The 72,089-nt window shown below is 47.7% G+C and overlaps 1 protein-coding gene and 1 long non-coding RNA gene across 5 annotated transcripts in view; one reads left to right on the forward strand and one right to left on the reverse strand.

The window, feature by feature from the left end:
- LOC109743879 (uncharacterized) overlaps positions 1–1,746 on the forward strand; it is a 2,898-nt gene extending 1,152 nt beyond the window's left edge. For all 3 annotated transcript variants that reach the window (XR_012205443.1, XR_002228192.4, XR_005773482.2), the window contains 3 exons: positions 289–334; positions 446–508; positions 1,506–1,746. This is a non-coding gene — a long non-coding RNA (uncharacterized lncRNA). The remainder of the gene's footprint in view (positions 1–288; positions 335–445; positions 509–1,505) is intronic.
- A 13,326-nt stretch (positions 1,747–15,072) lies between these two features.
- Positions 15,073–17,431, reverse strand: LOC109743870 (protein NRT1/ PTR FAMILY 5.10). 2 transcript variants are annotated; one of them, XM_020302956.4, is made up of 4 exons: positions 17,085–17,431; positions 16,778–16,995; positions 16,127–16,617; positions 15,073–15,991 (listed from the first exon to the last, which is right to left on the reverse strand). In XM_020302956.4, exons 1-4 carry the CDS (start codon positions 17,209–17,211, stop codon positions 15,178–15,180), a joined length of 1,650 nt encoding a protein of 549 aa, XP_020158545.1. In that variant the 5' UTR covers positions 17,212–17,431; the 3' UTR covers positions 15,073–15,177. The 2 variants fall into 2 exon arrangements, with proteins under 2 accessions (XP_020158545.1, XP_020158546.1); XM_020302957.4 differs by having other exon boundaries at positions 16,127–16,634; positions 17,085–17,376.
- Positions 17,432–72,089: the final 54,658 nt, after the last annotated feature.

The raw sequence follows: 72,089 nt of genomic DNA on the forward strand, positions 1-72,089 counted from the left end.
CCAGAGCTAAATTTCTTAAATCTTAGAGAAAGTAAATATTTAGTCAATATGCATGTAAATCTTGATCTCGACATCTATATTTTACCTTTATATTGTGTCATTCACAGTTACATATGCAACTTGGGTTTTATTATCTGTTCAGTAGTAGAGGGGAAATTGTGAAATGTTGATACGACTCCCTGGATACTACCCTAGTATGTCCTTGCGTCCGAGTGATGATATATCCAAACATCTAATATTGACTTGCACTTCTCGTGAATGAAATGTGACTGATTTTATCTTCTACAGTGCCTGCTTTCCATGATGTACCGATGTCATTGATGTGCCTTTTGTGGTGAGAAGATTACACAAATCTAGATCTGAAGTCTATTGAATTCTGCTCGAGAGTGTTATCCTACCTAACCCATATTTTTGGTTTCTAATGGAAGTAATTTTCATATAACAGATGAGAAAGGAACTAGGTATTGCAGATGATGTTACGGTGGTCATTTTCTACATTTGAGGACAGGTGGGCCATTAACTAAGATGGGCATTCTGTTTTCTTAAGTGTGGATGCTTTACTTCTTTTTTTAGTTTAAATGATGGCAGCTAATTGAACATCTCTGAACTTGCTTCATGTAATTCTCTTGATTTTAACTTCGAGAACATCTGATTTCCTGAATTCTCTGTACTTATTTAATTTTTTTGACAAGCTGTCTACCAATCATCAAGCACAAAAGATGCGCCACCATATAGATAAGCTTCTCTCGCCCTGCATTGACATGTTTTCCCCTTGTTTTATGAATGTGAAACAAGAATTGAACTTGACGCCGCTGAAGTTAAATTAAGTATATCCCTCTAGCATAATCATGCACATCAATTGTTCAAGAAAAAAATCTTCTATGTTATTTTTTCCCATCCTATACCAATGATCAATGTTGTAATAAGATTATTCCGCAGTTCACTAAGATTTCAGTATATAAGAGAGACTATACACATGTTTTTGTTTTCAATAATACATAGCAAAAAAAATTCAAATAACTATGATAGAAATCAGTGTCCTGTACGTGGTTCCACAAAGACAAGTTTATACTGTTCTGCACTTACTATGATAGAAATGATCTAAATCTCTGAATAGCAATGAGTGTGCAAAGTATTTAGCGTGCCATGAATTGCCAAAATGATAGTACTAATTATCGGTGAAGTTATTCTGATTTAGCAAATAAAACTTACCTGAATAAGCAATTTGCAAGATTAGATATCAAGCCAACAACATGCTCTTCTACGGCTATGTAATGCAACCAACCTAGCTCAGTAACCTTTCTAATGCTACATTAGAAAAATATGATCAGTTGATACGACCACTCAAAAATGTCAAAAGTAATTGTCATGCAGCTAGATTAGTTATCGCAAGGCCTTCAGCCTTTGTATGTTTCCCCCTCTTCTTAATTGTATTGCTCTATTGGCCAGGGTTTTTTCATTCTCTAATGCTACGTTACTCATGTCAGTTTTTATTTTTGATGTAGATTGCCAAGATAAATAGAGGATGCATGGATAAGTTGTTTTTGGCAAGGCAGAGAATGGGACTACTACCAACATAGTTTTACGTTAAGTTTTTAGAAAGCCGTTTTCATGGTCAGTGTATAGAAAATGATGTGACGTCATTTTCAGGGTCAATGTAAAGAAAATCATGTGTTTACTCTTTTGATTTTGTTCCATGTAATGCAACCAATCAGATTCAATATATGAGCTCTCCCTATTTACTGATTTTTTGCTCTTGTGCACTATCAATATTAACCGAATAATTGTTGTTGTTAATATATATAAAATATTGGCAATTGTCCATGCTATGCATCAACGCTTGCACTAATATGTTTATGGCCATTCCAAATAGTTCTGGGTAGCCACCAACGCATATGAGGTGTTGTTATGTTCTAACTATATGCGTTGCTGCCTTGCAACAATTTTTCACGTCGATTACCAACGCAATTATATGTGTTGTTGTAGGCCTTTGCAACGCCACCAACGGCAACGCATATACATCCGTTGGTATAGACCTCAACAACGCTTATATGGACATTCGACAACGCATCGATGCGTTGCTAAAGAGGGATGGGTTCTTGTTGTAGTGACTGGCTAGCGAACCTAGTCATGGTACCGAAGAAGGATAAATCCTGGCGCCTGTGTGTCGATTTCAAAGACCTTAATAAGGCCTGCCCTAAGGACCCCTTCCCACTACCTCACATCGACCAGATTATTGACGCAACCGCAGGACACAATTCACTGTGTTTCCTCGACGCATACTCCGGATACCATCAAATTAAGATGAAAGAATCCGACCAGGCCGCAACAGCATTCATCACCCCGTACGGGCCCTTCTGTTTCAACACTTTGCCTTTCGGGCTCAAGAACGCCGGTGCCACTTACCAGCGCATGATTCAAACATGCCTGGAAAAGCAAATCGGCAAGACCGTGGAGGCATATGTCGATGACGTAGTCATCAAAACCAAACATGTTGAATCCTTGGTGGATGATTTATGCCTTATATTCGACAACCTCCGAACATATGACATACGGCTCAATCCGGAAAAGTGCATTTTCGGCATCCCTGCCGGAAAACTGCTTGGGTTCATTGTCTCCAATAGAGGAATCGAAGCAAACCCAGCCAAAATCCGAGCCTTGACACAAGTGGCAACACCAACAGACCTCAAGCAGGTCCAAAAACTAGTCGGGTGCGTGGCAGCTTTGAGCCGTTTTATCTCCAGACTAGGAGAAAAGGCATTGCCATTGTATCACCGGCTTCGACGCACCGACCACTTCGCGTGGACGGACGCTGCCACAGCCGGATTGGAAGAAATAAAAACTTTGTTAGCAAGCAACCCAATCCTGGCCGCACCAAACGTCGGCGAGGCGATGTTGCTCTACATATCTGCAACCCACCAGGTGGTGAGTGTGGTGCTCGTCGTTGAACGAGAGGAAGAGAGACATAAATTCCCACTCCAAAAACTAGTATACTATGCATCGACGGTCCTCACACCATGCAAATCCCGATACCCGCATTATCAAAAGATAGCCTATGCGGTCTTTATGGCATCCCGCAAGCTGCGGCACTACTTTAAGAGTGCTCAATCACGGTGGCTTCCGAAGTACCACTCAATGATATTATAAACAACCGGGACGCTACCGGCCGGATTGCCAAATGGGCTATTGAGCTCTTACCATTTGAAATAACGTACAAGGCACGCCGAGCCATTAAATCTCAGGTGTTGGCTGACTTCGTGGCCGAATGGACAGAGGCCGAACTCCCTAAAGAGTACGGCACATATTCCAACTGGGTGATGCACTTCGACGGCTCTAAAATGCTAGCCGGACTTGGGGCTGGTGTCGTCTTGACATCCCCCACAGGAGACACAGTCCGCTATGTGCTACAAATATTATACACATACTCTAACAATGCAGCCGAATACGAGGCCCTACTGCACGGTCTCCGGATGGCCGTCTCCATGGGCATACAGCGCCTCGAAGTGCGCGGGGATTCCAACCTCGCAATATCCCAAATAAACAGAGAATTCGATGCAAAGGATCTGAAGATGGCGGCTTACCGCAACGCCGTACTCAAAATAGCAGCCCGATTCGAGGGGCTTGAGTTTCATCACGTGACTCGAGAAAGTAATCAAGCCGTGGACATCCTGGCTCACACGGGCGCTAAAGGCGATCCCGTCCCACCTAACACCTTTGTGGAAAGGCTCTTCAAGCCATCAGTGGTGTGGCAGGACGAGAGCGGAAACCCTGGTCCGGAGCCGATCACACCCCCAGATTCCGAACACAGTTCCGATATCATCGGGGGCTCGGGCGCCAAAATAACACCCTCGGCCCACGAAATCATGGCTATAATTGCCCCGTGGACTCAACCTTTCCTCGCCTACCTTGCTAGGAACGAGCTCCCTGACGATCAGACGGAGGCCCGTCGTATCGTTCGACGCTCGAAGGCCTACAAAGTCCATGAAGGAGAACTATACAAGAAAAGTACTACCGGAGTCCTTCAACGATGTATCTCCTAAGAGGAGGGACAACGACTCTTGGCTGAAATACACCCTGGTCTTGGTGGCCATCATGCCGCAGCTCGGGCCCTTCTAAGTAAAGCCTTCCGTACGGGTTTCTACTGGCCCACGGCCCGAACAGACGCACAGGACCTCGTACAACGCTGCGTAGGATGCCAGCTTTTTGCCAATCAAAGCCATATGCCGCCGACTGCCCTACGAACAATCCCCATTACTTGGCCTTTTGCGGTCTGGGGGCTAGACATGGTCGGACCCCTTAAAGGGGGAAGCCATAAGAAGAAATATTTACTAGTTATGGTCGACAAGTTCACTAAATGGATAGAAGCCAAACCAGTCAAAACGGCCGAGGCCGGACCGATGATAGACTTTATATCCGGTGTCGTACACCGTTATGGTGTCCCGCACAGTATTATTACAAACAATGGCTCTAACTTTATGGCCGATGAGGTGAAAACTTGGTGCGCTAATTTGGGCATCAAGCTCGATTACTCCTCCGTATACCACCCTCAGACAAACGGTCAGGTCGAACAGGCTAACGGCCTAATAATGAGCGACATCAAACCCGGACTAGTGGATCTCTGAAAGAATCAGTCAAGCAAGGAACTCGATTCCGTACTCTGGGGGCTGCGGACCACGCCCAATCGCACGACCGGATACACATTTCTTCATGGTGTACGGCGCGGAGGCAGTCTTGCCTTGCGACATTATTCATGACTCACCTCGAGTGCGCATGTACGAAGAGAGAGAAGCCGAGCTCGATCGGCAGGACGATCTGGACGGCCTGGAAGAGGAGCGCGATGTCGCGAAGGCCCGTTCCGCATTCTATCAACAGCAGGCTCGGCGATATCAAAGCAGGGAAGTACGAGCAAAGACTTATAATGTCGGTGAACTTGTTCTACGCCTACCAGAGAAGAAAAAGGACAAGCTCAAGCCCAAATGGGAGGGTCCCTTCATTATATATGAAGTTCTCACTGGAGGAGCCTATCGCCTTCGCAATGCTTCGGATAATCGCTTGGAACCAAACCCATGGAACGCTGCCCGGCTCCGAAGATTCTACGCCTAAGTCCGCACATGTACCTTTTTTCATCGCTTTCACTTTTTTCCTCTTTTTCCGTTTTATACGGCTTCTAGCTTGTGATCGGATAAACCGCACACTTGAGGGGTATACATCTTTAAATGTACATACCCCACAATACCTGGGGCTTCTTTTCACAAGAAGCTTATTTTCATTATTATTTTTCGAGCATCAAGCTCACCGTATATATGTGTTGTCCACTCATATATGTCTTTCCTTCACCATTATATGCACTTTTTATGACTTAAGATTTTGCCAAGCTGGGTTGCCTGGCTCCTCTGCTTATGCCCTACGTTCCCGCTTGTTCGGCTAGGGCATAAAGGGAGCACCTCTGCGATTGTTACAATCGAGTTATCCGGACATGTACCTCAGACTGGGTGAAGCCGAAAGCTAGCGTTCTTAAGGGAATAAATGGTCGGCGGACAAAAGACGAATTTCCCTTGTTGCAATACACAACCCCCAGACCATAACGTGTACTGTGATTTTTAGCATCACAGCTTCGGCATGCAAAAAAAAAGTACAGCGTGCTCGCCCAGGGAAAGGAACCCTTAACGGAACTATTCTCTCTGGAAGATGTTTCTTACAATTAAATGTAATATAACAAACTCCGAGAATACAACTTGTCTTTTCAAGCAACTATGACCGGACTGCCTGGTTTCTGAACATACTTTGGTGTTTACCTACGGTATAGTATTTGGAAATACTCCAAACCTCGGGTTTTCGGAGGTCGAAGCAAAAAGTCTGCCATGACAATGGTTTTACGAATTCGGTTGGAGACAAGTTTGTCGATAAAAGTACATCGCTACTTGGACTCAATAACTTCTTCTTCCTCTAGACCCTCTAACAGCTTTCTAGCTCACAATCCTGTTGTGAATACTTGGCGGCCATCTTCACTTGGTCGTACACCAGGCTGACCGGAATTTCCTGTCCATCGGATACTCGAGGTCCGACCCGCGCCATATGATTCGGATCAAGTCCGGTGTACCGTGTTTTCACCATGGCCCAGGCTTCCCGAGCACCTTCTCGGCATGCTGATATCTTCCATAGCGCAAAACGGCGCCGAGCTCCCTTGAATAAATTCACGAGTTCCTCCATACTTCCTGGAGGAGAATCGGCTGGCCATAAAGCCTTAGCGATGTTTCTCATTGCCTTCTGAGCTAGCTCATGCATCTTGGACAGCTCTTGTAGAAGGTCGCCTTGAAATCCGTACACCTCTTCTTCGGGCCGCCCCGTCAGCACACCTACAGAAATAAACTTGTTACGATTCGCCTTACCGAACTGTACGAAAGTAAGTTAAAAGGCATACTGAATATGCCGCCTCTCAGCTTTCTGTTCTCCTTCAAGGCGTCCGCCAGTTGGGCACGTCTTTCAGCTCTTCGCCTAGCTGGGTGTTGGCATCCTGTAGCTTGTTCTTCTCATCACTGGTCCGTGTCAGTATACGTTGACCAGCGGCCTCTTGCCTTTCGGCATGTTGTTTGTCCGCCTGGGCGGCCTTTAGTTCCTCTTTCAGCTGATCCGATGATCCTGCCATCGTAAATACAACAGTGTTTATTTGAATAAACATTACTGGCACATGATTATATTTTTCGGACAGAAGGGGACATTACCAGTCGGTGCCTCCTTGGATTTTCCAGTTCGGCGGTATCAATAGTTAGCTGGGTCTGATATTTTTCTAGCTCCTGAGACAGCATGTTGTTCTTCTCCGTGAGTACCTGATTATACAACGATCCTTAAAATCAGTTGCTTCAACTGTTTCAAGTCTCGGGGGCTACTGGTATATGATTATTAAAATCTACACAGTATGATCTTACCCGCATATCCTTTGAAAGCTGGTAAGTGGCTCCAGCAAGCCCATCTCGAGCGGCTCAGAGGTATGCATCCGCCGAGCTGAAGGCATTGAATGCCTCTTCAGTAAAGTGGGGGTCGCGCATAGGGGCCCTCCGGCGCCGATGGTTCATTGCACTCTCCACTTCGGAGTTGGTGACGGATACATTATCCGAATATTCGGAGAGGGGACAATCCGGCCTGGCACCCGTATCAACTCTAGCCCTGGAGGCAGGGTCCGGGGTCGGATTGGTGGACGCGTGCCCGGTGAGGTCTCCGGATACTGTCCGGCGAACGCTCTTCCTGAAGTATGGCGCAGTAAGGAACGGTATGATTTCCATGGGGCATATTAAAAACCATACCTCTTCGATGCAGGCTTGGAAGTGTCGCCATCCGCCTTTCTCTTCGAAGACCCACCTCACACAGGCTCCGCCCGTTTAAGGGATGCCTCAGCTGCGGAATGGCGATACGAGCGCCGCCCCTTTAAAGCACGAGACAGTGTGGTGGGTGAAGCGCAATGAGAAAACTCTTTTGGAGGAGATGTCTTCGGGGTACTTACATGAGAGGAAGGGAGAAGGCCGGGGTAATCGGCGGTAATGGCCACTTCCGTGCCGTCGTAGCTCGCCTGATAGAAGACCCCCTCCTTGAGCTCTACAAATATATCCGGATCCTCCTCAAATCTGGGATCCAGGTCTCGAATATGATCCTCTGGCTGCGGAGCAGGGCTATAAATCCCTGCGACGGCTTTCCTCCGTTCCTGTTAAAGATAGTCGGATTAAAGTTTGAATAAGTACGGCTCAGGAAGGAGATCGAGTAAAGTTACAAAGCAAAGGCTCACCCAGCTGGGAGGATTGTACATGGAAAAGCCTTCTCGGCATTTAAGGCGAGTGAACTCTTCTTTCTCCCCTTTATAAAGATCAGCCAACATGGCGGCCAGGGCGGCGAAGTTGTCCGGACCCTTGCACCCATAGCGAGATGTGTCATCCTCCCCGTTGTAGTCCACATGGGGAGTCCTATGGATTGGAGTGGTTGAACACCTCGCGTTATGGAAATCCCCATGACCTCAATTGTGGACAGTCCAGATTGGGTAAGTATCTTTATCTTGTCCATTAACTTCTTAACCTCCGCACTATCTTCCTCCTCGAGGCTCCGGGGGCGCCAGCTGTGGTGTTTCTTTAACGGAACGTTGGTGAATTCGGGTAGGCCTCGTCGGATGGGGTATGAGAGAACGACGTCTTCAATATAAAACCACTCCGAGGGCCACTCTTCGGATGCCTTCTTCGGAGTGCCGGACAGGTATCATGTCCCAGCTATGCGCCACACTTCGGCGCGCCCACCTCGAATATGGATTCCTTTTGGGAGCGAGGGATGAGGCAGAATAATTTCCTCCATAACTCAAAATGGGCCTCGCAGCCTAGGAACAGCTCGCAAAGAGCGACGAAGCCCGCGATGTGCAGAATGGAGCCTGGCGTGAGATTGTGCAGTTGGAGGCCATAGTACTCCAGGAGACCGCGGAGGAAAGGATGGATTGGAAATCCAACGCCTCTTAATAGGAAGGAAACGAAGCACACTCGCTCCCCCTCGGTAGGATTGGGGAAGTTTTCCGCCGGGCTTCGCCGTTGATGGAAGCTAATCCCGCCTGAACGGGGACTAGATCCGCGGGAGGGAGATATCCCTGCATCTGGAGCTTGGTCAGCTGGGCGTGGGATACTGAGCATCTCTCCCAATCGCCTTTTTCAGGGCCGTGGGGGCGGGGGGAAGAACTAGGAATGCTGGCCATGTTTGCGCGGTTTCTTGTGGCAAGCTCTAAGGACTTTCCGCCTGGTGTGGAATGGCATCTGAGATTCAATCTCCTTAAATAGACGCCTTCCCTACATGGCCTGGGTGTTATGTGTAAAAATGCTTGGACCCCTCGTATTCGTCTGACACGTGGAAGCCGGGGCGACGATGGCGAGAAGCCGAAGGATATAACATTTAATGTAGATCCGAGCTGTTCGAAGAATTCACCTTACCAAGACCGAAGATGTCAAAGCCGAATACAATACTTTGGTTCAGATGCTTTGAAGTACTCGGAGGAGGAACCCGCCTTGCAATGCCGAAGACAATGTGCGTGCCGGACACGTCGTCATTGAAGACTGGTTCGGGGGCTACTGAGGGAGTCCTGGATTAGGGGGTCCTCGGGCGTCCGGGCTATGTGACATGGGCCGGACCCATGGGCCGTGAAGATACGATATGGAAGGCGTTCCCCCGTGTCCGGATGGGATTCCCCTTGGCGTGGAAGGCAAGCTTGGCGTTCGGATATGAAGATTCCTTTCTCTGTAAACCGACTCTGTACAACCCTAGCCCCCCTCCGGTGTCTATATAAACTGGAGGGTTTAGTCCGTAGAGGCAATCATAATCATACAGGCTAGACATCTAGGGTTTAGCCATTACGATCTCAAGGTAGATCAACTCTTGTAACCCCTATACTCATCAAAGTCAGTCAAGCAGGAAGTAGGGTATTACCTCCATCGAGAGGGCTCGAACTTGGGTAAAACATCGTGTCCCTGCCTCCTGTTACCTTCAATCCTTAGACGCACAGTTCGGGACCCCCTACCCGAGATCTGCCGGTTTTGACACCGACAGGGGGGGGGGGGGGTTGTGCGGAGTACGTCATGGAGAATGATCATTTGGATGCTGATGAGATTGTAGATGAAGTTGAACAACTTACCATCAGACACGATATACCATGTTAAAGAAAATAAGAAAAATGAGGGTGGGGAAGAAGATATGTTAGGGGAGAGCATAGATGACATCCTGGTTGTGATGGTGGCACTGCTAGAGTTACGGATTCATTTTGTGAAGCTCGATAACTTAGATTGAAAGCCGTCTCGACAAAGATCAAAACACTGCTCATGAAGAGCTCATTTGGTTTGCATGATTTAAGAAACACGAGAATAGGAAATGATACATGAATGTCACAGGAATGCATGCGCAAAATAGTGAATTTATAAACACATGAATTTTGTTAACTTTGGTGTTTGGTTCACAGGAATTGGAAAAAGAAAATAATCCTAATAAGCATGGTGAAATCAAAGTAAAACCACATGAAATATATGCTTAGAATGCTATTATGTCACAAAGGATTATAGTCTCGTTTTTCTGCATACATATATGGAAAGAAGGTCCTAGTGGATGTTCGAATTCCTGCATTTTTTCTTTGAAACTGAGATCAAAGAAAAATATTCTCCAATTTTCCTTTGCCCCGTTCCTTTGAGCGAAAGGTATGAATAGTATCATCATACGGGGAAAAAGTTACATTGCTATGTTATTTCTCTACTTTTACTTTGAACCAAAGGATCCCTAAGCATTGAACATGCAAAAGTCTCCTTTAGCCATAGCCCAAGTATAACCCCTCCGTTCCAGCTAATGAATGCAAACCACATTAACATATTGTAGCAGTCACCTTTTTTTTGACATGTAACTAGGGGTTTTATTGATCAACCAAAGCCGAAGGAATACAAGTAATGTCTGGCGGGTTCCCTAGCCACAAATGGCGTCCAGTAGGGAGAGACGAGGCTGCCTTTGCCAAGGCATCAGCCTCAAAGTTTGCCTCTCTACTTTCAAAACGGAACTTAACATCTACAAAATCTGTAGTTCTAGCTTTAATCTCCTGAATTACAAAAGCATAGGAGGTAGAAGACGCAGCCCCCTTGATATCCGAAACAATCTTGTAGGAGTCACCTTGGTCCCTTCCGTAGATAATAGGCTTTGGAATTGTCGTGGCCTTGTAACCTAGCACGAATGGCCCATGGGTTTTCAGACATTTGGCGCCACCTCCCATTTTCTTGCGAGAGCTATAGTCGTCGTACTGATTCCTACATGCGTCTCCCTTAGGAGATTTCAAAAATGGGCCAACCCAGCAATTGGTTTCAAGTCAGTGTGTCGCTCCCTCGGGGTCGCTTCTCGCTCGGTTTGAAGTTCGGTTTTATTAAAAAATGTCTTTCTTCCTTTTTCATATTTTTGGGTTTTCAATTTTTCTATGTTTATTCACCGTTTTACTTCCGTTTTCTTTGATTTTTTGGTGTATTTTTCGTTTTTATTTTATCTTCTCCTTCTTTTGGTTTTTCTTTGTTTGTTTTTTGATTTTCATCAGTTTTCTTCGGGGTTCTTATTTCATTTTTCACACATGACAGCATTTTCCCATACACATTGTATATTTTTTATACATCAAGAATATTTTAATTTTCAAACACATGATTAACATTTTTCAAGAATATATGGTTTGGTGTCTATTATTTTTCATAAACATAGTACACTCATTGTGTACACCAGGAACAATTTTTGTACTCGTTAAACATTTTTGAAATACATGCTTATCATTCTTTTAATATATATTTTGATGTCTACTGTTTTGATATACATTTTACATTTTTGGCATACATAGGGAACATTTTTTATACATGTTTAATATATTTTTAAATATATGACAAACATTTTCTTCAAATATTTGTTTTTCATGTCTATTTTTTCATACATACTGTGCATTTTTCGTATACATGGAACATTTTTCTATACATGTTAAACATTTTTCCAAATACATGATTAACATTTTCTCAAATATATAGTTTAATGCCTAATTATTTTCATACACATTGTACATTTTTTTATACATTAGGAACATTTCTTATATATGTTTAACATTTTTACATATATAATTTACATTTTTAATATATGTTTCTGATTTCTAAATTTTCATTCATATTGTACATTTTTCATATACAACCAAAATATTTTTTTACATGTTTACCATTATTTTTGCACTGCTAAAACTTTTTTTAAATATGTAATGAATGATTTAAAAAAACTGAAAATTTAAATGTCAGGAAAAAACCCGGAGAAAAATGGAGAAGAAACGAAAACCCCGCAAGAAAAACCGATCTAAAAACACTGGGCCTGACCCATTTACGGGAGCTCTGCGAACGATGCCACCTTCGGGTCCCTGCAAGCAACACACAGTCGCGGCCCCCATTTTCGTACTTGCAGATCACCCAATCACTTTGTACTATAGCTAGGCCCAAGCACATGAATCATGTAGTGTCGCTGATGCTACAGGTAGGATTCCTTGGAGAACTGCAGTCGTCGCAAGACAAATTTTGGTCCCCTTGGGTCGAACCACCATTTTGGCGTTGAGTGGTGATGGGACCTTAAATCTTAAGTGTATTACGTTCTTAGTCAACGTCTAGTGATGATCGTAGTTTATGAGAATAAATTACACCTCGTTCTTTTTTGGTGGTGCCATGAAGTAGAGAGTTTTGTGTCCTCGCAGATCCAATTATACGAGTTTATGTTAGCGTGTCAAACTTTTTTTTTCTTGGTTTGATTTTTGTGGAGATGAAATCTTTCATCGACACCATGGTGAAGATATTGTGATTCGATGACCTGCTCTTCTAGGGGATCATCCCGACCCAAGTAAGTTCATCGCCCAATGATTTCCATCTTTTTAGATATAGGCAACTCGAGGGGCTATCAGAAAACTTTATTGGCCATGTTTGTGCGGGTGAAAAAGCGATAGCGCCGTCGCCGTGGTCTAATTGTATCCTCTATACTGAAATTTTAGGAGTATTAGCAGAGATTGACATCATAAAGAATGTGTTTTGAAGAGATCTTATTGTAATTATTAATCATATGAGTTACTTTGTATTTGCTCGGAGCTCAGATCTTTTTTCTTCGAATCAAGAGCTTATATTGCTCAAAGGGATTACAATGAATCTGAATACAGCCAGCTTGGAAACTAGACATGTAATTTATCCTCCTCTCATCTATGGCCTGCTTAGCACAAGGATGGGCCGTTTTTTTTTTTACCCCTAAAAAAAAGTAAACCCACATTTTCTCAAAAAAAAAAAACTAGTAAACCCAACCAGAAGCTCCTTGATTTCATGGCAAACAGCTGAGACAGCGGTTCCCTCTGAAGATTCAGAGTTGCGCGTCACCACCTAGTTAGCATCACTTTCAGAGCAACTTCAACATGCCGACCCAAACGGACGGCGATTTCGTCCTTTTTTGTCCGTTTGGGTTGGCCGCCCGCCCGGCGTCCGCCCTGTTTTTCATATGGGTCGGCAGCGCGCCCAACACGCCGACCCATATGTGCAGGCGTGGTCGGCTGGCCGCCCAATTTTGCATTGCATTGTGAAATAAAAATTTAACAAACAAAATAGTCCGCCCAAATAAATAGTATAGTTACAGGCCAAATAAAAATAAAAATGTTTCACATATTTTTACAAACGAATAAAAAAAGATACATCTATTGGTTGCCAACATGAGTCCACATATGCTCAACCAAATCATTTTGCAGTTGCACGTGAGTTTCCCAATCACGCATGTCTTTATGAAACCGAGTGAACTGCTCAAATGTTGCCGCAACTCCATGCTCAGGCACAACATTCTCACCCTGAAACTGAAAGCCTTAATCGTACAGACGTTCCGGGCGCTCGTCTTCTACGATCATATTGTGCATGATCACACAAGCAGTCATCACCTCCCATAGTTTCTGCGTGCTCCAAGTATTAGCAGGATACCGAACGATGCCCCATCGAGATTGCAAAACACCAAAGGCACGCTCGACATCCTTTCTAGCACTCTCTTGCTCTTGGGCAAATCTTTTCCTTTTCTCTCCAACAGGGTTGGGTATTGTCTTTACAATAGTGGTCCACTGAGGATAGATACCGTCACCCAAATAGTACCCTTTGTCGTAGTTGTGACCGTTTATAGTAAAGTTCACCGGTGGGCTGTTGCCTTCGCAAGCCTAGCAAACACCGGCGAGTGCTGAAGCACGTTGATATCATTGTGTCGGCTCTCTCAAGTACTCAGGGCCAAACACAACAATCACAGGCCTGCAGAACTTATACAGGGACTCTAGGCATGTAGACTCGCTCATACAGACGTACTCGTCAATGAGATCACCGGGCACTCCGTATGCAAGCATTCGGATGGCGGCAGTGCATTTCTGATAAGAGGAGAAACCAATCTTGCCGACGGCATCCTCTTTGCACTCGAAGTAGTCATCATAGCCGACCACTCCCTCTCTAATACGGTTGAAAACATGCCTACTCATACGGAACCGGCCGCGGAATTTGTGATGTTTGAACAACGGGTTTGTTGTATCAAAGTAGTCCTTCCAGAGAAGGAAATGCCCGCTCTCTCGATTACGATTCAACGCCGGAAGGTGGCCCGGAATGGAGCCACGGAACAACGGCCGCTGGTTGTTGAGGTGGTGATGGACCAACACGGCAGCCAATATCTCCTCCTCGTCGTCAGACGACGAATCGTCGGAGTCGCAAATGAAATTGTGGAAAAAGAACTCGTCGGCGGATCGGAGTCCATTTTCTGTCGAACAGCTTGCGGGCGTCGAAGAAGGAGACGGCCGGCGAGGGGAGACGCGGCGCCCACAGACCAGCTAGCTGCCCTGCCGGCGTCCGACGAGTGTGACGGCGTCTGACGAGCGTGCCGGTCGTATGTGGCGGGGGCGGCGAGGCGTCTTCTTGGTCGCGGGCGGCTGTGCGGTGGGGGAAGCGGCGGCGGGAACTAGTTTGCTCCCTGGCGGCGGCGGGCGACTGGGGGCAGGGGCGGCGTTGCTGGACGGATGTGGAGGCGGCGGCAGCTGGAAGAGTCGCCGCAAAAATGGGCGGCGGCGTCGGTGACGGAGGAGGTGGGGGGCGAGGGTTGCTTGCTGGCCGGGGGGGGGGGGGGGGGGGAGGCCAATGTGCCACAGACCAGCGGGCCCGGGGACAGGAGTAGGCGACCGCGCGCGCGTCCGGTGCATGTCCGCCCCGACGCAAATCAGGCTTAAAAATGGGTCGTCCGCGGACGAAAAACGGACGTGCGTCCGTTTGGGTCGGCGCGTTGGGCCGCCTTTTCTGTCCGCACCAACCCAAACAGACGGCCGCGGACAAAATGGGTCGACTCATTGGAGTTGCTCTCACTGCAAACCCTTATACCAGATCTCTGGCAAGTTGTATTCCTTCACGAATGGGCATACATCTCCATGGCTTGAGCTCTAGCCGCAAACCAAACCGGTACCAAACTGCGTGCGCCCATACAAAGCTTTCCGTCAGAGCTTCCAACCACAAGTCCTGTGCTGCCATAACCACCCAGTTCAAGGAATGAAGCGTCGACATTGATTTTCAGGCTTCCCCTTTTCCGGCGAGCAGTCTCCATTATACTATAACGCTATACATCTATACATTCGCAAGCAAGTGATTACATGACAGCACCACCGTCGCCATGGTCATGGTGAGCCACCCTCTTCTTGTACACATAGACGCGCGAGACGACCACGAACGCGGCCAGCTCCGCCGCGCAGAGCCCGGCGAGCAGCCAGTAGAAGTAGTCGAGGTGCGCGCGGTTGAGGTTGTTGGAGAACCAGCTGGCGCCGCCCTTCTTGGTGGCGCCGTCGATGGCGGAGATGAGGAAGCTGCTGAGGAAGTGGCCCACCCCGAAGATGCTGAGGAAGAAGGCCAGCCCCAGGCTGCGCAGCGCGTCGGGGACCTGGTCGTAGAAGAACTCCTGCAGCCCGATCATGGCGAACACGTCCGACAGCCCGAACAGCACGTACTGCGGCACCATCCACCACAGGCTCATCGGCAGCGCCGCCTTGGGGTCGTCCACGAGCCCGGCGTCCCTCGCCACGCCCAGCCGCCTCGCCTCCACCAGCGCCGCCACCACCATGGCCACGAGGGCGAGGACCAGCCCCGTGCCGATCCTCTGCAGCATGGTGATTCCCGAGGACAGGCGCGTGAACCGCCGGGCGGCGGGCACGAAGAGACGGTCGTAGACAGGGATGAAGGTGATGATGGTCAGGCTGATGAACGTCTGCAGCGCCGCCGGCGGCACGCGGAAGGTGGCGCCGATCCGCCGGTCCAGCGTCGCGGCCTGCTTCGTGAAGAAGGTGGACGACTGGGAGAAGATGACGGCGTAGATGATGCACGTCGCCCAGATGGGGAACAGCCGCAGCAGGCCCCGAACCTCCTCCCGGTGCTCCGCGTTGAACTCACCATCCTCACCCGCAAGAGTGCTGCTCGTCACAAGAGAGACCAAACACATCAATTTCCACCGTAATCAATGTAAGCCTGATTGGATGATGCATTCAGAAATCTCATGGCGAAATTGCAGATTTCAAACGAGAATGATGGATGATGAGTGATCATACTTGGCGCATTGGCTGGACTTGGAGCCTTTGAGGAGCGCGACGAAGGCCCTGGCGAGGCGGGCGAAGGGGCTGGACTGGGTGGAGGTGTAGTAGCGGTAGCGGCGGGTGCCGAGCAGGAACATGGCGAGCGCGAGGACCATGACGAGGCAGGGGATGCCGAAGCCGAGGCCCCAGCCGATGTTGTCCTGGATGTAGCTGGAGACCATGGTGGTGGCGGCGGTGCCGGAGCACATGCCGAAGTACCACCAGTTGAAGAAGGAGCTCCGGGAGACGGACTCCTCGGGGTGGTGCTGGTCGAACTGGTCGGCCCCGAACGCCTGCGCGCAGGGCTTGTGCCCGGCCTCCGCCAGCGCCACCAGGTAGAGCGAGACGTAGAAGATGGTCACCTGCACCGGCGACGGCGAGCACGCGCCCGAGAGCGAGGTGAAGCTGGTGCACCCGTCCGAGTGGAACACCGGGAGCGCCGAGGACAGGGTCAGCATGCCCATGCTCTGCAACGGCAACCCGGCTGTCAGTGGTCAGCCGGACGCACTTCTCTGTCAGTGGAAGCGCGCGAGCTTGATTGGGGGAGGGCGGACAGAAAGGGGTTCGTTCATGGAGCACTTTTTTTGTCAAAAGGGAATTTTTACGGGAGGGGAAAAGCGGGCTGACCACGACGAAGAGGACGGAGGCGAGCACGATGGTGCGGAATCTGCCGAGCCAGGCGTCGGCGACGCAGGCCACCAGCAGCGGCAGCATCGTGGCCACGCCGCTCCACGCGTTGATCGCCGCGGCGGCGCCGGCCGTGGACTCCCCCAGCGGCCCCGTGAGGTAGCTGATGAGGTTGGCCGACACCCCGTGGTACGCGAACCGCTCCGCGATCTCCACACCTTGAATCCCAAGGACACAGAAAGGAACCCAAATTAAGACCACCCCTCGATCGATGATCATCATGGGCTGGATCGGGGGCCGTACGTACCGAGGACGAACATGGCGGCGGACCATCGGCCGGTGGAGGCGCGCGGGGCGGGGCCGCCGCGGAAGTCGACGACGCCGGGCACGGCGCCGTCGGAGCGGGGCAGGAGGAGGGCGCGGGTGGCGTCCATTCTTCTTCAGTTGGGTCTGGTCTGGCCTGTCGCGTGTGCGTGCCGGCAAATCAAACCGGAAGGGGCTGCTGCACAAAGGATAATGCGACGGGGGCCGGGGCTATCATCATATACCGTGGCGGCCGGCTGAGGTGCAGTACGGGATCGGGCCAGCGCGCAGCACGACGGACGGGCTCGGACAAGGAGGTACACGACACGATTCACGCTGCAATCCGCCCTTTTTCTTCGCTTTTCGCTAACAAAATACGCTCTTTTTCTTCTCTGGGAATCTTCTGCTAAGCACTAGTAAATGGACCGTGCGACTTTACACGGATGTGTACGCCTCACGTGGTGGGTAAATTGATAATGATGCTGCCCATGATATCCTTTCCAGCAAAGGAAAATGTGGTGCTGTCCCCAGCAATGGCATTGGCGTGCACGGCGACGGCGGGCGCACCGGGAGGCGGCCATGGATGTATCATGATTCCATCCTGAATTCGTACTGTGTGATGACGCGGGTGAAGAGGGGTGTGCGGTAGAGTGGGAGAATCACGCCACCTACTCGAATCGGAGCGGGGGTTGCGGGGGATGGGATGGGAGGAGACGTGCGTATGCGGAGAGGCGACCTGATCCGGTTCTGGGGTTGGCGCGGCCCCGTTTGGCCGGTTGCGTCGCGCGGAATCGCGTGGGCATCGCCCGGATCTCTTGCGGGAGATGTCAGCCTGGTACTCCCTTAATCTGACGAATGAGACTCCTTTTATAAAGCTAAGATAAGTCATTGATGTACCCTCGAAAAAAAAGATGTTCCTAAAGCCCTGTTTTTAAAACAACTCTTCGATTCATAGGATTTTCAAATAAATCCTAATATATTAGAATTTTCAATAGTTATTTAAGTATCAGTCGTTTGATCTGTAGGAACAATTTCTTTGCGCCACATCTCATAGAAAATATAGCATACATTTTTTTTGTTGCATAAAGACCAGATCTTGATCGGAAGTAGTACAAACCATCTCAAACATAATAAAGATTACATCGAGATTTTGAGACCATCGAACGACCACTATCGACGCCAGAACGAGCCGCTATCGCCGCTTCTTTAGCGGAGCCAGCTTGACCTTGTCGATGACAGTTGAGAACTCTTGCATAGATCTGAAGTAACAGCAATGGAGCCTCGAGCGTCGCCGTTGAACCCGTGCATAAATTTGAAGTACATAGCACCAAATCTCGCTACATGATGAGAAACACTAATCTCACCGCCCTAAGGCGATGGCAGGAATCTATGCCGGAGCTCCGTCGACTACGAATCTATGTCGGAGCTCCGTCGACTACATCCAGACAGACGAACTCAAGGAGGATCAGTGTCCGGAGGACAAACTCAAAGAAGGAGCGCCTCCATCCGCCTGAGCGTCGCACCTGCGAGGATTATACCCTAATCTAAACTACTAACCAGAGTGAAGGCACCGGGATTTCCCTCCCCGCCACCGGCCACCATAGTGGCATGCAGAGGTTAGGCGAATCCATGGGCTCGTCAGTGAAGTCTGGAGGGAAGAATTTGCGCCTAGGGTTAGCGGAGAAAAACGAGAGAAAATTTAGCATACACTTATATATATATATATATATATATATATATTTGTCTTTTAATCAAATGAACCAAAATCATGCAGGAAGAATGGGCATGCCATTTCAATCCTGCATTTTTACAAGCTCATGAATCAAAAAGACCCTAGGTTCTCAAACTTTCTTAAAGGGTCATGGTCTCTTGTATGTACCCGCAAAAAAAGGGTCTTTGTATCTTCCCAAAGCTACCGTATTTGTTGAGGAGGTGCAACTGCTTCTTTTAAGTCCTTCAAGTTCTTAAGGGGTCCTGTATAGTCCCACTCTGATCTTTTTGTTTGACTGTTGATATTGTAACGGTGCTCGGTTTAGCGTGGCGTAAGAAGGCGATGATGGGTACTTGAAGATTGATCGATGATGACTTGACTATCATGAAGATGGCGTGTGAAGACGACATGTCTTGTGCTGAATTGACTATTGATGGAGGTGACTCAAGACGAGAGACAAACAGGAGAGGATGGCCATGGCAGTGACGAGCGATGGTAGGAGAGGCGGCAACCCAGGACGCAAATGCGACAGGTGGTCAAGTGTTGGCGGTGAGGACGAGTGGAGGTGGAATTTAGGGGTTAGGGGTTCCTAATGGTTGGGGTAAACTCTGATGTGGTTTACATGTTTGACGCATATGGTGTCCCGGCGATGCGCGGGGGGGGGGGGGGGGGGGGGGGGGGTTGCATCATGTGATGCATACAACCATTTATAAAGCGTTCAAGTTAACAAGTACATGCAGGGATGTAAATAAAAAGAGGACACAAGCACAGTCAGACCGATAAAAATAACTAAATCGTTCTTTGCGACATTCCGGTACGCATGAAATATTGAAGAAGAAAAATGTGGTGAGCCCTTTGGAAATTTTTAGGATCAAAGTGGAGACTTCCTGAATTCAAGGCCTGGATTGCACGTACTCGACAACTTTGATGATTGCATACGTATTTTACTCTACTCTCCTGCAATATCAATGTCATACGTTGTATTTTTTTATAGCGGTGCCTAAATCTGAAAAGGATTGTGTCCAGACTCCATTTGTCTGTACAAGTTGACAGTGAAACCGATGTGTCGTCGTTGTTGGAGCCTTTCTCAGAGTATCCAGCGTTTAAACCAGGTCGCTGTTCATCGTTCCAGAAATGGACGTGCGAAACCACGTCCTACAGGTTGTGAAGAGAATACACGGTTGACAGTTCGAGACAATTCACCGCCTCCTATTTTCAGTAGTACGTAGTTCAGTTCGTATGCCCAGGTAGGTTCCAAAGTTCCAAAGTTCAACTCCAAGCGACTCTGATCGATCTCGAGATACACGGATGCGGCGAGCTGCCGCGGGCGCAGCAGATCCGGGGCGTGTGCCGGCGGCGCGGGGGCACACGCCCGGGCACGTTCCCCACGCGCACTGCGCGTGGCTGTCGCGCGCAAAAAGGGGGCGGGCGTCCTCCGTGCACGGGCCTCGTGCCACCTCGGACGGACAGGCTCTTTCCTCATCTGCCTTCCCCGAAACGGACAAGCACGTAGGAGTGCTTGCTTCACCAGTAGCCGCGACTTGCAGCCTTCTGATCTGTTTTCTTTCCTTTTGAGCTGTCTGTTTGTTTGTTTGAATAAAAATACAGTTTTATTAAAGCACATGTACATGTGCCATAAGTATTGTACATTTAAGTTCTATGTCATTGGTTTTACATCAATATTCGTGTGAATATTTTTCTTTCTCTCTGTGTTTGATTCACACACTTAGATGTGCAATAATTAGGGCACATCTAGATGTATCCTAGACACACCCATAAAAATAGGATGTGGCTAGCGAGCGCTCGGGCGCCTACTCGTGTGATCTAGCGCTCCTATCATATATGGAAAATGCAACTGATTTCCCCCCACATACTTCTAAAAAAGGAAGTACTCTGGTCCCTTGATACCACCTTCCCTCGTACCCCACATGATCCCACCACGTTAGTAAAGAAATCATTTCAGATCTAGTCTCTACGTGCATTTATTTGGAGTTTAAAAAATCTTAAAAGCCATAACTTTTGATTCAAGCGTCAGAATCCAGTTTCGTTTCCACGGCCGGGATCCTCCTGTTCATTCTTCCTCAACCGGCTCGGGCGTGTGTGGCGGCCTCCTCTCGATCGGGGTCCTGTTCATCCAGCGACGACGGCCTACTACTACCATGGGGTCATGTTCATCGAACCCTCACCGGGAATTGTTCATCCACAGCCAACCAACCGGCTTGACTCACCACATCTCGACTCGTTCTACATCCGCGCGCACGGACATCGAGAGGGAACCCAACACCGGCTGGCTACGTCTCGCACGGGGGCTCGATCGGCTTCAGTAAAGCAGCAACAGTGACCGATCACTCGGGTTCAGTTAGCAGCAGCAGCGAAGGAATACCTCGGGTTCAGTCAGCAGCGAATGAATCGCTCGGGTTTAGTTAACAGCCATCGGTTCGATCGATAGCTCGGGTTCAGTAACGTAGCTATAGTGCGATCGCTCAGGTTCAGTTAGAGCCTCGCACACACGCGCATATGAGAGAGAAACGCGCAAACCACAGTGCATCGCTCGGCCCCGACCACCCACCGTAACCGGGAACTCCCCGAAATTTTCCTTGCCCTCGCTTCTAGCACGATTTTTTCCATCATGGACGGCCCAAAGAATGTCATGCAGGTGCGTCCTCGGCTCGCCCAGGACGAAAAGCTCATTTTTTGTCATGATTTTATGTTATAGAAGTACGAGCCCACCACATCTATGATGATACGTGGTTTTGTCACAATTATCGTCATAGAAGTGCCATAAGCATATCATAAAAAATTTCTGTTCGGCCCAAAATGTCACGGATGTGTCTTTTTTTAGTGCAACCCCTCATACGCGTCGGGTTGCAAGTATTTGTTCTTTTTGTGCAGGCAACGTTTACATACTATTGCTTGCTTCTCTTACTGGATTGATACATTGGTTTCACAACAGAGGGAAATACCTACCGTAGTTGTACTGCATGATCCCTTCCTCTTTGGGGAAATACCGACGCAGTTTCAAGCGACATCATCGGGAAGTCGTTGTGCTAAGGCCCCATAGGACCAGCGCACCAGAACAACAAGTACTGCCGATGAAGAAAAACGCAGGTTGGAAGAATTCAACCCGAAGACACACGAACGTAGACGAATAACGACGAGATCCGAGCAAATCCACCAAAGCTAGATCAGCGAGAGACACACCTCCACACGCCCTCCTCCTCCTCCTCCAAGAAAGAAAGTTAGGATTCCTGCCTCTCGCCGGTGCCGCCGCACGTCCGCCTCGTCTCCGGTGGCCCTCGGGCCATGGAGGCGCGGTGGATCCTGGCAAGGGCCGGCGGGAGGGCTTCGTTTTTAGTCATTTTTTCCTGTCTTGGTAGGGTTTGCGTTCTGCTCAGGAAGGCGAGACGGCGGCGGCTCCCTGAAGATGGAATAAAGGTATCCCCGCCTAGCCCCCATTCCGGTGGTGCGTCAAATAGGACCAGTTATTACTGCTTATCAATTCTTGCCGCTGTTTACTAATTTAAAATCATAGAAGTATCTATATCTATACTATTATATAGTGCACGAGTCTTAAGCAGGACCAAGAACATCAATCATAACCATTGGTCTTTTAAATCCAACGACTAATATCAGCAGGATTTGCATGAACAATATACTGTTGCTATCTCTATTGTGTTCTAGAACAATCATGTGTCGTTTCTACAAAAAAGAAGCCCATAATTGCCCCAATGGGCCATGTTGCCACATGACCACCAGATGGTTTGATTGAGCCCAGACGTGATGATTTAGTAGGAGAATGTGGAGATTCCTCAAAAAAAGGAGCACGTGGAGAAAGTGAAGCAACGTGCAATTCTTTTTAAATGAACGTACTCCCTTCGTCCGCGTATAAGTATACATATAGCTTTTATCCTAAGGCAAAGTTTTAAAACTTTGACCAACTTTAAGAAAAAAGTAGTAGCATTTATGGCACTAGAGTAGTTTTGAAATGTATTTTTATAATATACGAATTTGATGTCATACATACTACTACTATTTTTTAAAAAGTTGGTTAAAATTATAAAACTTTGACTTACGACAAATGGTAGAAGTACACTTATTCGTGGACGGAGGAAGTACAATTTTATGGCATGAATATCACTTCCTGCTTTTACAATATTTAACTAATATCGGCATTTATACATCACTATTTTTTTTCTTTAAATCTATTAGCACATCTATCACTTCTTTTCCCTTTTACGAAAATCACTATAAATTAGTAGAGCATGATGTAAAGCAGCAAGGTGGTACTATTTATAATAAGGAAACAAATATTTTATTTTGTATAGTGGTCCCATAGCTCGGGTTGGTCGTAGCTTTGGCTAGACCGGCAATGTGGAGAGATCGATCCCCTGCGAAGACACCTTTTTCTCGAGACAGCTATGTGTCGCATGTACCGATTCCTAATAGGGGTGGATGTATCTGGTGCACCGGGGCAATTTGTGCTACCGGTGCACCGGTCGCCCGTTTGCACATTCAAAAATGATCAAAAAATCCGGAAAAAAAATTAGTGCATTGGCACAACATGAATATATGTTGTCACAAAAATTTAGATCAATATTCGAAACATTGCTCGAGATACAAAATTACAAATTTGACATGAATAGTGCATAACACAAGCTGGGCTTCAGTTTTGGCCCATTAGCACATTGACGTCAAATTTGTCATTTTTTTATCTTGACCATTGTTTTGTTTTTTGATTTGAATTTTTGTGACAAGATACATTGATGTTGTATCGATACACTAAAATTTTTCCGGATTTTTTTGAACATTTTTTAATGTGCAACGGGGTCCGGTGCACCGGTAGCACCAATTGGCTTGGTGCACCAGATACGTTCCCCCTAATAGGACCCCCCCCCCCCCTATGGGCGATCATAGCCGGCTGGCCCATTTAGTTCGCTAAATCACTTGGTTCACTCGAGCGGCTTTTCATTTTTTTTGTTTTGTTTTCCTTTTTCCTTGGTTTTTCATTGATTTTCTTTGCCTTTTCTTTTTCTACCTTGCTTCTCTTTTTTTTTTCAGTTGTTTTTTTTTTTCTTTCTTTGCTTTTTTACCTTTTCATTTCTTCACTTTTTTTAGTCTAGGTTTCATTTTTTGTTTCTTTCTTAGTTTTACTTTTGTTCTCTCTTTGTTTCTTTGTCGACTTTTTATCGGTACACTTTTAGGGCACACGTGAAACAATTCATTGATACATGTTGGACATTTTTCAAATATATATCATGTATAGTTTTTCAAATACATGTTTTGTTCACTCTTTTGAACATATGGTAACATTGTTTTCCGAATACATGTTGTACATTTTTTAAATGACAACAAACATTTTTCCAAACTACACAAACAGTTTTTTTACATTCTGCAAACATTTTTGGAATTTACACATACATTTTTTAATATATTTATTATATGTCATGATACATTTTTAATAGAAAAAGATTATTTAAACCTATGACAACTTTATTTAACTTGCATGTAACATTTTTCTAAATTTCAAGAACATTTTTGTGAACATGGAAATATTTCCATCAAATGTGACGTACATGTTTTAGTGGGACGGAACATTTAAAAAAAATCTGAATACATTTTTAGTACATCTGGTCAATATGTTACTGACTTGTGATAAATATTTTCTCCTTTATTTAGTCACATTGTACAATCTTTGTGTACATCAAGAACATTTTTTATACACATTTAATATTTTATAAATGCGAGGCAAGAATTTTATTTAATTATATGTAAAGATTTTTTCGTAATATACATATTAAAAATATTTAGAAATACAAAAGTTTAAAATGAAATAAAGAAAAGAAAACAAAAACAAAAACAAAAATGTGAATAAAAAACGCGGCATGATGCCTTGTCCAATGGGCCGGTCCAAGACTTGCTCCCTGCAGGCGAGGCCTAGTACGACTCGCAACATGCGGCACATAGCCGTGCTTCCCTCATTTGGGAGCCCCTAATCAGCAGCGCTGCAGGCCCCCGTTAACGAGCTGGTGCTTGCACTGTCGCTGGCATGGGCCAGCCCACGAGCGCGCTTGCTCGGGAAACGAAAACGGTCGCTGAGTTCGATCGCTAGCTTAGCTGCTGGATCGCGCATGGGAAATTGTTCTCAAAGGCATCTCAGACCCTGCTACCCTTGAGGCATTGGCGTGCAGGGAAGCATTATCACTAGCGGAGGACCTGAACATCCAGCATATGATTATCTCGTCTGATTCGAGACAGGTGGTGGGCGACATAACTTCAGGAAACAGTGGAAAATATGGCACTGTCATCAAGGAGATTCAAAGTAGAGCTCGTCATTTTATGTGTAATTTCATGTATGAAAGCCGAAACTCCAATGTGGAGGCGCATAGCTTAGCGAAACATGCGCTCTCTTTAGACCCTGGACACCATGTGTGGCTAGGCAATCCCCATAATCCAAGATGTATTCCACAAACTGTGGTCTTTGAACGTTAGTAAAGCTTGGATTATCCCTTAAAAAAACTGCTGGATCCGCCGCTCGCTTGGCCGCTCCCTAGCAGCCAGTTTTTTTTCTTTTTATGCTGAAAAACCACTCAGTTTTCCTATTTCTTACGAAACAAAAATGTGAAATAAAACAGGTTTACAGATGTAAAGAAAAAGTTCATCCATTTGAAAAAAAGAGTTCATCTCTTTAAAAAAGGTTCATATATTTTTGGAAAAAGTTAATCAATTTTGAAAAATAGTTCATCGGATTTGAAAAAAATTCATTTATTCTGTAAAAAGTTCGTCGATTTTGAAAAAAGTTCATCGAAATTAAAAATATTTCATCGAAATTGAAAAAAAGTTCTTCAATTTGAAAATTGCTCATTAAATTTGAAAAAAGTTCATTGAAATCCAAAAAAAATCATCATTTTGAGTTTTTTTTAAAGGAATTCAAAAAAGTTCATTGATTTGAAGAAAAAAGTTCACGTATTTGCGGACAATTCATCAGTCAAGGAAAAAATAAGAAAAAAATAGAAACCAAAAAAGGATAAAATAAAAGACGAATAGGTTAGAAGGTTAGCACGACTGCACTTGTTGGCGGGGTGGTTACACCAGCCAGCCGTTGAGGAGGTCGCATGTCACGCCCAATATGCGATACCATCCTAAAGAGACTCGAAGGTCCCACCAAAGATAGAACCGCATATTGACACGCTTTTGCAAGGTGAATATCATTATATCAACATTACATAATAGATGGGGATACATACAAGGCATACACATGCCGCAAGAATACATAAATACACATACATAAGATTAACATCCGACGACGGATGAAACACAAACAGAAGCTCAAACGACATCCACCCTGCTAGCCCAGGCTGCCGAACTGGAACCTATCCCCTGATCGAAGAAGAAGCAGAAGAAGAAGTCCAAAAACAAGTAACATCGCTCTCGCGTCATGATCATCGCAAAACCTGTACCTGCAACTGGTGTTGTAGTAATCTGTGAGCCACGAGGACTCAGCAATCCCATTACCATGGGTATCAAGACTAGCAAAGCTTAATGTGAAAGGAATGGATAAGGTGGTGAGGTTGCAGCAGCGACTAAGCAAGATGGTGGCTAACTTACGCAAATAAGAGCGAGAAGAGAAGCAACGGAACGGTCGTGAAACTAGCAATGATCAAGAAGTGATCCTGAACTCCTACTTACATCAAACATAACCCAGAAACCGTGTTCACTTCCCGAACTCCGCCGAGAAGAGACCATCACGGCTACACACGCGGTTGATGCGTTTTAGTTAAGTCAAGTGTCAAGTTCTCTACAACCGGACATTAACAAATTCCCATCTGCCACATAACCGCGGGCACGGCTTTCGAAAGATAATACCCTGTAGGGGTGTCCCAACTTAGCCCATTATAAGCTCTCACGGTCAACGAAGGATATTCCTTCTCCCGGGAAGACCCGATCAGTCTCGGAATCCCGGTTACAAGACATTTCGACGATGGTAAAACAAAACCAGCAAAGCCGCCCGGATGTGCCGACAAATCCCGATAGGAGTTGCACATATCTCGTTCTCAGGGCACACCGGATGAGCCAGACGTCGGGTTGGCATAGACCCTGGTTGCCTAGGGGGTGCCGGACATCGCTCGGTTTGGACCAGCACTTAGACAAGCACTGCCCGGGGGGGGGGGGGTAAAATAAAGATGACCCTCGGGATGCGTGACTCCCAAGGGAAAATGCTAGGTGAGGCAAATGTAAAACCAAGGTTGGGCCTTGCTGGAAGAGTTTTATTCAAAGCGAACTGTCAAGGGGGTCCCATAAATCACCCAACCGCGTAAGGGACGCAAAATCAAGGAACATAACACCGGTATGATGGAAACTAGGGCGGCAAGAGTGGAACAAAACACCAGGCATAAGGCCGAGCCTTCCACCCTTTTACCAAGTATATAGATGCATTAATTAAATAAGAGATATTGTGATATCCCAACATAAACATAATCCAACATGGAGCAATCTTCATCTTCACCTGCAACTAGCAACACTATAAGAGGGGCTGAGCAAAGCGGTAACATAGCCAAACAACGGTTTGCTAGGAAGGGTGACAAAGGTTAGAGGTTCATGGCAATTTGGGAGGCTTGAAGAGCAAGTGATAGGTAGCGCAGCATAGCGATAGAACGAAGCAACTAGCATAGCAATGATAGTAATGAGATCCAAGGTGACGGTCATCTTGCCTGGAATCCCACTAGGAAGAAGAACGAGTCCATGAAGAAGATGAAGCCACGAAGACAAACCAAGCGTAGATGAACGAATCCTCACGATCGCAACGAAACGGGAACTATCGAGAAGAAGCACACAACACGGTAAACACACCACACATGAACAAGGCATGATGCTCAACCAAGTATGATGCATGAAAAGGCTATATGAAGCTACTCATGACAAGAGATGATGCATACAAGAACAACACATCAAAGCAAGTTTAAATGAGGCCAGAACTAACATATAACAAATCCGGTAAGTCCTCATATGCAAATTTCGAAATTGGTCCAGATCTGAATAAACCTTATGTTCAAGTTGTTAAACAGCAAGTTAAGATGCACCAAGATGATCTACACGAAATTCTAGTCAAGTTACATATAAAGTTCATTAGATTCGGAGCTACGGCCTAGAAGATATGAGCAAAACAAGTTAAACATGGCATTGATGCAAAATGCATTCAAACATCAAGCAAACACTCTCAAAACAAGGATGCAACAAGGTAATATGAAACTACATGCAAAACTAAGCAAGTTTCATATAGAGCACACTCAAAACGGAGCAACGGTGCAACACATACACTCCAAACAAGATATAGCAACAATCTGTCCAAAATAGCAACTAGGCATCTTACAAGCATCAAAACAACATGCTACAGCACCTCAACATGAAAATAAAAGGCATGGACATGATGTACAGGTAAAGCATGACAAAATATGAACACTGAGCTATTCCCAGAAATCACTAGAACATGCTCAAAAGGACATGGAAAGATTGCAAATAATAACAGTTTCACCAACTTACCAGAAATTACTGGACATGACAGAAATAACATCAGGTTGCAAAGTTTAGAGCAAGCAAACTACATGCTACAGGAATATATCATGGCAGATGAAAGCATGGCATGATTCTACCCAAAGCATAGAACAAAAGTCCCTTACTGATCACGAGCCAAAAAGGCACAAAAGATATGATGGCACCCATGTAAACATAGCAAGTTTCATAAACAGATTCAGACTTGGTGAAAATAACAGTTCATGGCAGAAACATCGATAAGTAGGCATGTTGGTGAGCTTGAACCACTCACCACAGAGCAAGACATGGCATGAGAAGGTAACCAACAGTAAGATGGCATAAATATAAAGCTAAGCATGGCAATAGCATAGTCATAGGGTACATGGATCACTAGTGACAACCATGGCAAAATTGATTAACATGTAAACAATCTGCCAGGAACATTTTATAGCAAAAGTAGAGCAAGATTAAGACATGCTAGAGCACTCCATAATTGCAAACATGGGCATAGATGGATAGAGCATAACATGTGTAACAAAACATACTTAGTGAACATCTCCAGATTATGCATAGAACTCATGGAGATAGCAGGTTTACATGGCAACAAAATATAACAGACTCAGACTTAGCAGAAATCACCAAGTCACAGAAATTAGCAACATCACGGAGGCTATTTTGCATGCTTGTGCTAGTCACCACATAGATCACAAAAATACAAGATAAAAACCACTGTAAAGGTGGAATGATGTGGTTCAATACTCATGTATAGCTCATGCTCATAGGATGCACACACAAAATGCAATGAAAAAGACAAATCATCAAGTTCTGATAACAGGCAGCAGTTAACATCATATAGCACTCTTGCAACGATGATTAGGGCATCAAGATGATCTCAAACAAGCATGACACAATGGAATAAAATTAAGAGCATCTCATTACGAACATTTCGTTATATTATATGCATGAATCGGAGCATCGAGCACGAAGTTATGGCATGATGAACAGGACAGCATAATGCAACAATTTCAGGACTTAGCAGAAATTTACCACTCCGAAAATCTGGACGGGACGAAGCGGGACGGGGAGATCCGGGATTGGGGTGCCGTGTTTGGATGAAGGGAGCGGTGGATCTGGTCCCGATCCGGGACGGAGGAGCTCCGGCGAACTCCGGCGAGGTTGCGACAAACGGCGGCCCGGCGAGGCCGAGACGGGACGGGGACGGGGCGGATCTGGGCGCTCCTGCCCGGATCTGACCGAGGCGGCGACCGGAGACAGCCGGCGAGCTCGCCGGAGGAGTTTGTGGCGCGGGGAGGAGGTTGAGGCGGCGGAGCGGCAAGCTCCGGCGCGGGGGCCCGGGCGGCGGCTGGCGACGCGCGCGGAGGCGCGGGCGGCGGAGAGGAGCTCGGCGGGCGGGGCAGAGGGGCGGCGGCCGACGAGGCCGCGGCAGCGCTGGGCCGGCGGCTCGGCGGATCCGACCGGGCGGCGCGGAGGAACCGCGGGAGGCACGGGCAGCCTCGGGCGCGGGCGAGCGGGAGGACGAGGGGTGGTGGCGCGGCCGGATCGGGCCGGGCGGGCCCCGCCTGGGCCCCGGCGGGCCGCGGGAGGCGACGCGGTGGGAGGGGAGCCGGCTGGGTGAGGTGGCGGCGCCTGGTTGGCCAGGAGCGGAGGCGGAGGTGACGTGTCGCGTGGGGATTGGTTCGGGTGAGGTGGCCGGTGGACGCGTCCGGCGGAGTTGGACGTGTCCGGCGGCGAGAGGGGAATTTTTACGGTTTAGACTGTGAGATTTCGGGGGGAGGCACATATATGTAGGTAGAGGGAGCTAGGAGAGTCCAAATGAGGTGCGGTTTTCGCCCACACGATCGTGATTGAACGACCGAGAGCATGGAGGGGGTTTGGATGGGCTAGTGGGCTGATTTGGAGGGATGCTGGGCTGCAAAGAGAAGGGGCTTTCGGGCTACGCGGTTAACCGTTGGGGCATCAAATGACCTCCAAATGGAACGAAATTTGACGGGCGGTCTACCGGTGCTATACCAAGGCCACTCGGCAAATCTCGGTCCATTCCGAGAACGTTTTTCTGCCGCTCACGAAAAGAAAACAGAGGGGTGCAACGGGCGCATGGGAGTATCGGATCGCGAAACGGACAACGGGGAAAAGGACCGGATGCAAGTTTTGAAAAACATGATGATGCAATGCAGATGATGACATGGCAAAATGCAACACGCAAGCAAATGACATGGCAACAACGACGAATAACTGGAAGACACCTGGCGCATCGAATCCGGGGCGTGACATCGCAGGTTCGAATCCTTTACGGCGTGGTCATTTTTTCTTTTTGAATAGAAAAAGGAGTAGAGCAACTGGGCCGAGCCCAACCAGCTGCGCCTGCAGGCGCCCGTTAGCAGAAAACCGAAGAAACCGGCGCCTGCAGCGCCAAATAGGTTTTGCCGCCTCCCTTTTCTGTCTGGCTACTCGACGCAAAATAGTCGTGCCTCCTTCTGTTATTGTGCGCACCAGGCCCAGCTCAGCACATCTACCTACCGTATAATCATTTTTGCTTTTCTAGCAGAAAAAAAATTAATATCACACTGGATAGTATAGAGATTAATAGCACCTCGGATATTAAAAAAATAAAAATATAATATGGATGGATTAAAAAATCGACTTTATTACTAGAGGTATAGATATAGATATAGTTTCCTCAAAATAAATAAAACAAAATAAGCTGGCGAGCACGTTTTGAGGAGGTTGCCCTTGGGCGCGCTGATACGCCCATTTTACATGAAGAGGAAGAATGCCAGCAGCTGGAATTCTTGACTGGAAAAGGAGCAAATATGAGAGACCTATTCTGCACAACTCCAAAAGTCCTGAAACTTCACGGAGATTATTTTTGAAATATATAAAATATATTGGGTGAAGAAAGTACCAGAGGGGCCCCACCAGCCAGCCACAAGGGTGGAGGGCGCGCCCCATGACCTTGTGGCCCCCCTGACAGGTTTCCGGCGCCCATCTTCTGCTATATGGTGTCTTTTACCCTGAAAAAAAATCATAAGGAAGCTTTCGGGATGAAGCGACGCCGTCTTTAGGCGAAACCTGGGCAGACCCAATCTAGGGCTCCGGCGGAGCTGTTCTGCTCGGGAAACATCCCTCCTGGAGGGGGAAATCATCGCCATCGTCATCACCATCGATCCTCTCATCGAGGGAGGGTCAATCTCCATCAACATCTTCACCAGCACCATCTCCTCTCAAACCCTAGTTCATCTCTTGTATTCGATCTTGGTCCCAAAACCTCAGATTGGTACATGTGGGTTGCTAGTAGTGTTGACTACCCCTTGTAGTTGATGCTGGTTGGTTTATTCGGTAGAAGATCATATGTTCAGATCCTTAATGATAATTAATACTCCTTTGAATATGATTATGAATATGCTTTGTGAGTAGTTACGTTTCTTCCTAAGGACATGGGAGAAGTCTTGTTATAAGTAATCATCTGAATTTGGTATTCGTTCGATATTTTGATGAGATGTATGTTGTCTCTCCTCTAGTGGTGTTATGTGAACGTCGACTATATGACACTTCACCATTATTTGGGCCTAGGGGAAGGCATCGGGAAGTAATAAGTAGATGATTGGTTGCTAGAGTGATAGAAGTTTAAACCCCAGTTTATGCGTTGCTTCGTAAGGGGCTGATTTGGATCCATATGTTTCATGCTATGGTTAGGTTTACCTTAATACTTCTTTCGTAGTTGCGGATGCTTGCGAGAGGGGTTAATCATAAGTGGGAGGCTTGTCCAAGGAAGGACAGCACCCAAGCACCGGTCCACCCACATATCAAATTATCAAAGTAACGAATGCGAATCACATGAGGGTGATGAAAACTAACTTGAGAATAATTCCCATGTGTCCTCAGGAGCGCTTTGCTTCATATTAGAGTTTGTCCAGGCTTGTCCTTTGCTACAAAAAGGATTGGGCCATGATACATCTCCAACGTATCTACTTTTCCTAACGCTTTTCCTCTTGTTTTGGACTCTAATTTTCATGATTTGAATGAAACTAACCCCGGACCAACGCTGTTTTCAGCAGAACTATCATGGTGTTGTTTTTGTGCAGAAATAAAAGTGAACGAAACTTTGTGAGGATTTTTTATACAATAAAAGAGAATTTCTGGAGCCAAGAGCCACCGGAGGGGGCACCTGGGTGGGCACAACCCACCAGGCGCGCCCAGGTGGGCTGTCCCCACCTGGTGGCCCCGCAGACCCTGAAACCGACGCTATAAAATCCTATTTTTCCAGAAAAAAATCAGGGAGAAAGAATTATCGCAATCCACGAGACGGAGCCGCTGTCACCTCCTGTTCTTCATCGAGAGGCCAGATCTGGAGTCCGTTTGGGGCTCCGGAGAGGGGGGTCTTCATTCTTCATCATCACCAACCCTTCTCCATCGCCAATTCCATGATGCTCCCCACCGGGAGTGAGTAATTCCTTCGTAGGCTCGCTGGTCGGTGAGGAGTTGGATGAGATTCATCATGTAATCGAGTTAGTTTTGTTAGGGCCTGATCCCTAGTACCCACTATGTTCTAAGATTGATGTTGCTATGACTTTGCCATGCTTAATGCTTGTCACTTTGGGCCCGGGTGCCATGAATTCAGTTCTGAACCATTTATGTTAACACCATTATATCCATGTTCTAGATCCGATCTTGCAACTTATAGTCACCTACTACGTGTTATGATCCGGCAACCCCGAAGTGACAATAGTCGGGACCACTCCCGATGATGACCGTAGTTTGAGGAGTTCATGTATTCACCGTGTGTTAATGCTTTGTTCCGGTTCTCTATTAAAAGGAGGCCTTAATATCCCTTAGTTTACAATAGGACCCCGCTGCCACGGGAGGGTAGGACAAAAGATGTCATGTAAGTTCTTTCCATAAGCACGTATGACTATTTACGGAATACATGCCTACATTATATTTATGAACTGGAGCTAGTGCCGTATCGCCCTAGGTTATGAATGTTGTCGGTGTCAAAACTGGCAGATCTCGGGTAGGGGTCCCGAACTGTGCATCTGAGGATCGAAGGTAACAGGAGACAGGGACACGATGTTTACCCAGGTTCGGTCCCTCTTAGTGGAGGTAATACCCTACTTCCTGCTTGATTGACTTTGATGAGTATAGGGGTTACAAGAACTGATCTACCTCGAGATCGTAATATCTAAACCCTAGATGTCTAGCCTGTATGATTATGATTGTCCCTATGGACTAAACCCTCCAGTTTATATAGACACCGGGGGGGGGGGGCTAGGGTTGTACAGAGTCGGTTTTACAGAGAAAGGAATCTTCATATCCGAACGCCAAGCTTGTCATCCACGCAAAGGAGAGTCCCATTCGGACACGGGGGAAAGCCTTCTGTCTTGTATCTTCACGGCCCACCAGTCCGGCCCACTTCACATAGCCCGGACGCCCGGGAACCCCCTAATCCAGGACTCCCTCAGTAGCCCCTGAACCAGGCTTCAATGACGATGTGTCTGGTGCACAAATTGTCTTCGGCATTGCAAGGCGGGTTCCTCCTCCGAACACTTCAAAGTAGTTGATCAACAAGAATTATATCCGGCTCTATTTAACAGTTACAACCCACTACCGCAAGGGCATAATACTTAATCAAAGAACATGGTATGTCCTTACTGACAGTTTTACTGGTGAGACGCTACGTCTGGCCTCTTCATTATTTTGAATCGTTTTTCAATCTCCCGTTTCGCATTTCGAGACGCAGCCTCCGGTGACACGTCTTGTCAAAGCAGAGATCGTGTCCCCTTATTACGGGATTCTCATCAATACGGGCTTGGGTAATCTAACCATGCCGTCCGCACGACCCCTTGGGAATAGGCGAGTTTTAAGGCTCGTGGAGGGGGGGGGGATGCTTGATATTCACTGCCTTTATAAGGAGATAAGGATCCACCTTTTCACCCCACACCTTCTTCTTCCTCAGCCCATCCGCCCTCGAGCTCCAGCGCCCAAGCTTCAATCCTTTCCGTCCCCAAAAAACACTCTAGCCATGTCCGGATCTGGAGCGCAAGGCAAGTGGATGGCCTCCTCCGTCACAGAGGGGAACATCAAGGAGCTCCGGGAAGCGGGGTACCTAGCCAAGGAAATCACCCACCGGCTTCCTGCCAAAAAGCAGATCGTCCCCACTCTGGAGCCCAATGAGAGGGTAGTTTTCATCCCCCATTTCCTTAGCGGATTAGGGTTTCCCCTTCATCCTTTCGTCCATGGTCTCATGTTTTACTACGGGCTAGATTTCCATGATCCAGCCCCGAATTCCTTCCTCAACATTTCGGCATTCATCGTCGTGTGTGAGGCGTTCCTCCGCATTCCCTCCCACTTCGACCTATGGCTCAAGGTCTTCAATGTGAAGCCGAAAGTGGTTGATGGTCAACATGCGGAGTGCGGCGGGTGAGCAAGCTTCCCAACGTCACTTGGCCCAAGGCTACCTTCGTGGAGACCATGAAGGGATGGCAACAGGAGTGGTTCTATGTCACGGAACCCCGTGACACCACATGGGCCGTCGCTCCCGAGTTTAAGTCCGGACCTCCAATGCGACCCACATCCTGGCTCAACAAGGGCCTGGATTGGGCGTCGTCCGACGAGGTGATGACGCTGTAGGAGCGCGTCAAGGGTATGATAGACCAGAACACCAGTCTTGCCGGCATGATCCAGGTGATGCTTTTCCGCCGGACTCTCCCCTGCCAACGCCGGACTCAACATCTATGGGAGTTCGATCCGGCCGGTCCTCGGACCCTGCAGCGGTTCTTCGGCACAACGCACGAAGACACATGGAAGCTGCTCTTCAAGGCCCAGAAGTCGTGGCCGAACACGACCGAAGACCTCGGCCTCGACCGCACTTATCCGGCCACTCCCGTAAGTTCTCTGATAGCCTTAATTTATAGATCCAAGGAGTATACTGAGCTTTCCGTTCTCCTTGCAGGGCTGGATGAAGAAGGCGGAGTGGATCCACTGCCCAGCTCTGCTACCCGAAGACCCAACCATTCCTCTGCTAACGAGGATGCTGGTTCCGGCACCATATCAGGCGCCGGAAAAGAAGGCCAAGAAGAAGGGGAAGGAGGCCAAAGCTGGCCTCCGCCGTAAAGGCGCTTCGAACGTAGTGTCCGAAGACACGGAAACTCATTTCTCTCATGACGAAGATGAAGAGGAGGAGGAAGAGAGTAATTCTCCCCTTAAGGGGGGAAAGAAGAAAAGGGGGGCTTTCACGGATCTGGAGGCGGAGGCGTCCAAGAAAGGGAGAATCTCCCTTACGGATGATTCCGGATCAGACACCGACGACATCCTTGAGTGGCGCCCCAGGCCAAAGCCCCTGGCCGGATCGTAAGTACTCAAAGGCACTGTATATATATATCCGGCTTTTCGCCTTATGGTTTTAATACATTGAATTGTGTGCTGCATTCCGGCTCGCGATCTCCCCCAGCGATCCTCATCTTCTGGGAATTTGCTCGGTCCGAATATGATGGAGAGCGAGTAGCCTCCGCCGGCCTCCCCCCACTGCTACGGACAACACCGAAGTGTTGTCCCGAAGGACCCTTCCGGGTCAGGGAGAGGCGCGGGAAGCCGTCAAGTCGGCGCCAGAGGGTCATATCTCTGCTGCCGGAAACATGGGGGAACCAACCCCCATGGAGACTGGCGACGAGGGCCAAGCCCAATTCGGCCCCAACCGAATATCATTCTGGAGACCCACATGGCTCCGGAATCAGGTGAGCAGCCTCCTTCAAAAGAAGGGGGTGCGTCAACTCCACCGGCGACCTCTGTCAATCCGGAGGCGCCGGACACTCTGGTGGAAGCGCTTCAGGGAACCTCCATTGTGGAGGAACATCGTACCCTTATGGGTACGATGGTTGAAAAGGTTCGATCCGCTAAAAGCGGATTGAACGAGGCGTATACTAGCCTTTTGACAGGCTTTGAGGTATGTGTCGTGGAATTGTCACGGCAGATGTCCTCGGGCTAGGACTTAGTCGTGGAGCCATCGCAACTAGGAAGCTTGAAGGGGTTAATGTGGGACAAGAAACACGAGGGTTTATACTGGTTCGGCCCCTTACAGTGAAGGTAAAAGCCTACGTCCAGTTGAGATGGTATTGATTAGGGTTACGATCACCAGGGAGCTAAACTTGCTATGCCCGGCTCTCGATGAGATTGTTGTCGTCCTTAAACCGCTGCCGGGTCGTCCCTTTATATAGGGAGGAACACGCCCAGCAGCCCTTAGAGTCCCGGCCGGCTCATAAGAGTGTCCGGCTCGGACTCTAAACTATACTTGCCTTATACTACAAGTTCTATTATAATAATGATTGTAACTACGGGCCTTAAGCCATATCCGGGTCTCAGCCCATCTCTGGCCCATCGTCTTAAAACTTGGCTCCGGGCTTCTGGCAATAACCATACGAGTAACCCGGCCCCTCCTGGCGGGTGACTCTAAGGTCTATATCCTCAACATTAGGCCCCAGATTGATTTGAGCCGGCTCATGTCAATCTTCAACTCTGCCAACAGAAAAAATCTCCGGCTTACCATTCATGTGAAGGCCATAACCCGGCGTGACGTCATCCTCTGGACTCCGAATAATCCGCCGTGACGTCATCTTCCATTAAGTCCGTTTTTTACTCCGCCAGATCCGCAACGGATCTTTGCTTTACTGTCATTCCGAAAATCGAGGCGTCATGGGGGGGGAGATAACCACGCCGTGGTCTCCTTGAATCTCGCGCCCACTTATGACCTCGCCTTATAAATAGGCCGGCCCAACGGGCTCTTCTCACGCTCTCTTCTTCCTCCTCGCGCCGTCGCTCCTCTGCCCGAGCTCTGCCACTGCCGCCGCCGTCGCGCCCCTGATCTTCATCAACCCGGCCGCTGCATCACCCTGACTCGGACCAGATAAACGGCGGCTACTTCTGCTCTTCTCCAACTCCGGTGAGTTTCTTTTGCCTTGTTAGAACAGATCTACGATAGAGTTCAAACAGTTCATCCGTGTTCTTCGCCATTGTCCGCAGGCTTCAGTAGTTCTCGTAGTTGCCACCCTTGTTTGATCTTTAGATATGTATAGACTTGCTGCAGTAGTTGTTTGTTACTCATTTCACCTGGAAAACACACTTCTTTCCACTGCATAAGATCTCCTTCGAGCCCATGAACTCCCCTGCGTCCGCATTTTAGGTCTAGAAAATTTTCTTTGCTCCGACCATTTGATCCAAAAAAGTTACGGTAGTATGCGAAACCTGTTTTACCATACTTAGTAAAAACTGCAACCATAGAATCTTGACGGCTTACATTTCTGGCTTAAAGAAAACACGCGCCGTAGAACTTTCCAGTTTAAAGAGAACCATGCTCTGTAGAATCCTCCGGCTTAACTGTGATAAAGCCGTAAACAATCAATCTTGTCTTGAATGCCCCTGCGGCTTAAATAATCCACTGTACTTGAGTATATATCATTAGTCCCCTTCATAAGCCGCCATCTTAGCTTGAACGATAGATCTCCGGCTTATAATTAACCCGGACACTTTTTCTCTTTATCATAGACCACCAACTTTCACCATGCCTCCCAAGGCTCCCATCACTTGCAACTGGATGAGATCCAACGTCACCGATGAGACCCTGGCCAATTTTGTTAAGTCCGGATATTTACCTAAGAAGGAAATCATGTCCTACCGTGCCCCTGACCCGTCGGAAGAGAGACCACAACCAAGGGACGGGGAGGTAGTGATCTTTGCAGATCATATGAGCCGGGGCTTCGCACCGCCCGGCTCAAAGTTTTTCAGGGACGTGCTCAACTTCTTTGACCTACGGCCTCAGGATATAGGACCCAACTCCGTATCCAACATCTGTAACTTCCAAGTCTTTTGCGAAGTGTATCTTGGAGAAGAGCCGAGTCTGCTGCTCTTCAGAGAGCTGTTTTACTTAAACCGCCAAAATGAATGTGCCAATGGGCCAAGTCTGGAGTTAGGTGGCATCTCCATCCAGCGGCGTAGGGACTGTCTTTTCCCTTACGCAGAGCCGCCGAGCCACCCCAAGGACTGGAATATGACTTGGTTCTACTGCCAAGATACGTCCCCGGCTGACGAGAACCCGCTGCCCGGCTTTCGCCCAACACGTCTAGAGCCGACTCATCCGCTGTCGGACAAACTGACTGCAGCGGAACGCCAGCCTCTGCTTCCAACTATCAATAAGATCAAGGCCCTGCTAGGCAACGGTCTGAATGGAATTGACCTAGTCCGGGTCTGGATCTCATGGAGGGTGATCCCATTGAGCCGCCGCCCCGGCTTAATGTGTGAGTACACCGGGCGAAAGGATGACCCGCAGAGGCACAGTCGCAATGATCTTCCAGAAGACGTTGCAGAGGAAGAGACCAAGGCTCTTCTAAACGAGAGCCTGACAGATTGCGGAAGAACCGGGTTAGCCCCCTTCTGCAAGACCAATCCAGCCCCAGCGGTAAGCCGCTGACTTTAACTTTTATCTTCGTCTGTATATAACCTTTATCTGAACCGTTTTAAGAATCAATCATTGTATCTTTCAGGCTGATGATAAGTTCTGGCGGGTCAAATATGACCATGAAGCGGCCAAGAAGGCCAGGAAGGCGAAGAAAGCCGCCAAGAAAGCCGCCCCTCGCAAAAAGGGAAGCAGACCCACTGCTTCGGAGCTAATGCAATTAAGCGATAGCTCCGAGTCAGAGGTAACCCTTAAACCTTTAAATTCTTGCTATATTTGTTGTTTGTTGCTGTCCGCCTTATCAACACTTTGCTCATTGACAGGATGACACCGGCGCCAGTAACCCGGTAGTTGAAGAGGTAACATCACTTTCCTCCGACTCGGAGCCCTTGCCACAGCTGAAAGTCCGAAGGGTAACCCGGAAAGTAAGCTTTTCTCATCCTTTAGCTCACCAAGACCCTCAATTTCTTTTGAAGCAGCAGGTTCACGAGAGACGGCATCACACCCGGGCCCGCAAGGACACCGACCTCTCCGTCGGGTTACCCGACGCAACAAGGAAGCGTCGCACTGAGGTTTTTTCTCACTTGTACCCTTTTCATCCGTGGGCGGGTGTTATCCGTCAGCCACTCAACTCTTCTGACTCCAATTATCAGGAGACCTCCCCCTCTTCGGGTGACTCCATGCAGTCAAATCTGCCGGCCTTTAAGACTGTGCCCGGGTAACAACAATCTTCTTACATTATCTTTGTCTGTACTTACTCTTTGTATGCCTAACACTTCTGTCTTTTCAGCGCCCAGGCAAAGCTCACCAAAAGAGCGAAGAAGACCAGGTCAGCCGGAGTGCCAGACTTACCTGACCCGGAGGCGACGGTTCAAGAGCCGCCAGCTACCTCCGCCCCCGAAGCCACCGCTCCAATGGACACGGCGCCTGAGGCCCCTGCCCCGACTACCAAGGCAACGACCGAAGCTTCGGTTAACCCGGAGGCCTCCGGCTCAGCTCCACCAGCATACGACCCGGATGTGGTAATCACCCGGACGGAATTCATTGAGCCGGGGAGACCGACCGCGTTGGCCAAATGCTCCGCGAAGGGGGAGTTGCTGCAGCCCCACCGGGTGAACCTGGACCTCTCCGGCTACACCGACTTGAGCATTGGAGAGCTCGTCTCTGGCTACATCAGCCAAGTACACAAGAGCCAGGACGCCGAGGTTGCCATGGTCAACCAGATCCAACAAAAATCTGAGGTATCCTTCTGCTGTCTTCTTACTTTACTGCGTAGTTACCTTTGCCATGCTAGCCCCCAAGTCGACGACTTATGCTTGAATACGTTGTAGACTTAGGTTCCGGCTTACTCAACTGAGCCGGCAGTATGTAGATGGATACGTTCAATATGCATTAGCCCCCAAGTGCCAAGTGTCTTTGCTTGGAAAACGCTTGGGACTTATACAATGACTGTTAATTAACCCGGAAATATATGCAGGCTGTTGGCAAGAAACTAGAGGCGGATCTTGCGGATCTCAAGAGCCGGCTGAAGATGCAGGAAACGGAGACCCGGAAGGCAAACGCCAAGTTTGTATCCAGCATCGCCACTCAAGAAAAACTGAAGACCGAGTTTGATGCTGAGAGAAAAGCCTGGGTCGAAGAGAAGGCCGCACTGGTGACCCGGGCGGAACAGGCGGAGAAGGCTCTCGCTGAGAAGACCGCCGAGCTCTCCGGCCTAAAGCGCCAGGTTTCCCAAATGGTGGCCGCTATCTTCGGTAAGTTGCCTCACCGGCTTTCATCAAGTTCATATATGTCATGATTCATCCTTGTCACTGGCTTATCTGAGTCTGTTAAACAGGTCCCAGGAGTGCCAACCTCAACCAGAGTGTGGTCACCAAGTTAAAGGCCGTGTACACCCTGGTGGAACAGCTCTACACCGGGTCACATCGTGCCTTAGCTGTGGTGGCCCTATCCAACGAGGTGCCAACTCATCTTGCCGAAGTCCTGCGCCGGCTCGCTGTTCTGCCGCAACGGATCCAGGAGCTACGACGGGCCTCCGCGAGAGCCGGAGCAATCGCCGCGCTGAGCCGGGCCAAAGCATTCCTGCCGGAGCTAGACCCGGCAGACATCGCCCTGGGTTACCCAAGCCTTAAGGAAGACGGCTCAGCCTTCGACCAGAAGGACTTCGCGGCGTGTGTGAAGGCTGTACGCCCGGTGGCCACCCTCCTCGGGAACGACACCGACTTAACCAAGTACCAGCCGGGTTATGATGCGGAGAATCAGAGGATTCCAACCCCTCGCTATGAAGCTCTCAATCTGATCCCTCCGGCTCGTCAGCACACCTTTGCCCCGGAGATTGACCCGGCCGGGTTAATTGACGAAGAAGCCCAGTTCAAAGCTCTCAGCGGCATCGACTGGAAATCATCCACCTTTGAGGTTTTAGGATCAGCCGGAGGAGAAGACAGGAATGAGCCGGGGACTTCAACCCAGCGGGCATCATAATTTAGCTGGCGGGTTATCAAACATTGTTCCACCTTTTAGACTTGAAGAGTTATTGTAATAGAGTAGGTGCAACAGTTTATCTTTGCCGTGCCATCGTGCACGTTTTGAATGCGAAAGCCCTTTGAATTTGTCTCTTTGATGTTTCTCCGGGTCATAATCATCCCTTTGTTTTTCTCAACCTCAAAAGGTGCCTTTAAGTATCTGCATAGAAAGGAAAATCACAAGTCTCGAGGCGGCTTACCGCCCTGAGAATCAGGTGTTTGAGATAGATAACCCGGAATATGAATCAAAAAAGACTGGTCCTTAATTATACTCTGAACATAGCCGTAACAATCACACTTAACGGCCTGTAGGTATACTTCCGGTTTAAATAATCCGGGTAGTAAGGTTGACACCTTAACTCTGATTTACTTGCCTTGATGACACCCATGACGTGCAACTAACACTGTAAACCAAAGTTAAGCCGGCAAGTGAGACCCGGTCATGTATACCTCAGAGTAAACTTGTGAAAAAGCAGAAGAACTTAGGGGCTTCCGGTTCGAATACGACCAGAGACCCGGCCCAAAGGGGTTAAGCCAAGATTCGGATACGATCATATAGCCCCCAGTGGGTGTGGCGATGCCAATCAAGAGGGTACCGACAGCTATGTTCTCTTTGGTTCGAATACGACCCATGTTTGAACAGGAAGCCCCCAAGTGATTCTTAAAATTGTTTAACGACGCTGATTCGAATGCGATCCACGTCGGTTCTCAGAGGGGTTAAACTATGGTTCAAATATGACCAAAGGCAACCTCCCTATGAGCTCGGCACTTTGCCAATCAAATGGGTATCGACAGCTATGTTCTCTTTGGTTCGGATACGACCCATGTTTGAACAGGAAGCCCCCAAGTGACTTTACCGCTTACGGCTAGATTCGAATACGATCATAAGCCGGATCCTCCTTTGAGTCAGCATGTAATCTTGCAATAAAAACAACACACGCATATTTGGAGGAGAAAAAAGGACAGAGGTCCTGCTTTATTGCTTATCATAATATATACATGGCTGAGATAAATATGTACACCACGAGAGCCGGTAGCTCAAGTGTAGTAAGGCCGAAGCTGAGCTATGTTCCACGGCCGACGGGTCTCTTCCTCAGACTTACGTGAATCTTTATGCTCTCGAATGTCAATGAGGTAATATGACCCGTTGTGCAAGTTCTTGCTGACCACAAAGGGCCCTTCCCAAGGTGGGGATAACTTGTGTGCATCTGTTTGATCCTGGATGAGCCAGAGCACAAGGTCGCCTTCCTGGAAGACCCGGGTTTTGACCCGGCGGCTATGATAACGGCGCAAGTCTTGTTGGTAAATCGCTGACCGGGCTGCTGCCACATCACGCTGTTCATCCAACAAGTCAAGAGCATCTTGGCACGCCTGTTCATTATCCGTCTCAACATAAGCCGCCACGCGAGGTGAGTCATGACGGATGTCACTGGGGAGCACTGCTTCCGCTCCATAAACCATGAAGAAAGGCGTGAAGCCCGTAGATCTGTTAGGAGTAGTATTGATGCTCCATAAGACGGAGGGCAACTCCTCCACCCAACAACCCGGCGTCCGTTGCAAAGGGACCAGAAGCCGGGGCTTGATGCCCTTCAGAATCTCCTGATTAGCTCTCTCAGCTTGACCATTGGATTGAGGATGAGCCACTGAAGAAACATCAAGTCGGATATGCTCTCGTTGACAAAACTCCTCCATGGCGCCTTTGGAAAGATTGGTGCCATTGTCAGTTATAATGCTGTGCGGAAAGCCAAAACGGAAAATCACCTTTTTCATAAATTGAACCGCCGTGGCTGCATCACACTTGCTAACTGGCTCAGCTTCCACCCACTTTGTGAATTTGTCAACTGCCACCAAGAGGTGGGTCGTCTTATCCTTGGACCGTTTAAAAGGCCCAACCATATCAAGCCCCCAGACCGCAAAGGGCCAAGTGATTGGGATCATCCTCAACTCCTGAGCCGGCACATGAGCCCGTCGTGAGAACCTTTGGCAACCATCACATTTACTGACCAAGTCCTCTGCATCAGCATGAGCCGTCAGCCAATAAAAACCATGACGGAAAGCCTTGGCCACAAGGGATTTTGAGCCGGCATGATGGCCACAATCCCCTTCATGGATCTCGCGCAAGATCTCTTGACCTTCCTCAGGGGAGATACAACGCTGAAATGCCGCTGAAACACTGCGATGATGCAACTCGCCGTCGATAACAATCATTGACTTAGCCCGCCGGGTTATTTGCCTAGCCAAAGTTTCGTCCTCAAGCAACTCTCCCCGGGTTATATAAGCCAGATATGGCATTGTCCAGTCTGGTATGACATGAAGAGCCGCCACTAGTCGTGCCTCCGGGTCAGGGATAGCCAAGTCTTCCTCTGTAGGCAACTTAACCGAAGGGTTATACAGGACGTCCAGGAAAGTGTTAGGCGGCACCGGCTTTCGCTGAGAGCCTAGCCGGCTCAGAGCATCAGCCGCCTTGTTCTTCCTGCGATCAATGTGCTCCACTTGGTATCCCTGAAAGTGCCCAGCAATGGCATCAACCTCGCGGCGATAAGCCGCCATGAGAGGATCCTTAGAATCCCACGTGCCTGATACTTGTTGAGCCACCAAGTCTGAGTCACCAAAGCACCTTACCCGGCTTAAGCTCATCTCCTTAGCCACCCAAAGACCATGGAGCAAAGCCTCGTATTCAGCCGCATTGTTAGTGCAAGGAAACATCAACTGTAGGACATAATGGAACTTGTCACCTTTAGGGGAAGCCAATACAACGCCAGCCCCCGAGCCCTCCAGCTGCCTGGACCCATCAAAGTGAATAGTCCAATAAGTGTTATTCGGCTTTTGCTCGGGCACTTGTGACTCTGTCCAATCATTGATGAAATCCACCAAAGCCTAAGATTTAACAGCAGTGCGTGGCACATATTTGAGGCCATGGGGTCCAAGTTCTATAGCCCACTTAGCAATTCTCCCTGTGGCCTCTCTGTTTTGAATAATATCACCAAGAGGGGCAGAACTGACCACCGTGATGGGATGACCCTGAAAATAATGCTTAAGCTTCCGGCTCGCCATGAACACACCATACACAAGCTTCTGCCAATGCGGGTACCGCTGCTTGGACTCAATGAGCACTTCGCTGACATAATAAACCGGCCGCTGAACCGGATGCTCCTTACCCACCTCCTTGCGCTCCACCACAATAGCCACGCTGACGGCTCGTGCGTTTGCCGCCACATACAGTAGCAAGGGCTCCTTATCAACCGGAGTAGCAAGGACTGGGGGCTCTGCCAGCTGCTTTTTCAAATCCTCAAAAGCGGTATTAGCTGCATCATTCCAGACAAAGTTATCAGTCTTCTTCATCAACTGATATAAGGGCATGGCCTTCTCCCCCAAACGGCTTATAAACCGGCTTAAAGCAGCAATGCGACCCGCCAAGCGCTGGACGTCATTTATACACGCCGGCTTAGCTAGGGAGGTGATGGCCTTGATCTTCTCTGGGTTAGCCTCAATACCTCTGTCAGAAACCAAAAAGCCCAATAGTTTGCCTGTAGGAACACCAAAAACACACTTGGCCGGGTTAAGCATCATTTTATAGACCCGGAGATTATCAAAGGTTTCCCTTAAATCATCTATCAGGGTTTCCTCTTTGATGGATTTAACCACAATATCATCCACGTAAGCGTGAACATTGCGCCCGATCTGTTTATGAAGACAATTCTGTACACAACGCTGGTAAGTCGCCTGTGCACACTTGAGTCCAAAGGGCATAAACACATAGCAGAAGGCTCCAAAAGGAGTGATAAACGCCGTCTTCTCCTGGTCCTTAACTGCCATCTTAATCTGATGATATCCGGAATAAGCATCCAAGAAACTTAAGCGTGCGCAACCTGCCGTAGCATCAATGATTTGATCAATACGGGGGAGGGCAAAAGGATCAGCCGGACACGCCTTGTTCAAGTCCGTGTAGTCCACACACATCCGCCAGGTGCCGTTCTTCTTGAGCACGAGCACCGGGTTAGCCAACCACTCTAGGTGAAAGACTTCAACGATAAACCCGGCCGCCAAGAGCCGGGCCACTTCTTCACCAATAGCTTTTCGCCCCTCTTCATTAAACCGCCGAAGGAACTGTCTGACCGGCTTAAATTTCGGATCAACATTGAGAGTGTGCTCAGCGAGTTCTCTAGGTACACCTGGCATGTCAGAAGGTTTCCACGCGAAGATGTCCCTATTCTCACGGATGAACTCGATGAGCGCGCTTTCCTATTTCGGGTCCAGATTTGCACTGATGCTAAACTGCTGAGACGAGTCACCTGGAACAAAATCAACAAGTTTAGTCTCGTCAGCTGATTTAAATTTCATTGCCGGTTCATTCTCCGTGGTTGGCCTTTTCAGAGAGGTCATATCTGTTGGGTCAACATTGTCTTTGTAAAACTTCAACTCCTCTGTAGCACAAACAGACTCTGCATAAGCCGCGTCGCCTTCCTCGCACTCTAGAGCCACTTTCCGGCTGCCGTGAACCGTAATAGTCCTGTTGTGACCCGGTATTTTGAGCTGTAAGTACACATAACACGGCCGTGCCATGAACTTGGCGTAAGCCGGCCGTCCAAATATAGCATGGTATGGACTTCTTATCTTGACCACCTCAAAGGTCAACTTCTCCACCCTGTAGTTGTTCTCATCACCAAAAGCCACTTCCAATTCGATCTTGCCGACTGGATAAGCCAACTTACCAGGTACCACACCATGGAAGATAGTGTTTGACTGGCTGAGGTTCTTATCAACCAACCCCATACGGCGAAAAGTCTCATAATAGAGGATATTGATGCTGCTGCCTCCATCCATGAGTACCTTTGTGAACTTATAGCCTCCCACCTGAGGAGCCACCACTAAGGCCAAGTGGCCCGGGTTATCCACCCGGGGAGGGTGATCCTCCCTACTCCACACTATAGGCTGCTCAGACCACCGCAAGTAGCGTGGAACTGCCGGCTCAACAGCATTCACAGCCCTGTTGTGAAGCTTCTGATCTCGTTTGCACAAACTAGTGGTAAACACATGATACTGTCCACCACTAAGCTGCTTTGGATTGGTCTGATAACCCCCTGCTGCTGTTGATGACCCTGGCCAGACTGTTGATTAAAGCCCCCTTGACCGCCCTGAGGGCCAGAATTTGAGCCGCCCCACGGGCCATGAAAGCCGCCGGCGCCTGAGCCGCCGGCACCTGAGCCACCGGCACCTGAGCCGCCACCCGGGCCATTGTAGTTTCTAAAGGCCTTCATGATTGCACAATCCTTCCACAGATGAGTCGCTGGCTTCTCTCTAGAGCCGTGTCTCGGACAAGGTTCATTCAACAGCTGCTCCAGAGAAGGTCCTGACCCGGCGCCTCGGGGAGGGGGCCTCCCCTTGCGTCGCTGGTTGTTACCTTGGGAGCTCGCGTTGGCTACGAACTCTAGGCTGCCATCGGCCTTGCGCTTGCCTCCTCCTTGGTTCCCCGGGTTAAACTGAGGACCCTTGTCATTGCCGTTCTTCTTTCCCTTCCCTGTCCTTTCATCATCTGAAGGGGGATCCTTGGTACCATTGGAATCGGCGTACTTGACAAGAGCCGCCATTAGTGTACCCATATCAGTGCAGTCACGTTTAAGCCGCCCAAGTTTCATCTTTAGGGGCACAAAGCGACAGTTTTGTTCCAACATTAAGACCGCAGAGCCGGCATCCATCTTATCCGATGAATGTATGATCTCCTTGACCCGGCGAACCCAATGGGTCGTGGATTCACCCTCCTGCTGCTTACAGTTGGTCAGATCCACAATTGACATAGACTGCCTACAGGTATCTTTGAAGTTTTGGATGAACCGGGCTTTCAGCTCAGCCCAAGACCCAATGGAATTCGGTGGTAGCCCTTTCAACCACGTACGGGCAGTTCCATCTAACATCATGGTGAAATACTTGGCCATGGCCGCCTCACTGACCTCCAGTAGCTCCATAGCCATCTCATAACTCTCAATCCAGGCCGCGGGTTGTAAGTCCGCTGTATAGTTAGGCACCTTCCTAGGGCCCTTGAAGTCCTTAGGCAGACGTTCATTACGGATAGCTGGCACTAAACAAGGAACACCCCCGGTCCTGGTAGGGATACCCACATCAACGGAAGTCGTCGGGTAAGCCGGGGGGGGGGGGTCTGGTAAGCCGTCAATTGAGGCGCTTGCTCCGCCTCTTGCCGTGCTTGGTCCGCTGCGTAGAAGGCTCCATTATGAGCCGGGCCATGGCCAGGGGGCGGGTCACGGCGTCGGACGTTGCTTGAGCCGGTTGCCGAGACCATGTGCCGGCTGTAACTCGGGCTTTGGCCTGGACGAGGAGTCGAGTGGATCCTGTCCCTGCTGTAGGAGTACGCCTCTTGCTGCGCCAGTGCTGTTTGAAGGAGTTCCCTGACCCGGCGGGTCTCGATAGCCGTCGGAGAGTCACCGTCAACTGGTAGGGCCGCCAGCCGTGCTGCCGCAGTGACCATGTTCTCCAGCGGGTTATTATAATGACCCGGGGGTATTGGCACATACTGAGGCAGGGCAGGGGCGCCTGGGGAGGCCCCATCACTCGCGGCTGAATAAGGGGTCCAGACCCGGGTGCTATGACCCCTGGCGGGTTACTAGACCCTGCACCTGGCGTGTTGAAGAGGTTGCGTGGATCGTAAACCGGCGGGAGTCGGGACTGGGCCTTTTGATGCCTCCTTCTCATGACCTCATTGGCCGCGTTCTGATCCATCGTGAGTTGGAAGGACTGCGCCTGAATCAGCTGAGTCTGGGCATCGAGAGCCGCCCGCTCCGCAGCCAGCCTGATTCCTTCTGCTGCAAGATCCCCTTTAGCTTTTATCAGATCCAATTTCAACTGTGCCACCTCCGCATCATGCTGGGCTTGATCCGCCGGGTCAACCGTGGCGGTTAACAGGGCCGTCATCTTGTCCGTGAGATCCATCAGCACCTGAGCCGGAGAAGGCACCGGGTTTCCCGATCCAGCAGCGGGGTTCTGAACAGGCTGCGCACCAGCCATAAAAACTCCAACCTGACTTGGCGGCTCAAAGAGGTCCGGAATACTGTCGCCATCGGAACAACCCATGAGCCTGCCATTTTGAAGTTGGTACAACGAGTTTGACTCATCAGTGGCCGACTCGCCGTCAGAGCCGGCGGCCGCCTCATCACCAGACCCGGATGGATCAGAGGGCCCTCCATGGATGCATCCCACAAAAGCGCGCCTTAAGGCAGGCCGGGCCCGGGCGGGTCGTGCGCGCTGAGCCGTTTCGACGAGATCGGCGCAGAGATCCGGCTCGGGGCCCGGCTCACCAATCTTGCCAATGAAGACATGAATTCCGCCGAAGGGGACCCGGTACCCGTACTCAATTGAAGCGGCGTCGGGGCCCCAGTCCGCATCGTCGATGTAGAGCTTGCCGCGACGACTCTTGGTCATCCGGCCCACGGCGTATCCCTTGAGCCCTTCGAAACTGCCCTTCAAGAACTCAAATCCACCGTGCGCTGGCCCCACGGTGGGCGCCAACTGTCGTGGAATTGTCACGGCAGATGTCCTCGGGCTAGGACTTAGTCGTGGAGCCATCGCAACTAGGAAGCTTGAAGGGGTTAATGTGGGACAAGAAACACGAGGGTTTATACTGGTTCGGCCCCTTACAGTGAAGGTAAAAGCCTACGTCCAGTTGAGATGGTATTGATTAGGGTTACGATCACCAGGGAGCTAAACTTGCTATGCCCGGCTCTCGATGAGATTGTTGTCGTCCTTAAACCGCTGCCGGGTCGTCCCTTTATATAGGGAGGAACACGCCCAGCAGCCCTTAGAGTCCCGGCCGGCTCATAAGAGTGTCCGGCTCGGACTCTAAACTATACTTGCCTTATACTACAAGTTCTATTATAATAATGATTGTAACTACGGGCCTTAAGCCATATCCGGGTCTCAGCCCATCTCTGGCCCATCGTCTTAAAACTTGGCTCCGGGCTTCTGGCAATAACCATACGAGTAACCCGGCCCCTCCTGGCGGGTGACTCTAAGGTCTATATCCTCAACAGTATGTGATATGATATTTTTAGTTATATAAGAGGAATGCCTATGTATAGATAGTAGCCCCTGAGACTCTGTTCGGTGTGCACAAAGAAAGGCCGAACAGAGGATCGAATAGTTCTCGCAGGAGATTAACATACATGTCTATTTGAACAAGCAGGCTTCGATGTTGGCGGAAACTTCCCAAGCCGCCGAGGTGTCTGAACTAAAGCGGAGGTTGGAGCGGGCCGATGAAGAGCTCATCCGCGCCAACAAACAATTGGAGGAGAAGCAAGGTATGCAATACATATTCATATCTAAAATGATGTGAGTTGTTGTGTTATCTTGCTGAGCTTTTGTAATTATGCTCACAGGTGACGCGTATGAGGTCGAGACCCTCAAGATCGCGCTGGCCGAAGCCGAGAGGGAGGCGGAAGAGGAACGAGCCGCCCACCAAAAACATGAATCAAGGGCGGAGGAACTCCAGCAAGAGCTCAAGGACGCCATAAGTAAATGTGAGTCCTTAGAGCGCAATATTTTGGATCAGGATTCTGAACTTGCTAAGGCCCTCCAAAGCGCACAAGAGGCCCGGGTTGAAGCCCAAGGCGCCTTCCGGGAGATCCAAGAGGCAAAACAGATCGTGGCGGGTAAGGCCTTTAATATGCAGAGCAAATTTGTGAGGAGAAGCTACATCTTACTGACCCGGGTTTGGAGTTCTCTAGGAGCGTTTGCGGATCTGCCCCGGAGTATTGCTGATGCTGCGGAGTTCTTCCGAGCCGAAGAGGGGAGCTCAATGGAGAAGCTGTTCTGGTCGCAGTACCTTGCGCCAGAGCATCTAGTGCCCCTCAGCGATCAGCTGAAACAGTTGACCGAACTGCATAGGATGGACGGATTGGCCATGAGGGACTTTACAATCCGTCTGTGGCCCGCCGAACCCATACCCAGCAGTTACTTCGGGCTCGTGAAGCGGCTAGTCGATGCCTGCCCTGACTTGATGTTGTAAAGCGGTCGGTCTGTATCGAAGGTGCGCGGATGGCCTTCGCCCGTGTCAAAGTGCAGTGGGCGAAGATGAATGCCATCAAGCTCGCAACCAAGGGACCGCCCGCAGGCAAAGAGCACCGCACGCCCGAGCGGTATTTCATGAAGTCCTGGAAGGATCCCGCATTGTAGAGGGCCAGTGTTCGAAGGACATTATTTTTGAATGAACCATGTTGTCCAAACTTTGTATTATGAAACAAGGTTTATGTATGATATGTTGCTTGTTTTACCTTAAAATGTTTCCTCCTATGCGGCCGTTTACGGTATCTGAGAGTTGGCCAATCTGCGGCTTCAGCCCCCACGTAGATAGTACGAGGGTGTTCGGGATAGTACCTAAACACACTTGACCCAATGGCTTGGTCCTTGAAGGAGGTGTTAGTGCGGCGAACCAGGCAATCAGACTATGTGGCTTTATCGCTCTCACTTAGCCATAGGAGTTTGGCAATGGGAGTGTAGGCACATCCCCTAGTGTTGTTCAATTATCACAAGAGATTTATACTTAGTCACCGAATAGCTGACTAGCTCTCTGCGCATCATGACAGTCAGTTTTCGGCTTTCTCTACTGAGGTGTTTATCCAGATGAGCCAGAAACACAATCGCGGTAGTTCTCCCTTTACTACCTTAGCCGAACAAGCGAAACGTAAGGTAGTAATCACAGGAGCCGGGCAACCCAACTATTGACCAAAGACATGATTCGGAGCCGATGCATATAATGCTATATTGGGGACACCGAATTGTACTATAAAAGTGTTCGGACTTATTTTATTTTTAAGAAATGTACGTGGCCGAATAGAGCCCCTGGCGATTTAAGTCGTACCAAGGTGTACATGGCAATCAGACGAAGAAAGAGGGAATACAGATTAGGAAAGAAGCCAGTACCGAATATGTTGGGCGAAAAACTGTTTCCATTATAGTCTGATTGATACGTGAAAACATATTTTTACAAATAATGCGATAAGCATCGAGGCTATTTTACATGCCGAGCACAAGGGAAAGCTGTGTACGGGTCCTAAAAAGGAAGAGGTGATCTTTAAAGATCCTTTAGATACTTTGCCACACGTCTACACTGCTTTTCTCCTTGGTGTATTATCCTTCGAAAGGATCAACGATCAGGTTTTCATGAGGGGCCTAGAAAAGGGCCCTTGGTACCGTCGAAAGGTGATGTGGGTTGTAAAGAAACTGGAAAAATAAAAATAAGAGAAAAAGGGAAATATGAGGGTCCAGATAGGGTCGAGTCATATTGTGGACTTTATCTTTACTATGCCTCCATCTTTGCCCATGGTATCTTTAGTGCGTAGTTATGTACGCGTGGTACATATGCCGCAATTCGGTTGGGGATGAGACGGAGGCCGAATTGCTAATCGAGCTCCTGACGAGCTGGAGTGTCGTGCTGCGGGGTAGTCCGGACTCGTTTGATAGTGTCCGGGGGCTTGACTGCCGATGTAGTATTTGGTTTGATAAGGCCACCTTGTGCCTCTGCTGCAAGGGCCGCGGGGTGCTCTTTAGTTCAGAGGGAGCGCTCCATGTTTCCATTGATTGTTATAACACCGTGTGGTTCGGGCATCTTGAGTTTGAGATAGGCAGAGTGTGGGTTCGCGTTGAAGCGAGCGAACGCGGTTCGTCCGAGCAGTGCATGGTAGCCACTGCGGAAAGGGGCGATGCCAAAGATCAAGTCTTCACTTCGGAAGTTGTCCGACGAACCAAAGACGACCTCCAATGTGATAGAGCCCGTGCAGCGGGCCTCTACGTCAGGTATTACTCCTTTAAAGGTAGTTTTGGTGGGCTTGATTCTTGACGGATCAATACCCTTTTTGCGGACTGTGTCCTGATAGAGCAGGTTAAGGCTGCTGCCACCGTCCATGAGGACTCGCGTGAGGTGGAATCCATCAATGATTGGGTCGAGGACCAGCGCGGCCGAACCTGCGTGACGGATACTGGTCGGATGGTCTCTGCGATCGAAAGTGATTGGACAGGCTGACCATTGGTTGAATTTTGGGGCGACTGGCTCAATCGCATAGACGTCCCTTAACGGGCGCTTGCGCTCCCGCTTGGGGATGTGAGTAACGTATATCATATTCACCGTTTTGACCTCGGGGGGAAATTTCTTCTGTCCCCCTGTGTTCGGTGGACGAGGCTCCTCGTCGTCGTCCTCGCTGGGCGACCCTTTCTCCTTATGTTTGGTATTTAACTTACCGGCCTGTTTAAAGACCCAACAACTTCTGTTCATATGGTTGGCAGGCTTGTCGGGGGTGCCGTGAATTTGGCAGGGTCGATCGAGTATTCGGTCCAAGCTAGATGAACCGTCTTTGTTTCTTTTGAATGGCCTCTTCCGCTGACCGGACTTGGAGCCACTGAATCCGGCGTTGACCGTCGCATCTTCGGTATTGTCATTGCTGCTTCGACGCTTGTGTTTGTTGTGTCGGGGCCTGCCGTTGCCATTTCTGACTTCGGAAGTGCCAGGGTCACTGGTACTGTTACTGCTATGAGCTAGCCAGCTATCTTCGCCCGCGCAAAAGCGGGTCATGAGTGCTGTAAGGGCTGCCATGGACTTCGCCTTTTCTTGGCCAAGGTGTCAGGCGAGCCATTCGTCGCGGATGCTATGTTTAAAGGCCGCTACGACTTCGGCGTCCGGACAGTCGACAATCTGGTTCTTTTTAATTAGGAACCTGGTCCAGAATTTCCTGGCCGACTCTCAGGGCTGCTGGACTATGTGACTGAGGTCATCGGTGTCCGGATGCCGGATATACGTGCCTCGGAAGTTGTCTCTAAAGGCGTCTTCCAAATCTTCCCAGCTTCCGATAGAGTTTTCTGGGAGGCTATTTAACCAGTGCCGAGCTGGTCCCTTAAGTTTTAGTGGGAGGTATTTGATGGCATGTAGATCATCACCGCGAGCCATGTGAATGTGGAGAAGAAAATCTTCGATCCGTACTGCGGGATCTGTTGTGCCATCGTATGACTCGATGTTCACAGGTTTAAACCCTTCTGGGAACTGGTGCTCCATTACCTCATCGGTGAAGCATAGGGGGTGTGCGGCGCCTCTGTATCGGGCCATGTCAGGACGCAGTTCGGATGAAGTCCGTGTGTGATTTTCGGCACAGGTGTAGTTGTGCTTGTCGCACTAGGCCTAATAGCCGTCTTCTCGTGCTGGGGCACACCCCCGTGATCCGTAGATTGATCTGGTTTAGCCGACTCTATTTTCTAGGTCGTATCGTAGGTCATAAGTGTATCCTGGAGCTACTATTTCTCTGCCTCTACAGCGAGGTGGTGCGGGCTGGTGTTCGGCTTGAGTTGCCACTCTGTCCCGGCCATGTGGTGGTCGGTCAGGTCTGTCAACAGCGTCACACATTGGCAGTATGGGCTCCAGGGCCTCATCGTCAAATTGGGGTAGCAGCTTGCGCTTTGGGTAGCTCTTTGTTGGGTGTTCAAGGCCGTATTCTTCGGCTGCCAGGACTTTAGTCCATCTGCCGTTGAGCGTATCCTGTTCGGATTGGAGCTGTCGCTACTTCGTTTTGAGGCTTCTCGCAGTTGCGATTAACTGGCGCTTAAAGCGTTCTTGTTCAAGGGGTTCCTCTAGCACAATGAAATCTTCGTCGCCGAGGCTCACGTCGTCTTCGGAGAGTGGTAGATAGTTGCTATCCTCCGAGTCCTCGTTCCCTGCTGGCTCATCAGGGTCAACTTGCCTGTCCTCCCGATCATCCTGTTCGGATGTTGGTTCGATGGGGGCTTCTTGGTCTTCGGCGTTCTCCTGAGTATTATTGTCTCCGGTGCCGGTATTGCTATCTTTTCCGCGACGCGATTTAGAGCGGCGCCGCTGATGTCGTTGCTTTGGTGGTATCTCAGGAGGTTCGTCCTCGACTGGATCCTTCTCATCATCGCCGTCACCTTATTTAGGTGTGTCCACCATGTACATGTCATATGAGGAAGTGGCCATCCAGCGTTCGGTGAACGGCGGGCTTTGGCCTGCTCATCTCCGGCATCATCGTCCATACCGTCGATGTCTTCAGAGGCGTAATCGAGCATGTCGGTTAGATCCTCGACAGTGGCTATGAAGTGGGTGGTGGGTGGGACGTAAAATTCCCCGCTCTCAGCCCCTGGCATGGGCTGGGCGCAGTTCGGCAGCGATTCATCTACGATGGCGAGGGATCGCATTAGGTCCAGGGCCTCGCTTAAAGGGGGGGTTGGACGGGGAACAAGAGCTTTTGTCGCTAGGTGAGGAAAAGGCCTCCGGGCCGCGCTCGCTTGCCGCAGTCCTCGAGAGTCTAAATTTAGGATCTAGGGATGGATCCGGTCCCTCGGTGATGAGAGGAGTCCGGCTAGGCTCCAGGCCTACCGACAACATAGTCCTATCCGGATCTGTGGTGGTGAGCTCCATAATTGTGGAGAGTCCAGTGGGTTCCGCACTCCCATCTTCGGACCCAACCATTTGCTCCAGATCTAAGGCCAGGGCGGTAGTCGGCGTCGCGAACCCCTCGAAGATCAAGTCTCCTCGGATATCGGTGACGTAGTTCAGATTTCCAAAACTGATTTGATGACCCGTGGCGTACCTGTCAATCTGCTCCAGGTGGCCAATCGAAGTGGCCCGCAGTATGAAGCCGCCGAATACAAAAATTTGGCCGGGGAGAAAAGTCTCCTTTAAGGTGGCATTGTTGTAGATGATCGATGGAGCCATCGAGCCTTCTAACGATGGCACAGTGGAACTCTCAATGAAAGCACCAATGTCGGTGTCAAAACCAGTAGATCTCGGGTAGGGCGTTCCGAACTGTGCGTCTGAGGATCGAAGGTAACAGGAGACAGGGACACGATTTTTACCCAGGTTCGGGCCCTCTTAATGGAGGTAATACCCTACTTCCTGCTTGATTGACTTTGACGAGTATAGGGGTTACAAGAGTTGATCTACCTTGAGATCGTAATGGCTAAACCCTAGATGTCTAGCCTGTATGATTATGATTGTCCCTACGGACTAAATCCTTCAGTTTATATAGACACCGGAGGGGCCTAGGGTTGTACAGAGTCGGTTTTACTGAGAAAGAATCTTCATATCCGAACGCCAAGCTTGTCATCCACGCAAAGGAGAGTCCCATCCGGACATGGGGGAAGCCTTATGTCTTGTATCTTCACGGCCCACTAGTCCGGCCCACGTCACATAGCCCGGATGCCCGGGGACCCCCTAATCCAGGACTCCCTCAACTGTCACATTATGAATATCATCCAACAAATTACAGATCCAATGACTATGATAGATCCCCTATTCTTGTGGGTCATCAAGACTCTTTATCAGCGCCATTGCTGGGGAGTGAAGCGCCTTTGGTAAGGAAACATTTATATAGTGTGCTGAAATTTACTGTCACTTGTTACTATGGAAAATAATCCTTTGAGGGGTTTGTTCGGGGTATCTTCACCTCGACCGGAACCACAATTAGTTGCTCCTCAACGTACTACACCTACTGAAAATATATATTATGAAATTCCTTCGGGTATGATAGAGAAACTGCTAGCTAATCCTTATGTAGGAGATGGAACGTTACATCCCGATATGCACCTAATCTATGTGGATGAAGTCTATGGATTATTTAAGCTTGCAGGTATACCCGAGGATGTTGTCAAGAATAAAGTCTTCCCTTTATCTTTGAAGGGCAAGGCATTGACATGGTATAGGCTATTGGATGATATTGGGTCATGGAACTACAACTGATTGAAATTGGAATTTCATCAGAAGTTTTATCCTATGCATCTAGTTCATCGTGATCGGAATTATATATATAATTTTTGGCCTCGTGAAGGAGAAAGTATTGCTCAATCTTGGGGGAGGCTTAAGTCAATGCTATATTCATGCCCCAATCATGAGCTCTCAAGAGAAATTATTATTCAAAATTTTTATGCTCGGCTTTCTCATAATGATCGATCCATGCTCGATACTTCTTGTACTGGTTCCTATATGAAGAAGGATATTGATTTCAAATGGGATTTATTGGAAAGAATTAAACGCAACTCTGAAGATTGGGATCTCGACGAAGGTAAGGAGTCAGGTATAAGCCTTAAGTTCGATTGTGTTAAATCTTTTATGGATACCGATGCTTTTCGTGATTTTAGCACTAAGTAGGGACTTGATTTGAGATAGTAGCTTCTTTCTGTGAATGTTTTGCTACTCACGCTGATCTCCCTATGGAGAAGTGGTTTAAATATCATCCTCCCATTGAAGTTAAAGTAGCTGAACCTATTAAAGTTGAAGAAGAAACTATTATTTATAATGTTGATCCTATTGTTCCCACTGCTTATATTGAGAAGCTACCATTCCCTGCTAGAATAAAGGATCATACTAAAGCTTCAACTATGGTTCGTAAGAGTAATACTAAAACACATACACCCTCTGAATAAATTAAAGTTGAACCTAGTGTTGCTATGGTTAAATATCTCTTGGTTGATAATATTGATGGGTATGTTATTTATTTCTGTAATGAAGCTGCTAGGATTGCTAAACCCGATACTAAAGACAAACATAGACCTGTTATTGGCATGCCTGTTGTTTCTGTTAAAATAGGAGATCACCGATATCATGGCTAATGTGATGTGGGTGCTAGTGTGAGTGCAATTCCTTATACCCTATATAAAGAAATTATGAATGATATTGCCCCCGCTGAGATAGATGCTATTGATGTTACTATTAAGCTTGCTAATAGAGATACTATATCACCGATTGGGATTGTTAGAGATGTTGAAGTCTTGTGTGGGAAGATAAAATATCCTACTGATTTTCTTGTTCTTGCTTCCGCATAAGACAATTTTTGTCCCATTATATTTGGAAGACACTTCTTGAATACTGTTAATGCTAGGATAGACTGCGAGAAAGATATTGTTACTGTTGGTTTGGGGGATATGTCTCATGATTTTAATTTCTCTAAATTTCCTAGACAACCCTGATAACCCACAAGTATAGGGGATCGCAACAGTTTTCGAGGGTAGAGTATTCAACCCAAATTTATAGATTCGACACAAGGGGAGCCAAAGAATATTTGAAGGTATTAGCAGCTGAGTTTTCAATTCAACCACACATGGGATTAATTATCTGCAGCAAGTAATCAGTAGCAAAGTAATATGATAGTTTTGATAGTAGTGACAGCAGCAATGGTAACAGTAACAGTGATAGCAGTAATTTTGTAGCAGGTGTAACAGTGATGATAGCAGTAGTAACTTAGCAGAAACAATATAAGATAAATTCGTAGGCATTGGATCGGTGACTTGTTGGATGATATTCATCATGTGACAGTTATAACCTAGGGCGATACGGCACTAGCTCCAGTTCATCGATATAATGTAGGCATGTCTTTCATAAATAGTCATACGTGCTTTATTAAAAGAACTTGCATGACATCTTTTGTCCTACCCTCCCGTGGCAGTGGGGTCCATATTGGAAACTAAGGGATATTAAGGCCTCCTTTTAATAGAGAACCAGAACAAAGCATTAACACATAGTGAATACATGAACTCCTCAAACTACGGTCGTCATCGAGAGTGGGCCCGATTGTTGTCACTCCGGGGTTGTCGGATCATAACACGTAGTAGGTGACTATAACTTGCAAGATCGGATCTAAAACATGGATATAATGATGAATTCTTAAACGGTTCATATATGAGTTCATGGCACCCGGGCCCAAAGTGACAAGCATTAAGCATAGCAAAGTCATAGCAACATCAATCTAAGAACATAGTGGATACTAGGGATCAGGCCCTAACAAAACTAACTCGATTACATGATGAATCTCATCCAACTCCTCACCGACTAGTGAGCCTACGAAGGAATTACTCACTCCCGACGGGGAGCATCATGGAATTGGCGATGGAGATGTGTTGGTGATGACGAAGAACGAAGATCCCCCTCTCCGGAGCCCCAAATGGACTCCAGATCTGCCCTCCCGAGGAAGAACAGGGCTTGGGGGCGGCTCCGTCTCGTGGAACGCGATAATTCTTTCTCCTTGATTTTTTCTCCAAAAATAGGAATTTATAGTGTCAGGGTTGAGGTCTGCGGGGCCACCAGGTGGGTACAACCCACCTGGGCGCGCCAGGAGAGGGGGGCGCGCCCTGGTGGGTTGTGCCCACCCAGGGGCCCCTCTATGGTGGGTCTTGGCTCCAGTAATTCTCTTTTATTCCATAAAAATCCTCGCAAAGTTTCGTTTCATGCCGAGAACTTTTATTTCTGCACAAAAACAACACCATATGGTAGTTCTGCTGAAAACATCGTCTGTCTGGGGTTAGTTTCATTCAAATCATGCAAATTAGAGTCCAAAACAAGAGGAAAAGCGTGAGAAAAAGTAGATATGTTGGAGACGTATCAACTCCCCCAAGCTTAAACCTTTTCTTGTCCTCAAGCAATGCAGTTGATAAACTGAAAGTGAGAAAGAAAAACTTTTACGAACTCTTTTGATCTTGTTTGCATAAATAGGCTTAAACAGCACCCAGGTTTTCAGCCAGCATTATAACTAACCATGTCAACAATAACACTTAAAGATTATATTAACTCATAGCAATGACATAATCAGCTAGCGAGCGATAATAAGAGATCTCAAACAGCAACACGTTTTCAAAACAACCATGATATAATATGACAATAGTGGTATCTCACTAGCCCTTTCTGAGACCACAAAACATAAATGCAGAGCACCTCCAAGTCAAGCCACTCGAACATTCAGAGGAGGATACCATATCATCATACTACATCACAGTCATTTTAACGCTATGTTGATATCCAAGATAAATCATTATCCACTCCTAGCTACTTATGCATGGCATGAGAAACTATAATCTCTAATTATCATTGCAAACATGTTTAATCATAATGGGCTGAAGCATGGATACTAGATTAAACATATTTACACAAACAGAACAAGTAGAGTTCATACCAGTTTCTCCTTGCGACGGCCAGTTCATCGAATATCGTCATTATTGCCTTTCACTCGCACGACCGGATGATATGAAAATAATAATAGTGCAACAGTGCCATCGACTAAGCTGGAATCTGCAAACATTCTATTCAACAGGAGAAGACAAGGTAAAATGGGCTCTTTATTAGTTCAACAGTTATTCATATGAGAGCCACTCAACATTTTCATCGTGGTCTTCTCCTTGGTAGGACTCGAATAAAAAGAAAAGAAATTCAGAGAAACACACTGAAATATTTTTGGAGTTTTTGGTTTTCTTGAACAAGCAAATACAAGGAAAAAGCAAAAACAAGAAAAACTATTTACACGGGAAAGCTCCCAACAAGCAAAAGAAGAACATGGAAATCTTTTTGGATTTTCTTTTTAGTGCTACTACTAAGCATGCATGGAAAGTAAATTACTACAACTAATTTTATGGTTTTTCTAAAGTTTTTCAAACACACAAGAAGAAAGCAAGAAAATAAATCTAAGCATGGATAATACAATGAAAAAGTGTGAACACCGACAAGTAGAATGATATGCGTGAACATGAATATAATGTCAGTGAGAACACGTACTCCCCCAAGCTTAGGCTTTTGGCCTAGCTTGGTAGTCAATCAGTAGTCTGGATAGTAGTTGGCATGGTAGCTCACGGAGGCTCTCAGTGCGGAGGCCTCAGCCTGCTGTGCTGCCTTCACTACTGCGTTGTGAGCTCGAGCCTCGCTCTCAAGAACAAAATGTCTTCCTCTGCCGTGATAATCAAAGAGAGCAGGCGCAGGCAAATATGTGTCCACAACATGTGATTGGTTAAACAACAGATTATAAGTGAAGTTACCTTTCCCTTGAGAATCTTATGCTCTTTTAAGGTGTCAAAATCTAAATACTGCGTGGGTAGGATGGGATCAAAGGGTAAAGGTGAAACACCCAGCCCTCGTGCTAAACGCGTGGCGTAAATTCCACCATAGAACCAGCCACTGTTAACGTTATGCTGAAGTCTGCGTGCAACAATCGCTCCAAGGTTATAATTCCTTTCACCAGTGAGAGCGGTGTGAATGAGGCTCAAGTCTGGCGAAAAAAGTACGCTACAGTCTTGCTTGCCTACTATGCATTTCCCGTTAAATAATGCAAAATACTGAATTGCGGGAAAGTGAATGCTCTTCATTCTTCCTTTTCTCACTCCCCTATTTTCACCGTAACAAAGGCTAGTCAAGAAAGACTCATACTCAGCCGTTGGTGGCTCATCCAGCGAACCCCAAAATGGAAGTTTGCAATGGTAAGAAAAATTCTCTAGTGGAATAGTAAATGGATTATCATAAAGCTTAAAAGACACCCTAGACTCACGAGGGAAAAATTTAAATCCTTTGACAAACATTTCAGTGAGAATGCGGCGTTGTTCACACTTATCTAAAATGTAGGGACCGAGATCGGCATTGTGAACATATTGCTCAAATTCCTCCTTAATGCCCACTCGCATCATATACTCATCGCAAGGCCATAAGCATGTTTTGGTAGCGGCACTTCGTGTGGAACTTTCACTTGGTTCAACATAAGACCGGCGGGCGGAACTGTCACTAGAAGATGCCCCCGAGGATCTTCTCCTCGAAGAACTCCTTCCAAACAAGTTCATAATGTCCGCGTACAATTTTCCTATGAGCAAAAATCTGAATTTTTAGTCCACAAAATTTTCTCAACAAAACTTCACAAAATTGATAGCAACTACTCATAGGGATACATAGAGGCCATAGCAAGCATTCAAACTACTTAGAACACTAAGAATTCAACATGCAAGCCCATCTACAGTAGCACCAAGAGTAGCTAATTATTCAAAATATAAACCACTAGAACAAAAACTAATTGAACAAACGGTGGAGTCACATACCAAGCAACAATCCCCCGAAACAGTTAAACGGAGCTTCGAGCAAAGAGATCGAAATCCGCGGGTTTGAGCTCAAGAACATGGGAGAGAGAGCGATGGAGATTTTTTTCTGGAGGTAAGTGATGATGTGGGCTAAAGAGATAAGTGAGGGGGCCCACATGGGGACCACAACCCACCAGGGCGCGCCTGGGGGTCCTGGCATGCCCTGGTGGGTTGTGCCCACCTGGTGCACCTCCCTCTGGTATTATTTGCACCAAAATTTCAGAAATATTCAGAAAAAATCGTGTAAAATTTTTAGGGCATTCTAAGAACTTTTATTTTTGGGTCATTTTTTTATTGCACGAAAAATTCAGAAAACAGACAAACACATGGCATTTTATTTTATTTAACTAATAAAAACAGAAAACAAAAAGTAGGGACAGAAAGTAGTGCTTACTAAATTCATCAACTTCATACTGCTCAAAAATGATTAATTAATAAGGTTGATCAGGTCTTATTAACAACCACTTTCGGTTAGCATGAAACCGAAGAAATTTTGTAAATCACTAAGTTACCTCAACGGGGATATGAATGTCCCCAACAATAAGAATTTCATATTTCTTTTTGACATTAGGTAGAGGTATTTGAAAACTTCCAATAGTGATTGTCGGAGATTTTTCAATAACATTAATACCATTCACTTGGAATTGTTTCTTCGGAAAGTGCACCGTATGCTCATTACCATTAATATGAAAAGTGACCTGCTTTTGTTGCAATCAGTAACAGCCCCTGCAGTATTCAAGAAGGGTCTACCAAGTATAATCGACATGTTGTCGTCCTCGGGCATCTCAAGTGTAACAAAGTCAGTCAAAATAGTAACATCAGCAACAACAACGGGCACATCCTCACAGATACCGATAGGTATGGCAGTTGACTTGTCAGCCATTTGCAAAGATATTTTAGTAGGTGTGAGTTTATTCAAGTCGAGTCTTTTATATAAACAGAAAGGCATAACACTAACTCTAGCTCCTAAATCACACAAAGCAGTTTTCACATAATTCTTTTTGATAGCGCAAGGTATAGTTGGTATACCCAGATCTCCAAGTTTTTTAGGTACTCCATCTTTGAAAGTATAATTAGCAAGCATAGTGGAGATTTCAGCTTCTGGTATTTTTCTCTTATTAGTGATGACGTCTTTTATATACTTTGCATAAGGAGGCATTTTCAAGATATCAATCAAGCGAGTACGCAAAAAGACTGGCCTCAGCATTTCAACAAAGCGTTGAAATTCTTCATCATCATTCTTTTTAGTTGACTTGGGTGGAAAAGGCATAGGTTTTTTGAACCCACGATTCTCTTTCTTTACCTTTTTTCTAGCAACAAAGTCTCTTTTATCATACCTTTTATTCTTAGGTTGTGGGTTATCAAGATCAGCAGGTGGTTCTATCTGAACATCATTATCTAGTTCTTTTTCATGTAGTTGGGCATCTTCATGAACATCAGCATTATCTTTTTCATTATCACTAGGTGGATGTTCATTACCAGACTGAGTTTCAGCATCTGAGATAGAAGTTTCATTTTCATTATCAGGAGGTTTTTCTATTCCAGGTTCACTAAAAGCATGCAAAGTCCTACTCCCTCTGTCCCAAAATATAAGAACGTTTTTAACACTACACTAGTGTCAAAGCGTTCTTATATTATGGGACGGAGGGAGTATCATTTTTCTTCTTCTTCTTCTTCTTTTTAGAAGGACTAGGTGCACTAATGTTATTTCTTTGTGAATCTTGTTCAATTCTTTTTGGGTGTCCCTCGGGATAAAGTGGTTCCTGGGTCATTTTATCTCCTCTAGTTGCAACTCTAACTACAAAGTCTTGCATATTATTATTCATTTCATCAAGCAATTCTCTTTGAGATTTAGCAACTTGTTCTAACTGAGTTTGTACCATAGAAGCATGTTTTCCAACACCTCTAACATCATTTGAGATTCTAAATAACAAGTCACTCAAGCGAGCAATCATATCAGAATTATATTTCAATTGTTTCATAACATTTGCATTGAAGTGATCTTGTTTTCTAATGTAGTTTTCAAACTCATAAAGCCATTGACTAGGATGCATATTGTGAGGATTATCATTATCATTGAACTTCATTAAAGAATTTACCTCTACCACCTTAAGCAGTTGTGGTGTATCAAGCCCATGTATTTCTTCAATAGGAGGTAAAATTTTAAAATCCTCAGCTTTAATACCTTTTTCCTTCATAGATTTCTTTGCCTCTTGCATATCTTCGTGACTAAGATATAATATACCCTCTTCTTTAGAGTGGGTTTAGCCGGTGGTTCAGGAAGAGTCCAATCATCATAATTTTTCAATATGTTATTCAATAATTCTTCAGCTTGAGCAATAGTTCGTTCCCTGAACACACAACCAGCACAACTATCTAGGAAGTCCCTAGAAGCATCGGTTAGTCCATTATAGAAGATATCAAGTATTTCATTTTTCTTAAGAGGATGATCAGGCAAAGCATTAAGTAATTGGCAAAGCCTCCCCCAAGCTTGTGGGAGACTCTCTTCTTTAGTTTGTACAAAGTTAAATATTTCTTGTAAGGCAGCTTGTTTCTTATGAGCAAGAAAATATTTTTTAGAGAAGTAATAAATCATATCCAGGGGACTACGCACACAACCAGGAGCAAGAGTATTGTACCATGCTTTAGCATCACCCTTTAATGAGAAAGGAAATAATTTGAGTATAAAGTAATAGCGAGTTTTCTCATCATGAGTAAAAAGGGTAGCTATATCATTCAACTTAGCAAGATGTGCCACAACAGTTTCAGTTTCATAACCATGGAAAGGATCATATTCAACCAAAGTAATTAACTCTAGGTCGACAGAGAATTCATAATCCTTGTCATCAATAAAAATAGGTGAAGTAGCAAACTTAGGATCACATTTCATTCTAGCATTCAGAGATTTTTCTTTATACTTGCATAGTAATTTCTCTAGATCATATCTATCCTTACAAGCAAGAATATCTCTAGTTGTCTCCTCATTCATAACATAACTATGACGCCCCCGATTTGACCGTACACTAATCATGCACGCAAATGTGTACGATCAAGATCAGGGACTCACGGGAAGATATCACAACACAACTCTAAAACATAAATAAGTCATACAAGCATTATAATACAAGCCAGGGGCCTCGAGGGCTCGAATACAAGTGCTCGATCATAGACGAGTCAGCGGAAGCAACAATATCTGAGTACAGACATAAGTTAAACAAGTTTGCCTTAAGAAGGCTAGCACAAAAGTAGCAACGATCGAAAAGGCAAGGCCTCCTGCCTGGGACCTCCTAACTACTCCTCGAAGCCGAACTCCATGTAGAATCATCCTCAGGATCTCTTGCTCCTGTACTCCAGCATCTGGTTGCGACAATCAGGTATAGAAAGGGGAAAAGAGGGAGAAAAGCAACCGTGAGTACTCATCCAAAGTACTCGCAAGCAAGGAGCTACACTACATATGCATGGGTATATGTGTAAAGGGTCATATCGGTGGTCTGAACTGCAGAATGCCAGAATAAGAGGGGGATAGCTAGTCCTGTCGAAGACTACGCTTCTGGCCATCTCCATCTTGCAGCATGTAGAAGAGAGTAGATTGAAGTCCTCCAAGTAGCATCGTATAGCATAATCCTACCCGGCGATCCCCTCCTCGTCGCCCTGTTAGAGAGCGATCACCGGGTTGTATCTGGCACTTGGAAGGGTGTATTTTATTCAGTATCCAGTTCTAGTTGTCATAAGGTCAAGGTACAACTCCGGGTCGTCCTTTTACCGAGGGACACGGCTATTCGAATAGATAAACTTCCCTGCAGGGGTGCACCACGCTCGATCCCATTTGGCCGGACACACTTTTCTGGGTCATGCCCGGCCTCGTAAGATCAACGCGTCGCAGCCCCACCTAGGCACAACAGAGAGGTCAGCACACCGGTCTAACCCTATGCGCGCAGGGGTCTGGGCCCATCGCCCTATGCACACCTGCACGTTGCGTACGCGGCCGGAAGCAGACCTAGCCTAGTGGCGTTCCAGTCCAATCCGGCGCGCGCCACTCAGTCGCTGACGTCACGAAGGCTTCGGCTGATACCACGACGCCGGGATACCCATAACTACTCCCGCATAGATGGTTAGTGCGTATAGACCAAATGGCCAGACTCAGATCAAATACCAAGAACTCGTTAAGCGTGTTATTTATCCGCGAACGCCGACTAGGGCCAAGCCCACCTCTCTCCTAGGTGGTCTCAACCTACCCTGTCGCTCCGCCACAAAGTAACAGTCAGGGGCCGTCAGGAAGCCAGGCCCACCTCTACCGGGGTGGAGCCACCTGTCCTTTCAGCCCCCTCATCAGAATCACTTGCGGGTACTCAACGAGCCGACCCGACTTTAGTCACCACATGTGTCATGTATATAATGTATATAGTATATACCCATGATCACCTCCCGAAGTGATCACGGCCCAGTAGTATAGCATGGCGGACGGACAAGAGTGTAGGGCCACTGAGGGAACACTAGCATCCTATACTAAGCAGTAGGATAGCAGGTAAGGGTAACAACTGTAGCAACAATGACAGGCTATGCATCAGGATAGGATTAACGAAAGCAGTAACATGCTACACTACTCTAATGCAAGCAGTATAGAGAAGAATAGGCGATATCTGGTGATCAAGGGGGGGGGCTTGCCTGGTTGCTCAGACAAGAAGGAGGGGTCATCAGTTAGTCGACCACAGGGGCATCAGCATCGTCACGGGGTCTACCGAAGAGAAGAGGGGGGAGAAATAGTAAATACATAGCAAGCAAGTGCATAACAGGACAACAGGCAGAGCTAGACGTGTTCTAACGCGGTATGAGGTGATACCGGTGAAGGGGGGAAACATCCGGGAAAATATCCCCGGTGTTTCACGTTTTCGGACAGATGAACCGGAGGTGAAATGTTGCAGGTTCACTATGGCAGGGACACATGGCTGACGAACGGACTGCGTATTCGGATTCGTCTCGTCGTTCTGAGCAACTTCCATGTTGAAAATAATTTAATCCGAGTTACGGATTAAAAGATATGATGTTCTAAATTTTTTATTAATTTCTGGAATTTAATTAATTATTTAATTTAATTCGAAATTGGAATTATGAAATCAGCATGATGTCATGCTGACGTCAGCAGCCGACAGGGGTTGACTGGGTCAAACTGACGCGTGGGTCCAGTGGGACCCACGTGTCATACTCTGTTAGGTTAGTTAGGGTTTAGTTAAACTATTTACTGTTTAATTAAACTAACAGGTTAATTAGGATTAATTAACTTAATTAATTTAGTTAATTAATTAATTAAATTTAATTAAATTTATTATTTGTTTTATTTATATATATATTTTTTCTAATTTTTTTTTTTGCGTTCCAAGGGCGTGGGCCCCATCTGTCATTGACACAGGGGGGAGGACCCACTGGTCAGTGGTACAGGGGCCCAGCGGAGCGGGCGTAACGGGTGGCGGGGCGGGACGAACCCGCCAGGGCTCGCGAGCACACGCTCGAGGCGTGGCCGCGACCAAGGGGCGCCGCCGGCGAGCAAGGTGCGGCGGGGCGGGGCCTGCGGCGGCCGAAGGCGGGAGGCGCCGTGGTGGCGCATGCGGGCGGTGACGGGGCGAGGCAGAGCAGCGGCAGGACGCGGTGAGCGCGCCAGGGAGGTAGGCGATGCGCGGGTGCGCGCGTCGGGCGTGGCCGAGGCGGCACGGGCGCGGCCAGGGCGTGGCCACGGCGGGGCGGCAAGCCACGACGCGCTGGGCTGCGGGCGCGCACGGCTGTGAGGCGGTTGCGGGCACGCACGGGGCGCGGGCACGACATGGTGAGCGCGGTCGAGCGGCGGTGCCCACGGCCAAGATAGAGAGGGGGGGCATGGCCCTCACCGGCGTTGCAGGGGTACGGGGAGCGGCGAGGCTCGGTGGAGCCGGTGATGGAGAGGCGGGGACGGTGTAGTCCGGCACGAGGGCGAGGAGGCGACGGCGTTGACGGAGTCGGGCGACGTTGGGGATGGACGCAGGTGGTGGGGGCGCGAGGCTCGATGGAGCCAGCGAGGGAGAGGTGAGGAGGCGAGGCGGTCCGGTGGCGGCGGCGTCGGGGTCCGGCCACGGCGGTTGGCGTCGAGGTCGAGGCAGCGGCGGTCGGCCCTGACCTGACCCAAGCAGGGGGCGCCGCCGCGGGGAACGACATCGGGGTGGCGGGGCGCGGTTCGATCTGGACGGCGGAGTGCGATGGCGGACCGGGGCGGCGGCGAGGAGGCCAGGAGGGGCGGCGAAGCGGGCGACGGGTGGCGTCGGGGGCACCTGCTACCGATCCAGAACGGGGGAGGGAGAGGGGGATCAAGGGGGAGCGAGAGAGAGAGGGGATCGGGGAGAGTGGGTGGGGTTCGGTTTGGGTTAGGGTTTTGCTGGGGGGGGTGTGAGTGGATAAGGGGAGTGGGGTTGGGCCGCAGCTGGGCCGGCCTGTGGCTAGCTGGGCCATTCGGCCCAGGGAGAGGGGGTTCTTTTGTTTTCTTTTTTTGTTTTCTTTTCTTTATCTAATTTCTTTTCTATTTTTTTTAACTTTTGTTTTATAAAATATAAATGCAACTCCTAGATAAATGTTATAACTTATTCTACTGCCCCAAAAAGTTTGACACCTAATTAAAATAGTTTGCATTATTATAATTTTTAAAAGGCATTTAATTAATTGACATAGCTGCTGTTTTAATTACTTTAGAGCCTTTAAACATTTTATAAAAGTGTGGTTTCCCCACTAGTATTATCCATGGTTTATTTGACACATTTTGGACATTTTAGTTTTAATGTTTGTAAATTTTTACCGCTTGATTCGATTTTGAATTTGAATTTGAATCGGTTTCGAACTAACGCGAGATTTAGCAACAGTATCCTGGTGACGTGGCATCGTTAACGTGGGATTACTGTAGCTTAACTATCCGGGCGTCACAATAACATTCTGGTACCTTAGGCAATTCATATCTAGGAAGGCTAGTTCTAGCAGGTGTTTCAGGAGTTTCAGTTTCAAGCTCATCATCAGATTCAACAAGATCATGTTGTATTACTCTAGCAATTTGTTCATCAAGAAATTCACCAAGTGGCACATCATCTTTATCAAGCAAGGTACTAGCATCATCATAAGCATCATTCATAGTAGAAGTAGCATCATCAATAACTTGCGACATATTAGAATTGATAGCATGTGGTGGTGTTGCAAGTTTACTCAAAACAGAAATTGAATCTAAAGCAGAACTGGATGGCAGTTCCTTACCTCCCCTCGCCTTTGAGGGAAATATCTTAGTCTTTGGATCCTTCAAATTCTTCATGGTGATAATATGATAATAAGTCCAAGTGACTCAACAAATATTGCTACGCTCCCCGGCAACGGCGCCAGAAAAAGGTCTTGATAACCCACAAGTATAGGGGATCGCAACAGTTTTCGAGGGTAGAGTATTCAACCCACATTTATAATTCGACACAAGGGGGTCCAAAGAATATTTGAAGGTATTAGCAGTTGAGTTGTCAATTCAACGACACCTGGAGATTAATTATCTGCAACAAGTAATCAGTAGCAAAGTAATATGATAGTTTTGATAGTAGTGACAGCAACAATGGTAACAGTAACAGTGATAGAGTAATTCTGTAGAAGGTGTAACAGTGATGATAGCAGTAGTAACTTAGCAGAAACAATATAAGATAAATTCGTTGGCATTTGATCGGTGACTTGTTGGATGATATTCATCATGTGACAGTTATAACCTAGGGCGATATGGCACTAGCTCCAGTTCATCGATATAATGTAGGCATGTATTCTGTAAATAGTCATACATGCTTTATTAAAAGAACTTGCATGACATCTTTTGTCCTACCCTCCTGTGGCAGCGGGGTCCATATTGGAAACTAAGGGATATTAAGGCCTCCTTTTAATAGAGAACCGGAACAAAGCATTAACACATAGTGAATACATGAACTCCTCAAACTACGGTCATCACCGAGAGTGGCCCCGGTTGTTGTCACTCCAGGGTCGTCGGATCATAACACGTAGTAGGTGACTATAACTTGCAAGATTGGATCTAAAACATGGATATAATGATGAATTCATAAACGGTCCAGACCTGAGTTCATGGCACCCGGGCCCAAAGTGACAAGCATTAAGCATAGCAAATTCATAGCAACATCAATCTAAGAACATAGTGGATACTAGGGATCAGGCCCTAACAAAACTAACTCGATTACATGATGAATCTCATCAAACTCCTCACCGACAAACGAGCCTACGAAGGAATTACTCACTCCCGGTGGGGAGCATCATGGAATTGGCGATGGAGATGTCTTGGTGATGACTAAGAACGAAGATCCCCCTCTCCGGAGCCCCAAACGGACTCCAGATCTGCCCTCCCGAGGAAGAACAGGGCTTGGCGGCGGCTCTGTCTCAACGCGATAATTCTTTCCCCTTGATTTTTTCTTCGAAAATAGGAATTTATAGTGTCAGGGTTGAGGTCTGCGGGGCCACCAGGTGGGTACAACCCACCTGGGCATGCTAGGAGAGGGGGGCGCACCCTGGTGGGTTGTGCCCCCCAGGGGCCCCTCTCTAGTGGGTCTTGGATCAAGTAATTCTCTTTTATTCCATAAAAAATCCTCGCAAAATTTCGTTTCATTCCGAGAACTTTTATTTCTGCAAAAAGCAACACCATGGTAGTTCTGCTGAAAACAGCGTCAGTCCGGGGTTAGTTTCATTCAAATCACGCAAATTAGAGTCCAAAACAAGAAGAAAAGCGTGAGAAAAAGTAGATACGTTGGAGACGTATCAAACCCCATGATAAAGAATTGCCTAGTAAGGATGAAATTATTGGTCTTGCTTCTATTGGCGTGCCTCCTAATGATCCTTTAGAACAATATTTGCTAGACCATGAAAATGATATGTTTATGAACGAAAGAAGGGAAATAGATGAAGTATTCTTTAATCAAGAACCTATTTTGAAACACAATTTGCCTGTTGAAATCCTTGGGGATCCTCCTCCACCTAAGGGTGATCCCGTGTTTGAGCTTAAACAATTACCTGATACTCTGAAATATGCTTATCTTGACGAAAAGAAGATATATCCTGTTATTATTAGTGCTAACCTTTCAGAGCATGAAGAAAAGAAATTATTGAAAACTCTGAAGAAGCACTGTGCCGCTATTGGGTATACTATTGATGATCTTAAGGGATTAGTCCCACTTTATGTCAGCACAAAATAAGATTGGAGAAAGACGCTAAACCAGTTGTTGATCATCAACGGCGGTTAAATCCTAAGATGAAAGAAGTGGTAAGAAATGAAATACTAAAGCTCCTGGAGGTAGGTATAATTTATCCTATTGCTGATAGTCAATGGGTAACACTACAAAAAAATACACTTCCGTGATGATATGTGTTTGTCACAGTAGGTCACGTTTTCTGTCATGCATGTACATCCATGACAATTTTATGACAGAATCAAGATAGTCATACCTGTGCTGTCGTAGAAGTGTTCCATGACATTACCAAAATTATCATCACAGAAGTGTCCACTTCCATGACGATAAATCACGCGTCATAGAAGTGCTTTCGTCAAGGGTGACCGACACGTGGCATCCACCGTAATAGGTCGCCGTTAAGCTATCGGGTCCGGTTTTGGATCCGATAACCCGTTAACAGCCCGGACCAATGGGGATTTTCCACGTGTAAAATTGTCATTGGCCGGAGGAAACACGGGTTGGCTCACCGTTGGGACAGATGTCATCCACTCATTGGACAGGAGGCGCCTATGATACGTCGACACGTGGCACGACCCAACAGAGGCCCATTCTGGTGAAAAGGCTGGCCTGTTTGACTTGGTCAAAAGGTAACGGGCCAGCCCACGGAAAGCCTGTTAACGGCATGTTCATATATAGCCCATTTACGGCCCGCTAACTCCCGGCCCGTTATGGCCTATCGGAATTAAGCCTAGTTGCTTCATCTAGGCCGTCCAATATGATTCCAGGCCGTTGTAACTTCCGGCCCATGTATGGCCCATGATGTCTTTCGGCCCATACGAGGCCTTTGTAACTCTTGGCCCATTAACGGCCCGTGGTGAATCTGGCCCGCAATGAACAGTGTATCGCTTTATACCCATTAACGGCCCATTATTCCGTCGGCCGTTTCCAGCCCGTGTTAACTTTTGGCCTTCTAAGGGCCCATTTATTCTTGGGCTCATTTCTAGAATTCAGTTAGTTACGGTCCGTTACTGGCATGTTCCGTTTGTGGGCCAAATTCAGCCCGTGGTTACATTCGGCCCATTTGTGGCCCGTTAACCCGTTGGGCTGTTTTGATAGCGTTATCAAATACGGCCTATTAACGACCCGTTATGGTCCACGAAAAGTACGACCCATGTTTGGCGAAATGATTATACGCCCCGTAAAAGGCCCATGGATCCTACGGCTCGTAGAAGACCAATGGATCCTACGGCCCGTAAAAGGCCCATGGATCATATGGCCCGTAGAAAGTCCATGGATCCTACGGCCCGTAGTAGACCCATGGATCCTATGACCCGCAGGAGGCCCATGGTTACAACAGTCCGTGTGTTGCCATGATTATTGTGGCCTAGTTACCGAAAAAATAGGTTATTGTGGCCACTAGAAAAATGCGGAAAAAGAACTGCAGTGACTACAAGCAAACAACTAAACAAGACAATAAGGAAATAAATAAGCAAGCAACTAACGCTAGCCTATTACAGTTATTACACATATTACATCCACTGGGCATCAAAGTTTGCCACCAGTGCAAATATAGGGAACAAAGCAGCATATTGCATACATTGTCCGTCAAAATTGGCCACCAGTGCAAATAAACGCAGTAGAAAAACAAGTCCATAGCTGAAACAACTTCAGAAGAGCTCAAGAAACATTATCCTGGGTATCC

This window comes from Aegilops tauschii, chromosome 3 (genome assembly GCF_002575655.3).
Source record: "Aegilops tauschii subsp. strangulata cultivar AL8/78 chromosome 3, Aet v6.0, whole genome shotgun sequence".
Taxonomy (NCBI): domain Eukaryota; kingdom Viridiplantae; phylum Streptophyta; class Magnoliopsida; order Poales; family Poaceae; genus Aegilops; species Aegilops tauschii.

Excerpts from the sequence above, each read along its gene's own strand:
- LOC109743870 (XM_020302956.4), bottom strand. The coding sequence starts at position 17,211 with ATGGACGCCACCCGCGCCCTCCTCCTGCCCCGCTCCGACGGCGCCGTG. Across the intron at positions 16,996-17,084 it reads CGCCGCCATGTTCGTCCTCG|GTGTGGAGATCGCGGAGCGG; the intron begins GTACGTACGGCC and ends TTGGGATTCAAG. Across the intron at positions 16,618-16,777 it reads CCTCCGTCCTCTTCGTCGTG|AGCATGGGCATGCTGACCCT; the intron begins GTCAGCCCGCTT and ends TTGCCGTTGCAG.